Here is a 69,553-nt window from a genome sequence, read left to right as displayed (position 1 = left end):
GTAACTGCTCATTAACTTTTACAACTTACTTTGATGTGGACTTCTTATGCTAGTCAAAATGTCGTGTTTGATTTTTTGTTTAGTTGGACCACAATCAAGTGCATAAGAAGTATGAATTCATGTGATGTTTAGTATAGACAAAATTGCATCCATAGATATGCATGCATTTATATACCCTTCCTGAAACATCAGTCTTTTAGGGCACTTAATTGTATAATATGGCCAAGTAATAGTTGATAGCTTTCACTCCTTGTGGAACTCGTTTGGGATAGCTGGGTCTGCTCATTTTTTTCCATGCAAAAAGATAACACTTAGTCCTAGGTACAAAATGATTAACTGTTTCTTTTTATTATCAGATTGATATGCGCAGGGCAAATAATTGTGAGATTATGCTTACAAAAATCAAGATGCCTCTTTCTGTTATGATTGTAAGTTCATTTGTCCATTATTAATATGTACCTTAACTTTTGATATTTAATGAAAGTATTCATATATTTTCCATTTTGCTTGCTTGCTGGCATATAAGAAATGTCCTTGTTTTTGAAGCACTTCATTCAATAAATATTTCATTATCAGTATTCACACTTATCTTCTAAGAGCATAATCTTCAGAATCTAAGAGCCATATATATCCATCATACGCATACATTGCACTGTCAGTTTATTAGGTTCAGTTGGAGAAATAGAGTAGATGAATGAAATTTGATATTTTGTTGAGTTGTTGAAGTCTGAGATCGGCTTTGAGATTGTTACTAAATGTCAGGTAACTTGTGTGTTGTATTATATTAGGACAATTAGATCAAGTCATTGACTCTGTAACAGAGGTGAACATAATTGCAAATCCAAGAAATTTTTTTTCCCATGTAAGAAAAAACAACTCATACATTAAAGCAAAGTAGCAAACACATTTTGCTGCATTTTAAGACTTTAGTTGCTTTGATACTTTATCTCATTTTTTCCTATTTCATGACCTACCCCATGGCACCTGGTAGTTCTAATATGCTTGCCTATTTCAGAGTAAACTAACCCACATTGGTGCCTCCTATCTCATGTACTTTTCTATCCAGTGGCTTAGATATTATTTGCTCATTGCTGCTTCTCTCAATATGCTTCATTCTCCTATCTCATGTGCTTCTGCTATCACTTATAATCCATTCTAGGAGATATTCTGGTGTTACTCATGTTCTATTAAGTCTTGGTGTCTCCTTTCCCATATACTAAGATGCACTATAATAGATATTCTTTCCTCATTGCTGCTTTCTTGTTATTCTTTCATGCTGTTCTACTATCCCTTTTAATCCCTTCTTTCAGATGTTGTGGTTCTGCTAATGCTTTTCATATATATATGGTCAGATATGAAAATTGTAAGTTTTGGTCTCTTGTTTTCTTAAATATAATACTAGTTTCCGGTTTTAATAAAGCTAGTTTCTTTCCCCTGGGATTTGTTTTTTTTCCCATTGTTCATTTTATTTGTACTATAAATCTTTCTACCAAACCTTGTGTATACTTATTCCTCTGTTCTTTATCTCCAGACTGCCGTTTTAGCTTTGGATTCCTCAGTTTTGGACATTGATCAAGTGGAAAATCTGATCAAGTTTTGTCCTACAAAAGAAGAGATGGAGATGCTAAAGGTGAGGTGCCAACTTTGCTCAAAATTTCTATGTTTGGAGATACCTGGCTTATGAAAGATTGTTACCATAACTATGATTTGGTCTGATTTGCTTTTCTCATCTTATCTTATCCACGTATCTTATTGGAATCAAGTAGAAAATGATGGTCTCCTGCTGCTCCTTGATTTTAACATCATTTATGACCTGTGCCCTTCTTTATGAATTCTGTTGACCAGTTAAATTCCTTTAATTCTATCTAAAAGCTTTTCTTAAACTATAATCTTTGAACTAGCATCATTAGAAACAAAAAAGAATATTTTTTGTTTTTCTAAAGCTTACCTTGTTTGGCTATTTTGACAGTATTGTGACCATTTTTGTAATGTAGATCACCTATTTTAGTTAGTTCTAGTGCTAGAGCTTTTTTACTAATTCTGCAATTTCAACTGTGACGTAATTTGGCTGTGAGCCCATCGTTACATCAAAAGTCACTTGAAAGAAAATGTGTTATGCAATAACGATTTTCCTATCTCTTGTCAAAGTTTAGTATGTTTTAATTTGTTTCATTGATTATGGTCCTTTGCCTTTCCTAATTGCTATATTATCATTCAGAATTATACAGGTAACAAAGAAATGCTAGGACCATGCGAACAGGTGTGCAGAGTTCCCTATGAAAAATATTGTCTAAATTTTCATTCTCACTGACTGGCATTTATTTTTAATTCTGTTAGTTTTTTATGGAGCTAATGAAGGTTCCCCGTGCAGAGTCCAAATTAAGGGTTTTCTCTTTTACAATTACGTTTTCCACTCAGGTACTTTTCTTACTTCTATTTTGTTGACATTAATTTGTATCCAAGGCCTAATATTCTTACTGTAGTGGGGACGTTTATTGTATTTAAATTTAACAGGTGAATGAGCTGCGGGGAAATTTGAAAACAATCAATGATGCAACTAGGGAGGTACTTTTGGTGCTAGCCATCATTCTGCTTTGCATGCTGCTCTGCCATATCGGTTTGAGATATTCTCAATGATTTTAGGTTAAAGAGTCTCCGAAATTGCGGCAAATAATGCAGACTATTCTTACATTGGGTAATGCCTTGAATCAAGGCACTGCTCGAGGTGAAATTTGAAGGAAAAAAAAAATCCTCTGAATGGTTTTTCATCTCAACCAGATGTTACTTTGTTCTCGTTTATAATTTTGGCAGGCTCTGCTATTGGATTTAGGCTAGACAGTCTTCTGAAATTGTCAGATACTCGAGCAAGAAACAACAAAATGACATTGATGCACTATTTATGCAAGGTAGATTAGACTACAATCATCACTTATTTAGTTGAATTTAAAATTCCCTGGCAAGATAGCCATGTTTAGCATCCGTTTCATGGGATTTAAGTTTTTAGTTAATGAACCTCAAACACCAGAGGGTTTTATGTGCAATATAAATCCACCAAGAGGATGGTTATTGACAGGATTATCAACCCTTGTAGTTCTTGTCATCATTGCCAGTGTGATAGATAATCGATAGAAGTCCATACTGCTGTAATTTACTGTAATTTAAAATTATAAACTAGACCTTGTTTCCTATTACATTACGAAGAAGCTTGAATTCCTTATTGGGGAGCCCCCAGGGCGTAACACAGACAGTCGACGCATGACATCTCTGGTGTAATGGCCAGAGGTCGATTCTCAGAAACTGACGACCTAGGGTTTATCCATCATGCGTCTGACGCCTATATATCTACATGTACCTCTCTCCATATTCGTGAGGCCGACACTAGAGGGACCGTTAATGTAGCACATCTACATTTGAATTCCTTATTGGGGTGTACATACTTTTATGAACCTCAACATAGTTCTGGCATTGGAATATTATAGTTGGTTGGTTTTTGCTCAGTTCTCACATGTGTTTAAATATTTTTTCAACTATGCACCCATTTAGTATACACCAAATTATTAGTCTAATTCACTACTATGAATCCTGGCTAGAAAAGTTTGTTTTTTAATTTGTTCATGCCCTTTGTCCTTCTTCCTCTATTTTCATAAATACCACAATAAGCCCTGAGTCCTGAATATTTGGTCAGCTTTCTCTTTGTTGTAACAAAAATAATTGATCTAGTTATTAAGTAAGATTTTGTTGTCAATAAGTAGGACATTATGCTGGCTCTACTGACCACAATAAGTAGGACACTTGAACTATCTCAGCCTCCACTTTCCAGTTGCTAACTTGAAATGGGATTTGACTTCTTTCATTGATTATCATAACAGTTCTGTATATTATGGTGGAGCCATTGACATTTTATTGCTTCTTTTTGTGGGTATGCTAAAAAGCTTCTTGCAGAGAAAATGCCAGAGTTGCTTGATTTTGATAAAGACTTGATTCATTTGGACGCAGCCTCCAAGGTAGTTTATTAATTCAACTGAATCATATTTATTCACTTGATCAATATGTATAAGTTTCAATAGTGTTAAGAGTCTTCGCAGTAATCTGGTTTTAGCAAAACACAGATCCAGTTGAAGATAGTAGCTGAAGAGATGCAAGCTGTCAGTAAAGGTCTTGAAAAAGTTGAACAGGAACTCAATGCCTCTGGAAATGATGGTGATATATCAATGGGTTTCAGAGTGGTCTGTATGCAATGATACTGATTTGACTTTTATGTTATTTTGAATGCTATAGTAACTAATGTGGTTGAGCTAATGACACGTCATTTAAAGATGATATATTTAGTCGTGTTAATGGCATGGAAATAAAGTCAGACTAGGTACAGTCTGATAGGTTACAATCTCTTAAGACTTGAGGAAAATATGACCAGATGCTATTCTTTGAAAATCCTACGGCTACTCTTGTCTCTACCTACTAAGAATTCATGTTAAAGTTTGTTGTGTTAGATTGCGGAGGCTCAAAATTTTCTGACTTTTGACATCAATGTAATTTGTTAATTCAAAAGGTCAAATTTTCATTCCAATTGGTTAACTACTATATATTATTTGGAGACAATATGTTGTTTTGCTCTTCAGAGTTCAACATGATCAAGGACATTGCATAATGTAATGTTGTGTCCTGTATTTCTTTTCATTGGGTTCTTATAATTTTTTGAGAGCAGCTGGTTTTTTTGCAAGAAAACTGGCGGCAATATGCCTGCTGGAGTTATATTACATAGATGCAAAAAATAGAAAAGAAATCACAAAACCAAAACCAAAATGGACATGGAAATGCTCACTGGGTTTTATAGGACATCTTTGATGCTTAACTCAACGTAGCACATTAATCCCAAATCTCCACATTATGACATAAGAACTCTGCTTAGGCTTCATATAGGTCTGACTGTAGCATTTTAAAAGTGATTTGGTTCTAGAGCAACTTTGGCAATGTATGCACAACCATCCTTTTTCTCCCTTTTTCTAGAGTTGCGTGATCACTCAAAATAATTAACTTTATTTTCTATGATTCTATTCTTGCAATTTTAGGCCTTGAAAAATTTCCTTGATGTTGTTGAAGCCGACGTAAGGTTCCTTACATCATTATATTCCGAGGTGGTAAGTACCTGTTCATATCCCTCGCATCATGTTGAGTGTTAATCATTATTCCTTAATTGCTTGAGTGTTTTTTGTTATAGGGAAGAAATGCAGATTCCTTGTCTCAATATTTTGGAGAAGATCCAGCCCGTTGTCCCTTTGAGCAAGGTTATCTTTGTTTTGTGGATTTACTCACTTTTTTTTCTTATATGCATTAGTACGGTTTTTGATATCTGATTTTTCATTCAAAATGTTGGCATATTGGAAAGGTTCTTAGGTTTTAAAAAAATGTTCTACTAACTCATTGTTGAATCACTGTTCTCTGCCATCTCAGCTCCTTAATCTATTGTGATTCTGAACTTGAGATTATTCCAGATTCAGATATCAATTTTTCTACATGTTGAGTTTCTTCGACTTAGTCATGACAAAATTGGACAACTAGAAACCTATATGTTGAGTTTCTTCCATTTAATCATGACAAAATTGAATAATTAGAAACTGACTCTGGACAATACAAATATCTTATGGAAAACTTTGGAACTTTGGTTTAGATGGAGTTACCAGATTATCATCAATAAGGAAGGATAAAACTCCACGAATATGTGACCTATGTCAACAAAAAGTTCCATGAAAAATTACAAGATCATTTATAGAATATGAGATCTCCTATCTACTTTCTCCTTCCGTTCTTCATAATTATAGAAAGCTAACAAACGTTTTGAAAGTCTTTAATTATCCTTGGTATCTTATTGTCTAAGTTCTAATGAATGTGAAACTTGAATTCTGGTGATGCGCTTTACAAAGAAACTAAAGGCGTAAAGTTAAGTCCAGTTAAGATCTAGTACATAAAATTTAACATCAGAGAAATACCAAGAAATAGAAAAAGAAGAAAATGGAGTAATTAACTTGGATAAATAGACTATCTTATTATTTTAGATCTGTTTGTAACAAGGAAAAACTTGTGTGATATTTTTATTATAGTGGTCAGTTAACATAGAGATGGTTCTGCAGTATGCGAATGTTAACATAGAGATGGTTCTGGAGTATACGAATGTTGCAACTTGTGTGGTCTTTAGGTGAAAAAAATTTGATAAGGTTGTGGTAAGACATGCTGCATATCTTGGAGCTCGCTTACTTGGGAGGATGTAGGTCAATAAATGGAAGGATAACCAGAAGAATTGATTGAGAAAAATTTGTCCAACCTCCTGTTTATTTAGGGGACAAATGGTTGTGTGGGTCAGTGTGCTAATCCTTCCTTTAATTTTTTGGTTTACTTGGGATGTACTATTGAGGATAGATAAATCAATTCGAGTTGAAGTTGTCATAGTTAGAGAGGTAAAGCGAGATCAAAGATCAAATAAATATTCATAAATAAAAGAGACCAAAATGAATTACTAGTTGTCTTGTTTGTAAAATTTTGTCACAATTTTGATTCCACTTAATATACTTACACCATTTATCCTAATTGATCCATTCCATCTTTATACACCATCATCTATTGGTTTTCTTATCTTTAGAAACGTGTTTTAATGCCAATTATTCACAGTTGAGTTACTGCTATCATTTGCCAAATGAAGAATACGTAGTTGTTTTTGTTGTTCCTGAAGTGTCAAGTAGAATAATGTAGATGGGTTGGTGTCTGGAATTAAAGCACCGATCTGAATAGCTTCTCTAGATGCACATCTTTTTCCTGATGTTGAGATGCAGTTACTTGTTCTTTAATTAATGCTGAGGTATATACCTAATGACTTTTTTGCAATTAAACATTTCTGCAGTTACATCAATTTTAGTAGTCTTTGTAAATACGTTCAAGAAATCTCGTGAAGAGAATGAACGAAATGATGAAGCTGAAAAAAAGAAAATGGAAAAGGAGGCATTGAAAGAAAAATCAAAAACTCCTGCCAAACAACATTGAGATTTCACTTGAAAGTTTTCGTACCTTGAGCCAGAAAAATCCACAGTGCAGCAGAACCACCATGAAACAAGTCAGCCAATTAAATGTTGGCATGCGATTATAGTTATGGTCTTTTGAGGTCTCTACTATTTGGAGGATGATTATGATAAAACTGCCAGTTACTCTGAGACACTAATCTGTCATCATTCTTATGAAAAACTGCAAAGTTAGGTTGCATAAGCTGTTCAATGGTAATTCTCTCATCTTTGTTTAGAAACAATTTAACTTATGCACGTATAATACAGTCTCCCTGCTTGAACACCGATTTCACCTCTTAGATGAGTTGCAAATGAAGGCACATGCATCTGACATAGAAACTTGGAATCCCCTCTTTTCTTTTCTTTTCTTTTCTTTTTTTTTCCTCACTTTTTGCCACAGAAGCCTTGAGATATAGATCATGCTATGGTTGGGATGCACTGTTATGATTAGTTATATGCTTTAGCAGCATGTAAAGTAGAAGTGTTGTAGGTACATGTACATATATGATTCCAACATGTTTATTAGCAAGTCAGTGAATACATTTTACCAACCTCAATTTCCTCAATGGATTGCTTTAGGATATTACCTAAATCATCGATGTAGGAACCCTATTCGAATGCCTTCAGTGGCATGCAAAAGATTTCACAATATCTGCAGCAGTACTCCAACTGATGGATGTATTGCGCATTTGAAAGGTTCAATCCATAATATTTTAGTCTCACATCTTTTTGTATGGCAGATGTGCAAAGGAAGCTGAACTGCTGCCAATGCCTCCAATATCAGTCCCCTTATCATTGTTCTTGTAGCATTTCTAAACTATGAAATACAAGATCAAATGTTAACATTTATATTGATTGATGGCAGATCTTGTTCTTCTTATTTGTTGTTGGAAGAGCAATCACAAAATTGAACGACCCTTCAAAGATTCACAAATCAATTCCCTCATTCTTGGACGAACCAACCTCTGATTACCTTGGATGAATTTATAGGAAGAGAAATGGTGACTTGTGCTCTAATTGCACATTAACAGCGGAAGATGAAAGGGTAAGTAACCCCCACCCTTTCATATGCTATAACTCTTCACACATCCAATTTCTCTTATCTGTCCAAGTCAATCTATAAAGGTTATCTAGTTACAAAGGCCATGTAAGAACATTCGATTCACAGGGAAAATAGTTCGTGAAACAACAAGGGCACTGAGCAATTGCTGTTAAAAAAGTTGTTACACTTAACTTAGCTGTTCTATAGAATGAATCTGAGATATCAATATCTTTCCTTTACCCTACATTAAATCATTTATTCAATATGAACATCTCTAATCCCTTAAAATGATCTACAAGCATAGCACATATAGGGATATACTCAAAAATTATCTTTTTCTTATCAACGATATCTCTTATAAACTTATATTTAATTATTATGTGCATACCTTTTCTTTGATATTTGGAACCCTTAAAAAAAGGTATAATAGCTTGACTGTTATTGTACATTATAACATGACTCCTATCTTCCTCATTAATCTTTAAATGCTTTAGGAATTTTCTCAACTAGACAACTTCTTGCGCAGTCATTGCGCAAGTTATATACTTAGTTTCCATTGTTGACAATGTTACATAAACTTGTTTCTTGTTGTTCCATGAGATGGTACCACCATTCAATAATAAGGTATAATCAGATGTAGATATTTTTGTCATCAAGATTCTTTGCTCAATCTGCATTTGCATAGTCCTTCAGCCTCATATTTGATCTTTGGAAATAGGGATAATAATCTGTTGTCTCTTTGAGATATCTGAGTATCCTCTTCACTACTTTCTAATATCTCGATCCTGAGTTTGATTGGAAATGGCTAACTAAGTCAACAATATAGTTTATATTAGGATGAGTACATAACATAGTGTACATTAAACTGCCAATGACACTGCATATGATTTTTTTTTTTCATTTCAATTTTTTTAAGGAGTTTTAGAATACATACTTTTGCTTAGAACAATACTTCTCATTATAGGTGGTAGTTTAATGTTGTAATCTGACATATTGAAGTATTGTAGCATCTTAGTGATATAAGTCTTTTGACAAATCTAAAAACCTTTTTGATCGATCTCTAATGATCTTTACTCTTAAAATGTACTCAGCTTCTCCCATATCTATTATGTCAAATTGTGATAAAAGGCATGATTTGACTTCAATCACAAACTTTATGTTACTTTCAGCTATTAGCATATCATTAACATATAATGATAAAATGATAGATTTTTTCTTTTTTTCTTTCTTATGTAAATACAATGATCCTCATTGATCATTTCAAAATCATAATATAAAATAATTTTATTAAATCTTATGTTTCATTGTTTTGACGCTTGTTTTAGTACATATATAGAATTTTTAAGTCTGCATATTATATTCTCTTAGCCTTCAACAATGTAATCTTTTAGCTGTGCCATATAAATTTTCTTGTCAAGATTATCATTAAGAAAACTTGTTTTTACATCCTACTGATATAATTCCATGTCAAAATATGTTACTATAGCTAGAATGATATGTATTGACATAAATTTCACAACTAGAGAGAATGTCTCTTCAAAATCAATACCCTCTATTTGGGTATATCCTTTTGCAACTAGTTGAGTTTTGTATCAATTAATCGATCCATTTGCTTTCCTCTTAATTTTGAGAATCCATTTATTTCCAATAGCCTTTTGGCTTGTAGAAAAATCAATTAAATTTCAAACTTAATTCTTTCTCATAAGCTCTATTTCCTCATCCATTGTAATTTGCTATTTTCCTTTTATTGAGCATCTCAATGCTTCCTCAATCGTCCGAGATTCCTCATCGTTAATTGGGAGAATCATTAATACCTCATTCTCAATGTCAAACCTTCAACAAGGAATAATCTGATGATTATTTCTTTGTTGGTTGGACTGATGAGAAATTAACTCATTCATCGACAAATCACTGCTATTTGGTTGACTAGATTCAGACATCTCTCGTGATACCTGATTTGTTGATAAAGGAATATTATCCTCCTCCTTTATTGCAAATAATGAAATTGTCTTATTAATTTCACCTCTTGTTGGAACACAGTTTCAAGAAAAGTTGAATCGCTAGACTCTATTTTAGAGATAATTTCATCTTGTTGCTCACTAATGAAAACATGACTCTTAGAAGTATTAGAATATCTTATAAAGATACACCTCTTACTCCTGAAGCATAAGTTTTTATATTTGCGAGTTTTATCATGAACATAAGCAGTTGCCTCCTAAGATCTCAGATTACTAAAATATGTTTTTGTACTTGTCTAACGTTAATATGGAGTAGATGGAATAAATTTAGAAGACACTCGGTTAAGTATATAGGCTACATTTAATAACACATCTCCCCAATAGAAAATAGGCAAATTAACTTGAGTCATCATAGACCTAACCATATCTAGAAGAGTTCAATTTATTCTTTCAAGAACTCTATTTTGCCGTGGAGTTCTAGGGATAGTTAGCTGTCTAATAATCTCTTTCTCATTACATATTGTCTTGAACTGATTAAACAAATATTCACCTCCACAGTCAGCACGCAAGGTTTTAACTTTATGTTCCAATTGATTCTCAACTTCGTTTAAATAATGATTGAAGCAATCTAATGTTTTAGATTTATAAGAAATCAAATACGCATGACCAAAACGTATGAAGTTATCAATAAATGTAATGAAATAAGAACTTTCATGTCTAGCCTTCATATTCATTGGACCACAAATATGCGAATGAATTAATTACAATGGTGATTAAGTCCTAATCGCCTTACCAAATAGTTTCCTAGTTGTTTTTTTAGAAAGACAATACTCATATATAAACAAGTTAACTTTAGAATGAGTATCAAGTAGACCTTCTTTAGTTAATCTATTCATTCATTTTTGTCCTATATGTCTTAATTTAGTATGCCAAATTTAATTATTTATATCAGAATCGCTAGTAAAAGCAATATTTGAAAAACAATCATTATTGCCACAATTAATATCTGGTTCAACATCAAGAACCGTGAAACTATTCGATACATAATCACATCCTATTAACATAGAGTTAATATTTAGTTTCATATAATGACTATAAAAGTTTACACAATAACCCAAATCAAGAAGATTACGAATGGAAACCAAATTCTATCGAATTTCAAGAGCATATAAGATATCATGTAGAAACAAGGTACGCCCACCATGTAAGTTGAGTTTGTAAGTACCAACTCCTTTGATTTCAATTCTTTCATTATTTCCCATATATATCCATTTGTTTCCAGTTCATATATGACGGTACGCTACGTATGTAGTTCAATCATGAGCTACATGGTTTGTTATTCTTGAATCTATTATCTACAAAAGATAAGAATTAGCAAACAATATTGAACTAACAACATAATGTTTATGGAAAGAAGATAAATATGGAGCTAGCTTTTTTAGCTCAGTATATTTTTGAGCAAAGTGATCCTTCTTGCTACGGTTATAGCAAGTCAGTTTAATTTTAGGTTTTTCTCCATACTTAATTCTTCTTGATTGGGTCTTGCCCAACAACACATTAGTTTCTTTTCCCTTTCCCTTTCATTTTTTTAACCATCCTTTCTTATTCTTAGATTCAGATGCTTAAACAAAACCTCCAGTGATAAAAACTTATCCAGAAATCCTTATAGATTCTATTCTCTTCGCCTCTAGTTCAATATGACGTCAGATATCAGTAAAAGTTTTTATAATTTCATCGTGAGTCAGATTTTGTTTCATCATTTCCCAAGAACCAGGAAGGAACAGATAACTACCTTAACTTATTGCTCATTAGTCAACTCATTACTCGTAGCCTTTAAATCCTGAATCATATTTGTCATTTTTGTCATATGTTGGGTCATGGTAACATTCATTGTGGCAAAAAAAAGGCGAATACGCTCGCTCCCAGCGCCCTCGCCAACCCGTCTCAGGGCCAACATGGAGGAGGTAAATCACGGGCGGCTACTAACCTTTAGAATAGTGACTAACACATAAAAGAGTTATTTACCTCGACTTTGTCGAGATTCGAATCTCAGACCTCATTGTGGCAACACCTCATGCGCTAGTCACTAGATCCATCCGAGGGGACGTCATGGTAACATTCATGCACCTTTGTATAATTGTCAAATTTGATTGTCAGTTGACGAAACATGCCTAAATTAATTTCACTGTATTTCTCTCTCAGGGAAACCTAGTTAGCATGAGCTGATGACAATGTTTCATACTCAAATATCAGGTTGTCTACCATTGAACTAATCAATATCCCTTAGCGGTGGACTCCTTTTTTTTTTTCCATACCATATGAGCATCAAGATCATGTCTATGTTGTATTGTAGAACTATCAGTAGGTTCTTTCATAAATTGCTTTATAAGCTCTAAAGTTTATTGTTCCTCAAGAATATATTATATCTTGAAATGTCATATTTTATAGTTGTCCCCATATATTTTTTCTTTCTTATTGAGTTTAACTATGATGTTCTTAATAGCTATGATCTAACAAAAATAAACACATTATTCAGTAATTTATTGTATTTCATATGTATATAATTTATCATTGACTCAATGTTAATTTGAGTTGGTTTATAAAATTGAGTGATAAATGTATTTCCACTGATCCTTTGTATGATCTAATCTAATCAACATTAATCAATTATATTATACACATTTTATCAAATGAACTAATTATTAAGTAAATAAATCATGAAATGAACTCCTTATTTAAATGAACTAATCATTCTTTGAAACTTTTGACATATAACATTCATTTTTTCATAAAATATAGCATTGTTTGTACATAACAATAGTAACAACAGCAAAACTCTAATATGCTAGATAGGCTAACTTCACTCCCATTAGAAAAATTACTAGTGCAGTGGACAATGCTATTCCGTTCATCCCTAACTTGATTAGGGCAATCTCAATTAGATTAGATTTAGGTTTCTCCATTTGATCCATAATCAAATCCTCTTCTAGATTCTCCTTAGAATCTTCAGGATCCTTATGGTGAAATAGCTTCACACATAATTTTGAATATGTGACACACCCTTTATAGCGCCCTCATACATGGTGTGCTATCACCATGGGATGCCCCAACAATAATTGAATCAAAGCCTAGAGCATATAATTATCCAAGGTTGGAAACTCTTCTTGTTTGAGTTTCCAGAACCCTCGATCGAGCTGTCCAATATATCCTTGGAGTCTGTAAATCGGGTCATAAGTTCATTCCGTTGTACATTGCAACGAGTCATTGTATATATCATCATCGACATTTGAAATTAAAAATAATAATGTCAGTACAAAGTTGACAAACCAGTAATAAAATCAATCCAATTCAATTTACACATATGCATAGAACAAACATACAAAATCCATAAGTAAATAAGAAAAATAATTTTTCTTTATTTGAGGAGCTCTAGTTGATTGACGCATTGGATCAGTCGTTTGAGAATCTTGATCTTGAATATTAGTTTAATCCCTTGTTATCATTAGAACTAATCTAATTGGGATGTACTGTTGTTATTATGTAACTTATGCTCATTTTCATTCAAACCTAGCTCATTAGAACAAATTTAACCCATTGGATAATTTGGCCTAATTTTGATCAAATTTAGCTCATTAGAATAAATATGGCCCTTTTGATAAAATTTGAAAAGATCCAGCCCAATAAATCAAACTTACCCAATTTTATAATTTTTGATTGATTTTCATTAGCCCAGACTCATTTCAATTAGATTCAATTCAGTATGATTGAATTAAACCGATCTAATTAAATCATTTAATATTTTGAAACAAATTGGGATCTGATTGGACTAATTTGGTATGATTCAAATGAACAAAATTGTTCTAGTTTAAATGAACTAGATCAGTTCAATTGTTTAAAGAAAAATCAACTTTTTCTTTGAGGAAGGATTGTAGGTGAGATTTTTTCAATTTTGATTTATAAAAATCAAACATTTTCTCATTGATTGTACTACATCATGATCCCCTTTTCTAACGCGAGCCCTTTTCTTGCAACGAATACGGTGGTCAGTCGATCGCTGACCTTCCAACGTGGTCACCAATGCTTGTCGGCCACTTGATATCAGCCACTGCCATCTCCAACTGCATGAAGAGTCAGCGACGACTCCCTTCCGCTATGACGTGGTTGCCAGCCATAGGAGGGACATTGTATCAACAATTTCTCATGATATCATTGGTTTAGGGGGAACTATGAAACATAATCGCTAGCTATTTCCCGATGATTGATATTTCCTAGCACCTAGCAATGGTGGTAGATTGTGACACGGTCACGATTTCACATTGCAAAAGCAAAATTAAACACGATGGAGACTAACTCCGGTCGTGATATATATATTGATCCGGTGGTAAGGACGGGGGATTCTCATGGGCGGAGGGTCAAAGACACGTGGAGGTCAACCCCAAGTTCGCGTCGAACGGAGGATGCCGGGCCGAACGTAAGGATGCCGGGTCGAACGGAAGGATGCCGGACTGAACAGAAGGACGCAGGGTCGAACGGAAGGATGTCGGGCCGAACAGAAGGATGTCGGGATGAACGGAAGGATGCCGGGCCGAACGGAAGGATGCCGGCCGAACGGAAGGATGCCCTGCCGAACGAAAGCATGCCGGGCTGAACGGAAGCATGCCGGACTGAACGGAAGGACGCAGGGCCGAATGGAAGGACGCAGGGCCGAACGGAAGGATGCCGGGCCGAACGGAAGGATGCCGAGCCGACTTGACATCCGGCCAAGAGCTTCCCGGGCCGGATAGAAGACAACCCGACCATGGGCGGGTTTCCGACGCTTATAGTGAAAAGGGTCACTTGGCCGAGCGGATAGCCCGCTCGGCCGAAGCATAAAGCATCGTTGCTGTGGAATACTCTCAGCCGAGCACCCGGGCGGACCTATGCCTACCGAGCGGCTGGCCGTTCGGCGCGGGAACAGAAGAGACAAAAGGACAAAGGAAACATCGGGGGAACATCTCCTGACAGCGGGTATGTTCAACGACCAGGCCATACGTAAGATCTTACAACAGAGGATCCCGCTGTCCCATCATAGATGTGTTCGGACTGTAGCAGTATGGTGTCAGGTAAGCTCTTCTGACAAGCCCATACCGAGGTATGGACAGAGGACACATATGCACCTCGGTATGTGTGCCCGAGCCTCTTCACAGCTCTATATAAAGGGTCCTCACCCTTCGCCGGAGGTACGCATTCTACGATCCTCGGAGCCACTTTCTTGTTGAGCTTTGCCTGACTTGAGCGTCGGAGGGTCATCGCCGGGAACCCCTTCCCGGCCCGACTTCCTTGCAGGTTCGCCGGAGGACCGTACGACCGGTCGGAGATCCACGTCAGCGACTCGGAGAGCGCCACGTGCCCAGCGTTCGTTGATTCAGCTTTTGGACAGGATCAATTTGGCGCCGTCTGTGGGAACGCTCCTGCATCCGATCGGAAGCAATGGACGAGGCTGGACCGCACACGGTGATGCTCTCCACGAAGGAGCTCGACGCTCTAATCAAGGCAAGAGCAACTAAGCTCGTGGAGCAACAGAGAGAGAATGCGCAAGCCGAGCGGCTGAAGCAACAAACAACGTCAGCATCAGGTGGCCGAGCGGAGGCAATGATCCCCGAGCGGACGCCTCCCCCGAGACAATGATCCAACCGGCATTCAAAGGGGAGCACCGCAGAGCGGATGAAGATGGATTGGGACTTGGATCAACCATGAAGTGCAAATTATCTCCAGCCTTTCCGGGGCAGGGTGAAAGGTGCACCAATATAATGTGTGCTGTATATTTTCCGTTTGGCTGTATATTTGAAATGCAGGAAGCAAAATGTTAAACACAATTGGCATTATCTGTCGAGCGGCCTATCTCCATGATGTATAAGATCCGAGGCACCGACTCAATGTCGAAGACCCCGGGCCGATCGGCCGGGCGTAAAAATTATCCAAGCCAAGTCATTGAAGACGAAGACCCCTCGCCGCTCAGTAGGGCGTATGTCATCAGTGTTAAAATTAGCCGTAAAGGCCGTCGAGCTCCGACGTTAAAAATCGAGAGACGAACCGGCGTCTATAAACCCTCCGAGCGGAAGGTCGTCGAGCTCCGACATTAAATATCAAGAGACGAGCCGGCATCTATAAACCCTCCGAGCGGAAGACCGTCGAGCTCCAACGTTAAATATCGAGAGACGAGCCGGCGTCTATAAACCCTCCGAGCGGAAGACCGTCGAGCTCCGACGTTAAAAATCGAGAGACGAGCCGGCGTCTATAAACCCTCCGAGCGGAAGACCGTCGAGCTCCGACGTTAAAAATCGAGAGACGAGCAGGCGTCTATAAATCATCCGAGCGAAAGACCGTCGATCTCCGACATTAAAAATCGAGAGACGAGCCGGGGTCTATAAACCCTCCGAGCGGAAGACCGTCGAGCTCCGACGTTAAAAATCGAGAGACGAGCCGGCGTCTATAAATCATCCGAGTGGAAGACCGTCGAGCTCCGACGTTAAAAATCGAGAGATGAGCCGGCGTCTATAAATAAGCCGAGCGGAAGACCGTCGAGTTCCGACGTTAAAAATCGAGAGACGAGCCGGCGTCTATAAACCTTCCGAGCGGAAGACCGTCGAGCTCCGACGTTAAAAATCGAGAGACGAGCCGGCGTCTATAAACCCTCCGAGCGGAAGACCGTCGAGCTCCGACGTTAAAAATCTAGAGACGAGCCGGCGTCTATAAATCTTCCGAGCGGAAGACCGTCGAGTTCCGATGTTAAAAATCGAGAGACGAGCCGGCGTCTATAAACCCTCCGATCGGAAGACCGTCGAGCTCCGACGTTAAAAATCGAGAGACGAGCCGGCGTCTATAAACCCTCTGAGCGGAAGGCCATCGAGCTCCGACGTTAAAAATTGAGAGACGAGCCGGCGTCTATAAACTCTCCGAGCGGAAGACCGTCGAGCTCCGACGTTAAAATTCGAGAGACGAGCCGACGTCTATAAACCCTCCGAGCGGAAGACCGTCGAGCTCCGACATTAAAAATCGAGAGACGAGCTGGCGCCTATAAATCTTCCGAGCGGAAGACCGTCGAGCTCCGACGTTAAAAATCGAGAGACGAGCCGTCTATAAACCCTCCGAGCGGAAGGCCGCCGAGCTCCGGACGTTAAAATCGAGAGACGAGCCGGCGTCTATAAACTCTCCGGCGGAAGCTCGTCGAGCCTCGACGTCAAAATTCGGGTGACGAGCCGGCGTTTATAAACCCTCCGAGCGGAAGACCGTCGAGCTTCGACGTTAAATATCGAGAGCGGCGTCTATAAACCCTCCGGCGGAAGACCGCCGAGCTCCGGCGTTAAATATCGAGAGGCGAGCCGCCTATAAACCCTCCGAGCGTAAGACCGCCGAGCTCCGACGTTAAAAATCGAGAGACGAGCCGGCGTCTATAAACCCTCCGAGCGGAAGACCGTCGAGCTCCGACGTTAAAAATCGAGAGACGAACCGGCGTCTATAAACCCTCCGAGCGGAAAACCGTCGAGCTCCGACGTTAAAAATCGAGAGACGAGCCGGCGTCTATAAATCTTCCGAGCGGAAGACCGTCGAGCTCCGATGTTAAAAATCGAGAGACGAGCCAGCGTCTATAAATAAGCCGAGCGGAAGACCGTCAAGCTTCGACGTTAAATATCGAGAGACGAGCCGACGTCTATAAATCATTCGAGCGGAAGACCGTCGAGCTCCGACAATAAATATCGAGAGACATTCCGCTCGGCTCAGTACCCAAAGGTACATCTTCATCAAGCAAACAACTTCTTTTGTCAAAGTAGAACATATTCGGGCGAGCGGAAAAGCCACGCAAAATACTTCGTAAAAAATCCCTTGCAAAACGCAAGAGAGGTGGGATGAGAGGCGATTAACGAGGAGAAGCGGAGGATGGTTTCTTGGATGCGCCGCTCGGCACTACGGGCGTCCAGTTAGTCGGACTATGCGCCTCCTTCGACTAGACTTAACGGGGAGGCATGTGATCCGGTGGTAAGGACGGGGGACCCTCATGGGCGGAGGGTCAAAGACAAGTGGAGGTCAACCACAAGTTCGTGCCGAACGAAGGATGTCGGGCCGAACGAAAGGATGCCGGACTGAACGGAAGGACGCAGGGCCGAACGGAAGGATGCCGGGCCGAACGGAAGGATGCCGGGATGAACGGAAGGATGCCGGGCCGAATGGAAGGATGCCGGCCGAACGGAAGGATGCCCTGCCGAACGAAAGCATGCCGGGCTGAACGGAAGCGTGCCGAGCTGAACGGAAGCGTGTCGGGCTGAACGGAAGGATGCAGGGCCGAACGGAAGGATGCCGAGCCGACCTGACATCCGGCAAGAGCTTCCCGGGCCGGACAGAAGACAACCCGACCATGGGCGGGTTTCCAACGCTCATAGTGAAAAGGGTCATCTGGCCGAGCGGATAGCCCGCTCGACCGAAGCATAAAGTATCGTTGCTGTGGAATACTCTCAGCCGAGCACCCGGGCGGACCTATGCCTGTCGAGCGGTTGGCCGCTCGGCGCGGGAACAGAAGAGACAAAAGGACAAAGGAAACATCGGGGGAACATCTCCTGACAGCGGGTATGTTCAACGACCAGGCCATACGCAAGATCTTACAACAGAGGATCCCGCGGTCTCATCACAGATGTGCTCGGACTGTAGCAGTATGGTGTCAGGTAAGCTCTTCTGACAAGTCCATACCGAGGTATGGACAGAGGACACATATGCACCTCGGTATGTGTGCCCGAGCATCTTCACAGCTCTATATAAAGGGTCCTCACCCTTCGCCGGAGGTACGCATTTTACGATCCTTGGAGCCACTTTCTTGTTGTGCTTTGCTTGACTTGAGCGTTGGAGGGTCGTCGCCGGGAATCCCTTCCCGGCCCGACTTCCTTGAAGGTTCGCCGGAGGATCGTACGACCGGTCAGAGATCCACGACAACGACTCGGAGAGCGCCACGTACCCAGTGTCCGTTGATTCAGCTTTCAGACATAATTATATATATATATATATATATATATATATATATATATATATATATATATTTTTTTTTTTTTGACAGGTAAAAGGGCCAAGAAGACGTACACACAGGTAACTTCCATGCTCTTGTAACTCATATTGCTTTGATACCCCACTATAGCATTTCTAAAGTATGAAATACAATATCAAATGTAAACACTTATATCTTGTGCTTGTTATTTGTCGTTGGAAGAACAATCATATAATTGAATGCAGGGCCGTAACTTCCATGAGGCCAGAGAGGCGATCGCCTCAGGGCCCAGCCCAATAAAGGGCCCATTTTTTTATTAAAAAAATGAGAGATATGGACCCTAAATGGCTGTTAAACCAATTCCCACGGTTCCGAGGCACACACTGACGCATGACTCTTATTTGCACATAATTTATTCTTCGCTGTTGCTCTTCTTTGCACGTGATTTCTTTTTCGGTGTTCTTTCTACTAAGGCACGGATCCACGAAACAAGAGGTAATCATAATCTTCTTCTTCGACCATCTTCTTCGTCTTGCAACATATGACACTAATTGTAACCTAATCATACAACAAGGATCGTTTGTGCAACCTAATCGCGTCGATTCTCACAGTGGCTATCTCACTCGACGCGGGTTGGTAGTTGGCCTTTATTCGCGTGACTTAATTGCATAGCACGGGGTTGTCACACGCTACCTCAGTCGCTTGTGCGAACTGCGACCTAATTGCATGGTGGTTACTACTTGTCATCTTGCTACTGCCTGTGGCTACCGCATTGGTATCAGTATTATAGGATACCAATGAGCTACCAATGTTATCTATTGAGAAAGAAAGAGTTCGACAATTGAATTATGCAGATTTGATAATTATTTTTTCGTTGATGTAATATATTTATTTTTAATTTATTTATATATTTAATATATATGTTATTTGTAAATTGAACTTTATCATTATTTATCGTAGTAGAAGAGTCAATTTTTTAGTATGCGCTTCAGGCCCCGTCGTACACAGGTACGGCTCTGATTGAATGGCTCTTCGAAGATTCATAATCCAAATCTTTCGTTCTTGGATGAACCAACTTCTGATAACCTTGGATGAATTTATAGAAAGAGAAACGGTAACTTGTACTCTAATTGCACGTTAACAGCGAAGATAAAAGGGCAAGTACCCTCCACCCTTTCGTATGCTCTCATGTAATTTTATTTTTCCCTAAGGCTATGTTTGATTGAGTGTAATATAATCGGGTTTGTAATATAATTAGATTTATAATGTAATGTAATGTAATATAATCTTGATTATATTATTATGTTTGGTAATATAATATATGTAATCTTTGATTACAAGGGTAATTATATTTTTTTTGTTTGGTATATATAAGGATTGTAATTCGTATTATTATAAAATGATAAAAATATCCTGTGACTTCTATCGACAGCCACCGCACTTTTGTCGGAGCTTGCGGTTGTCGGCGACCGACAATGGCGGTCGACAGTCGGCAGCGGCCACTGACGACGGTGGTCGGCGGTGACGATCGATGACGGCGGCGGTCGGCGGTGACGACCGACGACGTGCGGTCAACGGGCAATGACTGACTAGAGATATATTTGACATTCAAATTTTGATTAAACAGTGAGCTCGTAATGTAATCAGATTACATAATATTTACTTTTAATTTAGATTACAAACTTTATTATCTTTTGTAATCGATATTACATTACAAATTTAAAGTTAAATCAAATAAAATAATCAACCTTGTAATACAATTTTAATTATATTATAAGGTAAATTATACCCTACCAAAAATAGTCTAATTGTAATTGCATGAGAGTATCATTCGTTGGATGCAATGTTTTCGATTCTTGGATTCAGTTTGCTTTAATGATTCTATTCATGCTTTGATTGTTGCATTTATGTTATTGACAAAATATCAAAAGGGTATTCGTTTGTATGAGAATTGTAAAAATAATAATAATAATAATAATAATTATTATTATAAATAAAAATTTATTTTTTTATTTAGAATAGTTATAGTAGTTATAATTTAATAGGGGTTACAATTATATAGCTTTATTATTTATGATTTTGTAGTTGTTAATTATAAATAAATTATATATATTATAACAATTATAATTCGTACTTATTATAATGTTATTAATATGGATGAGAATTGAATTGTTTATATACAATAGTTAGCTATTTTAACAATGCTGAATAATCATATTTTTGAAAATAGAATAGATTGAAATAAGATGACATGTTTTAATAATAAATAAAAATATGATGACCTTTTAATTTTTTTTCCTTTTATTTCATTTTTATACATATTTTTAACATTTGAAAATTGATATTTAAAAAAACATTATTATTATTATTTTTATATTATTGATATTCAATATAGTGCCCGTTTGGATCCGAAACCATTCCAAATCCAAATTGAGCTTCAAGCTCTCGCGTCCGCTCGGCCATGCCCGCCTGGTCCATAAGCAGGATCCTACCAACAACACGCAACAGCCAACAGCAAATCTAACCACCTTCTATCGAGAAGCTCTCCTCGATTTGATCTCCTACTGCGACAAATCTGCTCTCGGTGTTTGGAACAGACATCCAATCTTACGATCCAAACGAGAACATTGCAGCAAGTGGAAGTTGGAAAGCGGATGCTCCAAATCGAACCTTGACAAAAATCTGGAATTTTCTGGGCCTTGACGAAACGGTTAGAATTAGGGCTTTGCCATTGATCAGGATATGAGAGAAAGCGAGCGATAGGTTCTGCCTTGTACGCTTTTCCCTTGTGCGGGTCGCTGATTTCCTTTTCCCTCTGTCAGGTACGTTTCGCTTGAAAATTTTGGTTTCAATCTATGTTTCTTCTCTAGATTTTGCTGCTTGATTCGTGCGTCTGTCTGGTTGATCCATGGAACCAGTTTTGTTTTCACTAGAGGTTGTATGTAGCCCAATCTGTGCGTGGATCTGGTTGATAAATGGATCTGAGTTTTGATTGTGGAGAAGGTTGATGGGACTCTGATGTTGGTGTTCGAGAAATAAATTTTTGAGTGGATCAGATAGTGTGGGCTTTACTGTGTGTCGAATCTACGTAATTGGGAGTAACTAAGTCATATTCCTACGCTTGAAGAAAGAGGCATCCTGAATTCCTTTTGGGTCACGCAGCAGCAAGGAATCATTCTTTGATGGTTTGAAGCGTTCTATTATTAATTTATGTTGTTTATGGACAGATCGCCAACAACCCGAAACTCAAATTTCATCAAGAATTAGGATCACTAGATCATTGCTTCATGTTTTTCTCTTATATTCCAAGCAGTAATTGAATTAGTATTTTCGTAGCAAATTGAGGAGACTTGCCACAAGCGGACTTAGTCTTTGAAACTTCTGTGAATAATAAGCATATGTCCATCTGAATTTTTTCCCCTTGTTAGAAAACAGGCTATTGGAATTTTTCCTGTACATATCATGGTTATTTCCGTACTTGAAAAAAAAGTTCATAGAGTAGTAAGTATGCCCTTGGATATTGTTTTATGTTGATTTTTTTTTTGCACACTAGTTTATACTTTATTGCAATAAAGGAATATGAAGATTTACCAGGCCATTGTAATACATTTTTTTTTGTCTAAGGCTTCTTCTGTAAATTGTTAAGCTTAGCTTTTCCCCATAAATATTGAACTATTTACTTTCTCAAGTTCAAATTGTGTGAAAGGCATAGCAACTTAATCTTAATTTGCAGAATTTGATGACTGTCATATTGCTTTTTGTTTGCAGCTACAATTTGGTTAACACTGAACAAACATGAGTCGCCTACATGATGCACATCGCACCTTCTTTCCATTTGGAAATCCTTTCCGGAGTATCCTTCCCAAGGGATCTCATCAGTCACTGAGGATTCACTCATTGTTATTTTCTTTTGAGCAAAATCTGACAGAAATATTCACAAAGATGAAACCAGAGAATATCTCAGACGTCCTAACTTTATCCTGGATGAGACTTGCTATTCAGTTCTTATCAGATGCTCATAATAGCCTGAGAACTTTTATCAATGAGCTTCAGTTACCTGTTTCTCAATGGGATGTGAAATGGATTGACGGGTACTTGGACGGCAGCGTGAAGTTGCTTGACATCTGCATTGCACTATGTTCTGAGCTATCTCGATTAGATCAGGGTCCGCTCTTGCTTCAGTGTGCGCTGCATCTTGTGGACAAGTCAACCAGTTCACCACAAAAGCTTGCACTAGCCCGATCATATCTTCAGGAGTGGATTGAACTAATCAACTCTAAAAGCTCTAAATTGGACAATTGTCTGTCGATCATTGAAAGCCTTCGAGGGACGCTTGATCTCTTAAAGGTCAAGAGCTCCAAAGGGAAGGCATTAATGAGAGCTTTATATGGAGTTAAAGTCATGACAGTATTTGTCTGTTATGTCTTTTCAATCACTCTGTCAGGTTCCCCAAAAGCATTACCAGATCTCAACGTTTCTAAAGAGTTGGTCTGGTGTGAGGCTTTTAGTGACTTGCAAGCTGCTGTAACAGATGAACTAAAGAGACATAGTGTTACTCTTAAGGTTCCATTACTTAAAGAGATAGAGGCAGTTAGAGTTTCTGCTCTAAGATTACATGATATGACTAGCTGCATCTGTTGCAATGGAGAACCTGTGCTAGACGATAAGAATTGCACTAATCACACAGAGGAAGAACCTGTACCTGGGAAGAGTGCCGACTTTGGAAGACAAAGGGTACAGGATTGTGCAGCCAATTTAGCTGACAGTGTAAAGACATTCAGGCAAGAGCTAAATTCTCTGTCAAAACAGACCGACCATTTTTTCCAAATTATTTTGACAGGACGCGATGCTTTGCTTTGTAATCTCAGAGTGCATGCTCTAACACCAGAAAATAGCTTCAATGAAGTGTAAATTTGAGTGGTTAGTTGGTCCCATGAAAAACTTGGTCGCTTGGATGTGGGATCCAAACGTTTTTGATGTCCATAATAAGCTAGCTTCAGAGACCATGCAACATATGTATTTGATGTATGCTTTAATGTGTTGGTACTTTTAAAAACAAGTTGTATATTACATTGTGTTGATTATAGTGTTTGGTAAGGTCTCGAGCAACAAAAAATGTTCACTTGCATGAACCTCGTGTTGATTATTCTTAACCAATTTTTGTGAAAGGTGATAATTTTCTCCTATTTCATGATATGACACATGATATCCATTCTTTCAGACTATTGGGAGATTCAGTTTGAGCTGATGCATTTGGGTTTTTTCTTTTTTCTTTTCTTTTCTTAAAGCACTAACTAATTGGAGTTTGAGGTCAAATTGTGAGAATCCTTAGGCGCTTGTCATGTAATGCCTCATGGCTTGCTACATCTGTAGCAAGTCATTGAATCAAATGATGTATCTATTCACACTTACTCAAGTTATAGAATACATATTGCTATTCCTAGTCCAACTCCATTTGGGCAGCTATTATATTTGATGTTAATTTCATTCATGAACCAAAGTTAACTTCTCTGCAATGAGGTCAAGGTGATTTGACAAATCTATTCAACCTTATGTCATTGCAAAATTGTTGCAGTCCACAAATTTCTTTAAGCTGAAGCTTAAGACTTCTTTAAAACTTCTCAATCTTTAGTTTTCTCCTTAGCTTACTCTATTTTAGTACCTGCTGATATCTGGTTTATGCAGCATACCAGTTTTTCAGACTTTGTTATATGGTTTGGTAGAATCTAACTGAAATATCTCTGGCTGGGTTTAAGGTTGGATCTTTCCCGTAGGAGAATTACTGCTTTCGTAACTGCAAGTATTGTAAATCTTTCTCCTTGCTATATATGTAACCTTTATCCAAAACAATATTAGCTATGCTTCTACATTGATTGTTTACGGAAGTCCATACATAAGTTGACAATGATGCCATTTTATACACATGAGATAGACTCCTAGTCCATTTCAAGAGAGATCTTCCTTATTTGTCTTAAGTCTTGTAAAGATCCTTATATATGATGCAATTTATTGTTGTATATCATCATTGCTGAGATGTGTTGGTGCTAAAGTCAGGTAATATTGTTCATTGGCATAAGGTTGCATAGGATATGCAACCCACATATATACTTGCATAAAAGCATTGTTTTTGCAGGTAATAAATTTGGATATGAATTTGTACAGTATGCCTCAATGATGAAGGGTGAAGATAAGGTCACATGAACCCTTAGCTTTTTCCACTTTGCTTGTGGGTACGTGAATGAGCTGGCGAAAGTTCATGCTTATCTCCTGTGCAGTAATGATCTCAAGTTCCTGAGCATATTGAATCCTTTTTCTCGGCAATAATTCTCATAGTAATTGCTGTCGATCATTTGTTTGAATATACTGCATATTCTCTCTATTCAATAGCAATGCCCTCATTGCCGAATTCATTGCATTAAGCAAGCTCTCATAAAATAGTACTGAACTTATCCAACTCAATTTGACATGGAATGGTTCATGATCAGAATCATAAACCATGTGAATTTTTTCTTAGAACTGGTCCTGAAATGTTCGGAGTAGCTCAATTCATAATATATAAGGTCAACTTTTGCACCTGTTCTTTGTAATGCAAATAGAGATGCAGTGTCTTTGCATTTTTTAATTTGTTTACCATTTGGAATGCTTAGCACTTAGCAGGTGTCCTACATACTCTGTAAAGCATGGATAATTGGCCTTCTGGGGGGCAAGTCATACCACATCATCACATGAGGAGCATGACAGTCGAATTCTATAATGAAGTGGAATGGAAGCTGAGAAGAAGATGACGAGAGAGAGAGAGAGAGAGAGAGAGAGAGAACATGGTTCTGGGGGACCTGCCTTTCCCTTACCTCAGTTCTTTGCTTCCTCTTCTGTGGACTGCCATTATTAAAGTTGAAACTTGAAGCCTGCAAGCTGAAGGGAGCAGCTTCCATGTGCTCACATGCCTCCCACATGCATTGGCTTTGCAAGGTATGTTCCTTGTAGTTGTAGGGTCACTACATGAGCAGACTAAGTTATCACAATTTGAGTTCCTCCAATCTTTTGAAATTTGTTTTGAAGTCCAATCGAACCGGTTGGAAACCGGGCCATTGTCAACTGGTTGACCTCTTAGTAAAAGCTCTTAGAAATCTCTGATAAAAGCTGAAAAAACTACCCTAATGACAGTAGCACTCCCCTTGCATAGATCATTGAGTGTACAATTAAGTTGACTTTTATTTTGTATTGAAGTAAGATATCTAAAGTTATGCTTGGCATTAAATTAAGACTAGTTTGCTTTATTATCTATCTCACGACTTTAGCAAATTATGTTAATGTTTGTGATTCGAAAGCTAGATGAGCTCAAGGATTACAAGTTACAGGGATTATCTCTGAATAGTATAATCAGGGAGTTGACAATTTACTTGGACTTCTATAAGCTATAGAAGGTATGCATTGATTTTTTGTCCTCTATCACGACATGGTCTTTTCATTCATCCTTCTTATGTGACACAATAAATCATATTAAATGCAAACTAACCTTTAAATTTAATGAATGGTGTTGGTAATGATAACAAGATAATTGTGGACCTTATTATCTTTTTTATTGACAATAAAAGTCTCTAAATTATGCTACTTCACAAAAATAATCCCCTAAAATACTCCAAATTTGTAATATACATCACATTTGCCCCCACTATCTTCCACTCCATACTATGGAAATTGGAGGGGTTCAGTAATTTTAAAATTTGGGGCTTTTGAAATACTAGGTAAACTTACAGGGTGCATATTAATTTTTTTCCAATTTTTTTACGTTGAAGGCTTCGATGAAAATCGCACGGCTTTTTTTTGTCGCAGGAATGCCACTACCTCCGTCATCGACGGCCGGAGCGCAGGGTTTTCGGCGAGGCACATCGCCGCGACCGCCACAGCTGCTGCCGCCTCTCCGGCGTCGTACTCCCCTCCCAGCCTCGCGTCCACCTCTTCCGCTGCCTTCCTCCCTGGCTCCCGAAGCAGCGTTCCCATCGCCGCCGTCAGCCGCACCTCCCTCTCCGCGTCGAACGCCTCCGCCCCCGTGACCAACTCCAGCAGCAGTACCCCGAAGCTGTACACGTCGCTCTTCTTCGACACCATCCCCGTCCGCAGGTAGTGCGGGTCGACGTACCCCGGCGATCCCACAGCCATCGCGCGCCGCGGCTCCGCCACCGCCGCCGAGAACCCCGCGCTCGCCGACCCGAAGTCGCAGAGCTTCGCCCCCGTGGAACCGCCGAGGAGCACGTTCGCAGCCTTCACGTCGCCGTGCACCACAGGGGGGTCGCACCCCTCGTGGAGGTACTCCAGCGCCCGCGCCACTTGGAGCGCCGCCTCCATCCGTCGCTCCCACGGCAGAGCCGCGCCCCTCTCGTGGAGCTGCTCGTGGAGGCTGCCTTCGGGTACGTACTCGAACACCAAAACCCCCTGTTCCTCTGCATAAACAGGTCAAGGTTTGATCGGGATCGGGAGAGACGAACGACGAACGACGAAGGCGATGACGAGTCACGATTACGAACCGCGGTCGTCGCAGTAGCCGAGGAGGCGGACGACGTTGGCGTGGCGGAGGGGGCGGAGGACGTCGAGCTCCCGGCGGAAGGCGCGGCGGAGGCGCTCGCTGGGACGGTTGAGCTTGACGGCGGCGAAGGAGGAATCCGGGAGGCGGCCGAGGTAGACGATGCTGGAGCCTCCCTCGCCGATCACAGCGGAAGGAGCGAACCTCGCCGTCAGGGATTCGACCTCGGGCCACCGGAACCGCCGGAGCGCGGCTGCTCCCTTCTCCGGGTCGCCTCCAATGCAGGCCTGGGCCGGGCCGAGTTCGGAGTCGACCTCGGCCCGGCACCGCCCGAGAAGTGCCATTTTGCACCTGCAGAACATCTTGAAGCAGACGATGGAAGCAGTGGCAACGGACGACACCACGGCGATGCTCGTAACAACGGCAATATGCACCATTGTAACTAAGAAGAGGAGGAAGAAGACGATGCATATAAATAGGTAAGGAAAAACAAATTCCATTTCGCTCCTTATACTTTTTCAATTTCCAAACCCATCCTCCGTAGAGTTTGCCAATACTTCAAATTTTCCAATTCTAGTCACTTCACCCCTAGTATCAGAGGCTTTTGTACCAAGAACTTTGTGCAGTACCACCAGTCAATCAAAGTTGACTTGTTTTGAATTCCTTAAACAAATTCAACGCCGCTCTCGCTCTCTCTCTCTCTCTCTTTTTTATTTATTTTATCTTTGTTTATTTATTTATTTATTTGAGGATGTTGTTGTCTAGACCTCTTGACGTTGAGGCGTCGCTGACTCATCCTGGGGGGCGACAGAGGCGAACGCCGCCTTCTTCCGGTCGAACCTCGCGAGAGCCGCCAGTGCACCGACGGCCTCGACGACGCCCTCCACCCGCTCGGAGACTTCGGCCAGCAAGCAAGCCGCCGTGATGATCGGCATGCCTTCCATCAGCGACACGGTCACTCTCTGATTCTCACCACCGCCGCCGTCGGCCGTCGTTTCCTCCTCTCCTCCCGCACTCATCAGTTGCTCAGGGAGCGATCTGAGAGCAGCTTGCAGCTCCTGCGCTCCTCTCTTCATCTCCGTCACCAAGCACGGAATGCTCCGGGACTCCTCCATCGACCTGATGGATCTCGCCAGCTCCTTCAACACCTTGGACGAGTCCGAGCTCAGCTTCACGCAGACTCCACGCAGGTGGCTCTTCATCTTCTCCGACGCCTGCTCAGTAACAGACCAAATTTATAAAACTGTTGGAGATCGTCGGCGTTAGGCCAGTCGATCGATCTTAATTACCTTAATCTCCGAGGCGACACAGCCGTTGAGGGCCTCCATGCAGTAGGCGCAATACCTCATGGCGGCTGTCACCTTAAGGTACTGGCTCCATGGATGCCTGAACCTAAACCGGCCGTGCGGCGGCTCCCATTTCGCCAAATTGGCCTGAGAATCCTCCGACGCTTTCGAGTTGAGAACGCACTTGTAGCCCGGTGACTTCGCAGAGGGCAGCTGCCTTCCTTGATCCTCCATGAAGCACTCCTCCGCCAGGCCTTCTAGCGAATCCGCAAGCTTCTCCATGTTGCCGGAGACGAGGAGATGGAGCTCTTGGCCAGCCCAAACCGGGCAGATGAAGACGCAGACGAGGAGGCAGATGCCGACGCCGATGACAATGGTGTACGCGCGCTGCTGCGCGAGATGGAGGAGCCGGTCCACCCGGTAGCCGGAGACAGCCACGAAGGTGAAGGTGAGGATGAAGATGGTGATGCCGTAGTCGAACCGGGCCTTTATCGCCGGCAGGAACCGAGAAAATGTGGCGGCGGAAGCTGAGAGATTCAACCAGATCGGAGCCGTCAGAAAAAATCATCAGTTAGTTTCGAGAACTAAAATTGGGAATGAGGATCGACGGATCGATGCATCACCTAGGACGAACACCGAGGCGCTTAAGATCACAGGCTCCGCCGTTTCCCCCGCTCTGCTCGCGATCCAGTGGACGCCAACGGCGAGGAGCCCGGCGGTGACCGTCGCCATTGCTCTGTTAAATCCTTTGCACAAGCACCCACCTGCATATCCACATTCAATCATCCATTTTTTTGTCAATCGAACATCGAACATCAAACAACAAATCGAAGCTCAAAGAAACCGCCGCTCACCGACGGTGAATTCGAAGACCACCACGACAGTCATGACCGCCCACATCGCCCACCCTCCGACTCCATCGTAGAGCGGCCTCGTGTAGTAGAACAACGACACCAAGGAGAGCGCAGCCCCCACTTTGACACCGTGCACCACTTTCCGGGGATCGTCGGCGCCGATCAGCCAAGCTTTCCTCCCGAAGCCGGCAGCGGCCATCAACCAAGCCCGCACCAGATCAACCCAGCCATTAACGGGCCGAGGCTCGACGACAGCCGATGCACCTTCAGGCACCGTCACCCGCCATTCCACACCACCCTGCACTTCTTTCTCAGGAGCCATTGTCGGCGAATCCCCGACGACCACCGGAGACAGACGCCGGACCCTATTCTTGAATATGGAAGGAGGAACGAGCTTGCAGACCGAGCAGTGGCTAATGAGCTCGGGAACGAACTCGATATATTGCGAGGGAATTAAGGAGAGTCGACGGCTTATATAAGCTTGCAGTAGGTCTTAGTGGAACGACCGACCTCGCACACGAATTCATCTTCTAAAAGGAAAAGATCTAACAGAGTTAGCAATCGCCAACTTTAGTCAAAAAAACAGAAGGAAAAAAGTCAACGGAGCACGATAGATTTTCTCCACGGATTACGATATTTTGGACGTGTACCTGTTTCTGTCACTTGTCTGTTTTGTTTATGATCCAACTGTTGTCGCAAGATCATGTCCGGTTCTCTTACGTCGTCCCTGATCAGAAAGTTTATGCAAATAGGGATTTATTTAATGGAGGGTTAAATTAGGTTAGATTAGGTTTAGGTCTTCTTTTGGTGAAAGTGGTTTGAGTATGGTCATGGCTAAGTGTTTCATAGTGTCCACGCAGCATGCCACTTCTTTTTAGAGTACCTATGGTGGCAAAGAAGGTCTGATGAACTAAATTTTATATCTCTTAATTTATTTTAATCCTAGTGTTCGATTTTCGCCGATTAACTTTAGACATAGATGACCTTCACTTTTGATTCGTCTATTAGATAAATCTAAACTAACACTTATTTACTCTTAGAGACCGACTTTTAAAATATTCGTCCCAACCTAAGTGTTTTGTCATTGCACATCAAATTTTATATCCCCTAAAGTTTTCCCATGTCATTACATTCACAAGATGCTTCTTTTAAGCTCCGACAAGAATGATAAGAGTGCGAGGGTTAAAATTTCAAATATGGATAGATGAACCTAATCTAAATTTCTTGAAACACTTAAAGGAACAATAAAGGATCAAGTTAAACTCTCAAATGGATTAAATAGTCTCATAAATTGTTCGAATAGTTAAACTAAATGCCACGAAGGGACATGATGAGATTCTTGATTAAATTTAGTCAATGCCATCATTTGTTCGCACAAAGTCCAATTTTAAACTTCTCCTTTAGAAAAAGGTAGGAAAGGAAAACACGTTTAGATATAGCAAAAGCTTGGATTCCCTTTTACATTGTGGTGGTACAACTTGTACTTGTAATTCAAAGAACAAAACAATGGATTTAACTAATAGGATAAGGAAGAAGCTTATAAACAAAGCTTATAGGAGCATTTTTATTTTATTTTATTTTGTGAAAACTTCTTTTGAGTCATCAAATCCAAGCATAGTTAATTAATTTGTTAAGTAAACATTTATAAAGTTCTTCTATGTGGATCCTCTTCCTTTCAAATGGGACATATAGTTATTGGATATCAGACTTCTAGACTATTCACTATAAGTACTTTCTAATTTATTTTAGTAGTCGATGAAAAATTTTTATGAGGTTGAATCAATCGTCCCAAGTTCATTGTTATCTGATTCAACATTTTATGCTCCCAAAGCTAAGGTATAGTAGAAGAGCTCCAAGTTATCACCTAAGTTTCCACGATTTGATCCTAATTACGATATATATATAGAGTTTTTTCTTCTAAATGGGACGTGTAATCTTGGGATGTTGAGTTGTCCACCATGAGTACTTCTTATTTTATCCTAATGGTTGATAAAAATTTTCTATGAGACCAAATCGTTAGTCCCAAATTTGATTTTTTTTCCTAAGTAGATCCTCTCCATATAAACTTTGTTTTATATATATATATATATATATATATGAAATTAAAAAAAAGACTAGGTTTAACTAAGTCTACAAGGAATGTAATGCTTGACAGCTTGATTGATAAGAGCAAGTGCATACCAAGTCATGATAATAAAAAAATCATGATACCTTAAAGATTATTGTGGAGTGTAAAGTTGCACTACTCTTGACCTAATTTACTCACCTTTTTTTTAAAAAAAAAAAATATTATGATCAGAGAGACACCAAACAACTGCCCTTATCATGATATTAAAATGTTTTTTGCTCTAAATTTTAGACTAGAATACTTAAAATCACACTGTTCATCTAAACTGATTTAATTGTCTTAATTATTTTTGTATGGCATTACATAGATATTATACGTCGAGATGAATATGAATGACGTGTGTTTACTCAGAGTAAGAGTGTATTATCCTCACTTTTTTCTTCTTTGTAAATTGTAATATAATTAGGCCAGCACTAAGTGTGTGTTTACTATATTTAAAACTGTTGCTGTCTCCCATGAGAGACGAGATGCGAGCACATGCAATTGAAAGGCATGCCACTGAAAACAAATGTTGAATCAAGAATTATCGAATTGGGTATCCATCGAACGTATAGGAAACGCTTACGATGAACAATCCAAATATTCAACATCATTTGGAGAAAAAAATTCTTATAAATATACCGTAGCTAAAGATCAAATTATGAATATCTATGTGACAATTTAACATTCTTTTACTACACCATAACCATCAGGGGAGGGAAAAAATATGAAAGTAGGTAAAAGGCGTGCGCACTATGGTGGCTGGGTTGGTGGTGCATGAGAATATATATGTATAATATATATTTATAATGGCCAGCACTTATCTTAGGGTTGGTGAATGTTCCTAAAGTTCAAAGTTCACTTTACTTGAGAACCCAACTGAGCTATCATCGACACAATTAGTAGGCAAGTCATCAGCATCCACTCGAGAATATGACAACCCTAACTCAAAGGAAAGTGATAGAAAGGAGGTTCCAGAGTTAGAGGTCAATTAGTAGTGTTATACGGATGTTTCTTTGTTATGAGTTACGGATGTTCAAATTTAGTTTAGTTTCTGTTTTTATGAGTCTGGCCTTATAAATTTGATTTGGACTTGATTTGTTTAAATGTAATTGAACTTTCAATTTAAATTTGTAGATAAGTTTCTTTTTTTCTTTATAAGTTAGATAAGAATTTTACTGATGAAGATGGTTCATAAATTTTGATTGTGGAAATTATTTTTTTATAAATATTAACAAATTGAATATGTATTTAAATTTGATTAGTTCAAATCGAATACAAATAAATATTTATGAAATTGAACAATAAATTTACTCATCAATTTAAAATTTTATTTACGACCTTGATGCATCAGAATGTTTCTTTGTTCAAGGAGAGAATGAGAGGAACAAGATAGAAGTGTGAACCCAAAGTATTACAGTGAGAAGAGCTAGCTTTAGTTAAGTGCTTCACTAGTCAACAATGGTGGCTAAGTGGAATGTTATGTTGGCATTTGTGGTGTCTTGTAAAAGATGGACTTGGTGGAGGGATCATGCTTCTTCTTGTCACACAAACTTTTAGATGAAACACACACATGAGCAAGGGCAGAGACAGATGTTAGTCTATTTGAGCTTTAGCTTATATATAAATCTCATTGGGATTTGGATTAGTGGAGAATCATATATAAAAAAAAATCTGAATGTGATTTGGATTAGTATCCAATGAAGAATTTTTCATCAATTTGTTTATCTTTTTCCTAACAAAACCCTAATTCTTCTCTCTCTTCTTCCTATGGCCAGTGATTAAACTCAGGTGACCATCCATAATTTTGCCAATCTGGCCTGGAAGTTACATGTTGAAGCTATCCTCATTGGATACGATCTCTTCAAATTGCTTTATAGCTCCCACTAGTGTCCACCACCCACCATTCATGTGAATGACGTTAGCATGCCAAATCCAGATTTCCTTCCATGGATTCGACAGGACAAGCCTCTTTTTGGTGCTTTTGTTGACTCCATCTTTTCTTCTCCAATTCCTCTCATTCAACAAGCAGCTACCTCTCGTGATGCTCGGACTATTCTTACTAATGCTTATGCTCGTCCGTCTCATGGCCACATTAAGCAAGTCAAGGATCAGCTCAAATGAGGTGTTGAAGGTTCATAATCAATTTCAGAATATATGCAATTTATTAAATGCCGTTCTGATTAATTGGGAATTGTCCTACGCCATTCTCAGTCCTCGGCCTCTCCTTTCTTACCGCAGCCAATATAGCAACCGGTCGACCTCGATCTAACATCAACAATTTTTCTTCTCGGCAAAACTGGTAGTCGTCATGACAACAGTCTACCTTGTCCAATTCTATTTGTCAGGGGTGTCGTACTCAGGGCCATGCAGTTTCTCAATGCTCACTTTTTCAGATTGTACCAGTTTCCTTTGCATCACAGACTAAAGCATATCCTCCAATTCCAACTGGCCAACTTTGGCCGCTACAAAGGCAGTGGCAACCAAAGGCCAATGTGGCCACTACTTCAGTCTTCAATTCTCCTGCCTGGCTTCTTGACAGTGGTGGATCTCATCATGTTACTTTTGACCTCAACAACTGTCACTCTATTCTACTTATGATGGTCTTGATGATATTGTGATTGGTGATGGTATTGGGTTACATATCATATCATCCATACTGGTTCTACTATCTTAAAATTTGTCTCTCGTAATTTTAATTTATAAAATACTGTCACTCTATTCTCGTAATTTTGTACCTCCAATAGACTCTCTATTGAATTTTTCCCACTTCTTTTTGTGTGACGGATCTACAGACAGGGACACCACTACCATACGGGCAAACTGGACATGGTGTTTATGAGTGACAGACTTTACCAACTTCCTCCTATTCTCTCATTGCATTTTCCTGTGTCAAAGCTTCACCTTCTGTGTGACATCATTGTTTAGGACATCTGTCTAAGTTTATTTTTAAACATTTAGCTAGCTAACTTCAATTTAGATCTGTCATCAAGTTTATCATATTCATCTTTGTTGGGGTACTTTGGAGTTAGAGAGGAGTGAATACTTTCTCGCACTTGGATGATGATGATTTACAGCGGAATACACGAAACAAGCTCTCCAATGCTAATAATATGAATTTTCTTGGTATCCACCTCAAGAAGAGATGACTAATCCAAGGATCCGACCCCTCACTCACACATCCATTAAGAATACACTCCTCGAAAATACTTCAAAGGTGGAGAAATCTCGTATAAGACTCTCAATACAATAAGAAGAAGAAAGAAGCAAATATAAGGAAAATCTTACAAGATTTACACAAATGAAACCCTAGCTAGCTTCTTCTTCTTGTTTGGGAATGTCTCTTGACCTTGGTGTTGGTGCAACCTTAGGTCAAGGTTGACCTGGGTGACCCGACTCGAGTTGACCTGACTCGAGGTATATTTTGATGTTTGACAAGAATGGAGAAGTTATATTTTGATGTTTGACAAGAATAGGAACTTGGGGGATTGTGGGTGCAACCTTTGGTCAAGGTTGACCTGGTTGACCCGACTTGAATTGACCTGACACGGGAAAAGTCCAAGTATGGAGACTTGACATGGAAAGGTCCAAGCAGGGAGCTTGGCACGGGAAAAGTCCAAGTACGGAGACTTGGCACGGAAAAGTCCAAGCAGGGAGCTTGGCACGGGAAAAGTCCAAGCAGGGAGCTGGGCACGGGGAAAAGTCCAAGTATGGAAGCTTGACATGGGAGGTCGGAGAGGGCATAGTAGCTCGTTCTCTGGACTGGACGTGGAAGTCAGAAAGGGCTCGGTAGCTCGTTCTCTGGACCGGACGTGGAAGTCGGAGAGGGCTCGGTAGCTCGTTCTCCGGACTATGTGAGAGAGGGCTCGGTAGCTCGTTCTCTGGACCGGACGTGGAAGTTGGAGAGGGCTCGGTAGCTCGTTCTCCGGACTAGGTCAGAGAGGGTTCGGTAGCTCGTTCTCTAGATCAGGAAGGCTTTAAGGTTTAAGGCTGCGAAATTGGATCGATCTGCTGACCGATCCAGTGATACTATGGGTATCTGGATCGGTCTGCTGACCGATCCAGTGATGCACTGATTCTCACTGTGGGTCATCTGATCGGTCTGGTGACCGATCAGTAACCAAACAGATTGGGAGAAGGAATAGGAGGGATCGGTCTGTGGACCGATCCACCTATGGCCTAATCGGTCCACAGACCGATCAGGGCTCTGCAACCAACTCTGTGAGAGTTGGGATCGGTCTGGGGACCGATCAGCCTAGGGCCTGATCGGTCCACAGACCGATCAGGGATTTCCTGGACCGATCAGGCCATAGCCTGATCGGTCCAGGCCTAGCCGTTGAGTCACAACGGCTAGATTTCTGTGTCTTCTTTGACTTCTTCGCAGGTTCAGGTTATAAATCGAGGTTGAAGGCCTCTACAAAAAAAAGTGTGAGAAACGAGAGAAGAGGTTGACTTCTTCTTGCTCCTGCGATCTGAGCTTTGCTGAGCTCTCCATTACTGAAGCTTCGTGTGAGCTTCCCTCGGCTGGACTCCAACTGATCAGTTGCTGCTGTTGTTGGCATCCGTGAAGTGGTTGCTTCATCACCAGTCGACGAGAAGGCAAGCAAACTAGTGTTTTTACATTCATATTGTTCTTGGCTTCTTGCTTTATCTTTGTACTCTGATCTTGCTGTTGCAAGAGAGATTGTGGCGAGGTTTCTCCACTCAGAAGGAGTTTTTATTAGCCGGTTTTCCGGGGTCTCATCCACCGACAGATTGATAGGATTCGTCCACCTTACGGACACGCCGAGGAGTAGGAGTATCATCTCCGAACCTCGTTATATCGTCGCGTTTGAGGTTTGATATTCTCCCGTTTCGTTTCTATCTTTTATTTCCGCTGCGCTAACTCAAATTGTAGGAAGAAACGAGAATTTGGGGTCGGCTATTCACCCCCCCCCCTCTCTAGCCGCGTCCGAAGGTCCTAACAAGTGGTATCGGAGCGAGGTCGCTCTTCGTCGGATTAACACCCGGGGAGCACGAGCTAGAGAATGGATCAACTTGGAGAAGACGTCACGATTCCACCCTTCTACGATCGCGACGACTTCGCGTATTGGAAGGTAAGAATGAAGTATTTTCTTATGACTAACCTAGTAAATTGGAATTGTGTACAAGTAGGTTTTATTCCTCCGGTGGATAAAGAAGGAGATCCTCTCAAGAAGAAGAAGTGGACGAAGGAACAAATCCACCAATCCATAATCAACGACGAGGTAACAAAAATCTTTGAATTTTCATTACCTAATGATATCTTGTGTAAGATAAGTGGATACAACAATGCCAAGGAGTTGTGGAACAACTTGGCTAAGTTCCATGAGGAGAGCTCCAATTCAAGTCATGAAGATGAGTCAAGTGAGCCAAGTAGCTCACATTATGGAGGTATGGAATTAGAAGTTGAGGGCTACTCAACATCTAAGGAAGAAGAGGAGGAGAGTTCTTCTTCAAGACTGGAGCAAGAAGAAGAAGCCTCTACCTCCGGAAGGGATGAAGGAGAGAGCTTATATCCATCCTCAACCCTAGGTAACTCAAGCAACTTAATTTCAAGTAAATTACATATAATGTGCTTTGAGTGTAGGGAATATGGGCATTACAAAAGTAAATGTCCAAAGAGGATTAGGAAGACTCCATCGGCACCAAAAGTCAAGGAAGCCGGAGTCCCGATACACAAGGGCAAAGAGCACGTGGTGTGCTTCCAATGCAAGCAAAGGGGACATTATAGGAGTCAATGTCCAAGGGGGAGGCAACCTCACAAGGACAAGAGACCAAGCACATCTATAGGGGGAGCTAAGGCAAACCCTAAGGTATCCTTTAAGGCACATTCTTGCAATTCTAATAAGACACATGCTAGTAGTTTTATTGCAATTGTCAATAGTGATAAGCATGATAACCATAGAAACCGATACATGTGCTTAGGTGCCAAACATGTTAGCCTAGATAAGGACAATGCTAGAAATGACAACCATAGAGTTAACTCATCTAAGGTTAAGGAAAATCTAGATAGGAATCCCAAAACAACTAGACATATGCCTAGGAATACCTCAAAGAAAAATGAAAAATTAAAGCTTGAGGTATTAAAGAAGGAAAATCAAGTCTTGAGGTCAAGACTTGACACTTTAGAAAAGACTCTTAAGAATTTGGAGAAGTCAACTCCAGGGTCTAAGGGTAAAAAAATCAAAGCCCAAGGACATGAGAGGTTTGGATCACAAACCTAAGTCTCAAGTGGTCAAGCCCGCTTATCATAATATTCCATTCGATTATGGAACAAGACCTAGGGCTAAGAAGACCATCACCAAGGTCATAAGGGGAGTCACCCCTAGAATTGATCTTGATGAGTCCTAAATGACCAAGGCCTTAAAGCCTAGGAGGGTCATTAGGAGGGTTGCTAGGGAAGTCATCCCTAGTGAATATTTAGTGAACCCAATGAGCTCAAATAGGTATTGGGTTCCTAGGAGCGTGATCCCTTCACGCTAGATGGTTTAGGGTGTGCCAACCTTAATTGGATAGGTAGTTAACCTACTCATGGCAAAAGGTGGCATTTTAGGAATTTTCAAGGTGTAATCAAGCCTTGAAAATGAAATTAAAAATTATTCCTAAGATAATTAGGATGTGCCAACCACATTTGAGGAGTTTTCTAGGGTCAATCTAATTGGCACATAGTGATCTAAAAATCTTTAGTATATGATTTTAGGTCTATTACACTTAGAAATATAGAATTTATGGTAAAATGATCAAGATTATCAAAAATGACAACTAAGGCTAGAATTAGGTATTTTCTATACCTTTATATGTTATTTGCCATACATTGTTTGTCATATGTCATGTCATGACATCATATTTATTTTATTATCATTTGAAATGTCATGATAATGCTTAGGTTAGTTATATGTCATGCTTTATTTAAGTTTCATACTTGATGACATGACATCATGACATTGGCACATGCTTCCACTTATGATATTATTTTATGTCATGCCATCATCTCTTGCATTTATGATCAATTAATTTGATTTAAGGATAGAAACACAATTTGATATGGAGATCAAATTGTTGTTTAGAAAATGCATGAGAACTTAGCTTAAGATGACCTAAACTCATATCTCACATCAAAATTGACTTGGATGTGTTTGATACACCTTAGATGTATGTGAGATATTAGGATTATGAGTTAGGATCAAGGTGCATAGTTCTTGTACCTAGATGAGCCTAATTCGAATTTGAGGATCATAGGGAAAACTTGTGTACAAGGCATGTACATTTAGCCCTAAGATTGTGGTCCTAAATTGAATGGTTTAAGATCATTTCAAAATTGATTTAAAAAACCTTGATGAAGCTTTTCTAGTGATAGCATACATCATTGAGCAAGTTGATGCAAAGATGGATTAACCTTGAGCTATTTCAAAGTCTTTCGAACTTTGTATCAAGATTAAAAATTGGGAGTTATTTTCATTGAAAACTATTTTTCCATGATAATATATGTTATGAGGAATGTATCCTCAAAATTTTACAATTTTTGGAATTTTCTGTAATTTTTTAGGGGTTTCTGAATTTCGGGAGAAAAATCAGAAATTCTTATCAGAGAATTGTGGACCAATCAGAGAAGATTCTGATCGGTCCAGGGAAGTCTGGATCGGTCACTGGACCGATCCAGGGCAGTGTGGATCGGTCTGGTGACCGATCCAGTGGAGTCTTGATCGGTCTGGTGACCGATCAGAGCGTGCCAAAATGCTGATTTTCGACTGTTGTCTGAAATTTCAGCTATGGAAGTTGGTGCTTTAGATTTCTAAAGGGTTGAAACTCTCCAAGACATTGTTGGTGCAATGGTCAAGGAGGAGTTGACCTTTAGGGGGAGTTTTACCTAATGGTCAAGGGGGAGTTGATTTTTAGGGGGAGCTTTTACTCGTCAAGATTTCTGAGGATGAGTGATATGAGATTATCACTAAGTTGATTGTTAATTTTAGTATCAAGGGGGAAATTAAGAGTTTCAATGAAAGGTATGGGACTTTCATTAGGAAGAAACTCTTGACCTTGATTCACTTCTTTTGATGTATGTCAAAAAGGGGGAGAATGTCCAGAGAATGTTCAAGGAAGAACATTGGAGAACTATTGGAAAACCTAAGTTAGGTTATCGGGTTAACCTAACTTGGTTATGGTTTTTGTCAAATATCAAAAAGGGGGAGATTGTTGGTGCAACCTTAGGTCAAGGTTGACCTGGGTGACCCGACTCGAGTTGACCTGACTCGATGTATATTTTGATGTTTGACAAGAATGGAGAAGTTATATTTTGATGTTTGACAAGAATAGGAACTTGGGGGATTGTGGGTGCAACCTTTGGTCAAGGTTGACCTGGTTGACCCGACTTGAGTTGACCTGACACGGGAAAAGTCCAAGTATGGAGACTTGGCACGGAAAGGTCCAAGCAGGGAGCTTGGCACGGGAAAAGTCCAAGTATGGAGACTTGGCACGGAAAAGTCCAAGCAGGGAGCTTGGCACGAGAAAAGTCCAAGCAGGGAGTGCACGGGGAAAAGTCCAAGTATGGAAGTTTGGCATGGGAGGTCGGAGAGGGCTCAGTAGCTCGTTCTCTGGACTGGACGTGGAAGTCAGAGAGGGCTCGGTAGCTCGTTCTCTGGACCGGACGTGGAAGTCGGAGAGGGTTCGGTAGCTCGTTCTCCGGACTAGGTGAGAGAGGGCTCGGTAGCTCGTTCTCTGGACCGGACATGGAAGTCGGAGAGGGCTCGGTAGCTCGTTCTCCGGACTAGGTCAGAGAGGGCTCGGTAGCTCGTTCTCTAGATCAGGAAGGCTTTAAGGTTTAAGGCTGCGAAATTGGATCGGTCTGCTGACCGATCCAGTGATACTATGGGTATCTGGATCGATCTGCTGACCGATCCAGTGATGCACTGATTCTCACTGTGGGTCATCTGATCGGTCTGGTGACCGATCAGTAACCAAACAGATTGGGAGAAGGAATAGGAGGGATCGGTCTGTGGACCGATCCACTATGGCCTGATCGGTCCACAGACCGATCAGGGCTCTGTAACCAACTCTGTGAGAGTTGGGATCGGTCCACAGATCGATCAGGGATTTCCTGGACCGATCAGGTCATAGCCTGATCGGTCCAGGCCTAGCCGTTGAGTCACAACGGCTAGATTTCTGTGTCTTCTTTGTCTTCTTCGCAGGTTCAGGTTATAAATCGAGGTTGAAGGCCTCTACAAAAAAAAGTGTGAGAAAAGAGAGAAGAGGTTGACTTCTTCTTGCTCCTGCGATCTGAGCTTTGTTGAGCTCTCCATTACTGAAGCTTCGTGTGAGCTTCCCTCGGCTGGACTCCAACTGATCAATTGCTGCTGTTGTTGGCATCCGTGAAGTGGTTGCTTCATCACCAGTCGACGAGTAGGCAAGCAAACTAGTGTTTTTACATTCATATTGTTCTTGGCTTCTTGCTTTATCTTTGTACTCCGATCTTGCTGTTGCAATTGAGATTATGGCGAGGTTTCTCCACTCAGAAGGAGTTTTTATTAGCCGATTTTTCGGGGTCTCATCCACCGATGGATTGATAGGATTCGTCTACCTTACGGACACGCCGAGGAGTAGGAGTATCATCTCCGAACCTCGTTATATCATCGCGTTTGAGGTTTGATATTCTCCCGTTTCGTTTCTATCTTTTATTTCCGCTGCGCTAATTCAAATTGTAGGAAGAAACGAGAATTTGGGGTCGACTATTCACACCCCCCCTCTCTAGCCGCGTCCAAAGGTCCTAACACTTGGAAGTGCAACAATACTTGTCTCCAAGAAGCTTCAAGAACTGGCGAGCTCAGTGAAGAGAGTGGAGAAGAAAACCTGTGAGCGATGCTGAGAACTGCGCTCAAAAAATCCTTTTCTAAGGTCACCGTTGGCACCTTAATAGATTAAGAATTCTCTTAATCGATTACCACATCAGCAACTTGCATAAATGACTATATTTTTTGGGACGAGTTGCGGGGGCGCTAGGGGCGAATGTATTCGCCTTTTGCCAACATAAACGGCTATCTTTTCAACCTTAATCGACTACCCTTGTCGATTAGGCATTGTTGAATCGATTAGACAGATCGATTTAGAAACATTCTATTCAATCGCGAGAAATAGCTTAAGCGATCAACTCGATCGCTTAAACTTCGAACAGAAATATTCTGTTCGAATGAAAAGGCACTATAAGTGATTACCTTAATCGCTTACGGTGTCCTAATCGATTACACCAATCGATTACGTATGCTATCTTGCGATTCTGAGCTTAAGCGATTAGGCTAAGCTATGGTAATCGATTAGCCTAATCGATTTCCGAACCCTAACTACCAAACCTAGGTCTAGGGTTCCCTTACTCAACATTCGGTCAATCTTGACTTATTGGGACTCCTCATTGTCTAGTATCTGGTCAACCTTGACTTGCTGAGATTTCTTCATCAAGTGTCCGGTCAATCCTTTGACCCACTTGGACTTTTCTCCTTACGCCAAGTGTCCAGTCAATTTTTGACTCACTTAGACTTACTAACATCAGATATCTGATTGACCTTGACCTACCTGGACCTCCACATGCATGGTTTCACTTACAAAGACTTTCTTTTTGCCTAGCTTCACTCACTAGAGCTTTCACTTTGCTTCACTTATCAGGACTTTCCTTCTGACTATCTTCACTCACTAGGGATTTTCATCTTCCTGACTTTACTCACCAGGACTTTCAACATTAAGTGTTGGGTCAACACTGACTCACCTAGATTTTCGTCTTCTGCCAACCTTTCCGTTAGACTTGCCCTTACCTAATCTCCAGTTAGCACTTTTCAATCAAGTATCCGGTTAGTCAATTTTATTATGGGATCTAAGGTTATGAACTAAAATGGAAACTAACATTGATAATCAATCTGATTTTGATGGAATTAAAACTTGAATTTAGTAAATGCAAGTTTATGAACTAGATTTAGAAAATCTGAATTTATAAAACTAGTATAAAAATTAATGGAAAGAATTCGGTTTATATGAATGTTCACTTTTAAAAGTTCAGTTTGAAATACAAATTTTCAAGATAAAAAATACGTTTCGACATTGAAATTAACTAAAGATTATTTTTTTATAAAAAAGCCCTATTATAAGACGAAAGAATTAAAAGGAAAAGAGTCGAAATAATAAATTCTTTAATTAAATTAAGACAAATTATAAATACTAACCAAAATTGAATTAATTATAAAAAAATTAAGTCTCTCGCTAGAAGGAGGGCTTGAACCTCCGACCTTGTGGTTAACAGCCACACGCTCTAACCAACTGAGCTATTCCAGCTTTATATTAAGTGAGGGAGACCTTGCCAAATATTAATTATATAGTTAACTAATATATGGTATTAAATTCTAATTTAGATTAATAAAAATAATTCGCTAGAAGGAGGGCTTGAACCTCCGACCTTGTGGTTAACAGCCACACGCTCTAACCAACTGAGCTATTCCAGCTTGTTGAGAAAGTAAAGGTAAAATTTTATATTTTAAATAATAAAATTAAAATTTTAAGGAGAGAATTCTAAATTTTAGAAATATCATTCAAATACGACTGAAAGGGATAAGGCAGAGCAGAATCATGTGCTCCGCGCGTGCCATGTGGTCCATAAGAGGATATAACCTAATAATAATAATAATGGTTTTCAATAACTTAAAACGGCAAACAAATTGAATCGGATAAGGCCATGAGCGGCCGCCCCTCCGCCACCGCCGCCTTGGCGGCCCAGATCTGCGCTCAGATCGGCGCCGTCTTCTCCTCCCCTCCCCCTCCGGGCTTTCCCCCGCCCTTGGACGTCCTCGTGTCCGAGATCTCCGCCGCCGCCTCCGCAGGCCGACGCGTCTTCGTCCACGGCGTTGGCCGCGAGGGGCTGATGATGAAGGCCCTCTGCATGCGCCTCGCCCACCTCGGCCTCCCCGCCCACGTCGTCGGCGACGTAACCGCGCCCCCCGCCGCCGCCGGCGACCTCCTCCTAGCCTCCGCCGGCCCCGGCGGCTTCTCCACCGTCGACGCCATCTGCGGCGTCGCGAAGGCCTCCGGGGCGCGGGTAGTGCTGATCACCGCGCAGCCGGCGGCCGGGAGCGGCGCGAGGCGGAGCGCCGACGCCGTTGCCTACCTCCCTACCCGGACCATGGCGGACGACGAGGCGGAGGAGGAAGGGAAAGACGCCGCGGTGAGGTTACCGATGGGGAGCCTGTACGAGGGGGCGCTGTACGTGCTGTTCGAGATGGCGGTGATCCGTCTCGCGGAGGAGCTTAAGCAGAGCCCGGCACAGATGCGTTCGCGCCACACCAACCTCGAGTAGCGACAACACAAAATAGCACATTTTCACTTTACCCCCCTTAATTAAATATAATTGTCACGTGAAACAATGTACTGCTACGTGATGGCTGTTCAGTAATCTATTATTCAAAAATAAATTTTAATTTTGAGAATTATTAACGGTCGGTGCTCAAATAAAGCAAAATTGTGCTCAAATAAAAAAATAGATTATTCAATTTTATTTATAAGGGATATAACTATCCAACGGCTTATTTTATATCGCATCTTAATTTTTGATAAATTACATTTCACCACTCATTTTATAGGGTGGAAAACGACGAAATTAAAAATTAGAGGGCCTTTTGAAAAGAAACAAAATGAAAGTAAAAGGTGGATCGGAAGTAGAAAAACGCAAGTGCAAACAAAGCAACCACTCGCACACAAATCTTATCCCGCGCCGTCGCCTCCTCCCTCCTCCTCCTCCTCCTCCTTCCGTAAGGTACGTGTTTAGATCGATTAGGTTTTTACTGGGTTTGTTCTTCTCCTTCTTGTCTTGCTATGTCGGTATTCTATTCGCATCGCATTGATTAGGTTTGTGAATAACCTGTTGGATGCATTCTACTTGGTTCTCGTGTTTCTGATATAGGTGGGGATTGATTTCCACTTTGACTTTGTTGTTTTTGCTGTATTCGACATTCGGAGCTGTGTGGCAAATATTATCACTTTTTAGTGTCTTTGATCTATGGATTGTAACTAAAACTATGGGGAATAACGCCCATGAGACGTGTCTGACAGCGTGTAGTGCAAAGATTGGGGATCGAGAATGAGTAATGAGAATAAAAATTAGAAAAGGGTAAGCGTGGTGGAGGACATGGATGGCTGAATGGTGGAGGAGGATTGGGTATATTCATAAATCATAAAGGATTTTAAAGTTTGTATTTTTTGAATAATTTATTTGTAGTTTTGAAAATTTATGATTTTTTTTTATAATTCTAGTAATAAAGTGTATGAGTTGAGGAGCAATGCTCATGCTCAGTGAATTTATCTGTTCCATATCAACTTTACTTATCACGCTGAGTGAATCTCAACCTAATTTTCTATCTCAGTGCTTTTGTTTGGATTTGTTGGTAATGCACAAAAGATAGGAGGTGATGATTAATCTGATAAAATAATTGCTGCATTTTCCTGAATGGATAACTAATGTTTCTATAGCTTTAGATTTCCATGTGAGTGTCAACCTAAATTGAAACATGTTCTTTGCTTCTCCAGTCATCAGAAGCATCTTCCACATCATTCTTCTTCATTTTTTTCCAAATAAATTGACACCAGATACATAGATTTATCACAAAAAGGATAAATATCCTGATTGGGCGTGTACAATTCTTGAACAGATTAAGATTGATTCTAGATTCCCAAAACTAAATTCTTCAATTAATATCTTCCAATTAGAACTGTGTTTCTCCTATGGCATTCTTCTTTTGATTGTTAAAAGAAGCTCCAACCTTTAGTTATCAGGCAAGGGATAGATAGAAGATGGCCACAAGCACATTGGACGCAACAAGAGCAGAACTTGCTCTCTTAGTTTTATACCTAAACAAGGCTGAAGCTAGAGATAAGATATGTAGAGCCATTCAGTATGGTTCAAAGTACTTGAGCGAGGGACAACCAGGCACTGCACAAAACGTCGAAAGAACAACTGCATTGGCACGGAAGGTGTTTCGTCTGGTTAAGGTCAGTTTTTTCTAGTTCTGACTTGACTGCATGTGGTCGAATTGACTCTATTTTCCTTAATGCTTGAACATCTTTCTCTCCTCGAACATGTAGTTTGTCAATGATCTTCATGCTCTCATAAGCCCACCTTCTCCTGGATCTCCACTCCCACTTGTTTTGCTAGGAAAGGTATGTCGATCATCTTCTCTACTTTCGAGTCATGCAACAATGTCGCTTAACTGGTATTGTTAAACACTGTTACACAGTCGAAGAATGCACTGTTGTCCACCTTCTTTTTCCTAGATCAAATTGTGTGGGCAGGCCGAACAGGGATATTCAAGGTTTGTATATTTCTTTAACTTTAGCGGTTGAAGAGCTATATGAGACTCTTTAATTCTTTACTCTCTCGCTCGTTAAGAACAAAGATCGCACTGAGCAAATAGGCAGGATATCTCTCTTTTGTTGGATGGGCTCCTCTGTGTGCACAACTTTGCTTGAGGTTTGTGGTTTCGCTCTCCTTCATTCCTCCAATTCTATCACTCTCAAATAACCTCAGCTAAACCATTTCTAGATAGGAGAATTGGGAAGGTTATCTGCCTCGATTACGAAGCTGCAGAAGGAGATGAAACAAGCTGATAAATATGTAGTATGCGCTATATTTGTGAATTCAACCTCGCCTTTCTGATGCATATGTCTCTCTACTTTCAACTGTTGCATATGGCTTTTGTAGGATGAACAATATCTCCATAAACTCAAGCAGTCCAATGAAAGGCTGCTATCTCTGATCAAATCTTCCATGGATATCGTGGTCGCGATAGGGCTGCTTCAATTGGCACCGAAGAAGATCACTCCGCGAGTCACAGGAGCATTTGGATTCATCACTTCACTTATCTCCTGCTACCAGGTACTACTATCTGAAACAAGTTGTAACTGCATAATGGATTTAACTTCGCTTTGAATTCTTTGCGATGCAGTTACTTCCTGCGCCTACTCACAAGAAGACCGCTTGAACATGGATCCCCCCCTTCCGCTTGAAGCAATTCCGCCGTGCCATATTATCGTAATAATGTTTACAGGAAAATATTGCTTGGTGAAGTTCATTATCACATAATGTTTAAGTAAATGCATTGAAGTGGCACTGCCAAAACAACTTCTACCCAAGTGTCTATAAAAGATAAGCAATGTAGTACCAATGCTTGCAGTTTGCAGCATCTCCTTAGTAGATATTTAAGCTGAAATTAGATTCAAATGCAATCTTAATCAGAACAAACAAACAAAAAAACACAATTAAATGATTAGCTAAAGTTAAACCGTTTTTGTTATGTTCGTCCAAGTATTATCATCTGTGGTTTAAATGGTTATATATTAATCAGGAGTGTAAAATTTGTATGTGTAATTACTCAAATAGTCAGCTTTCAAAATGTCCCTTCAATGTTTTCCTTCTTTTTTTAGATGCCCTTTAAAGTTTGATTAATACTAAAATGACTTATAATTTGTTTTGTTTTGCAAAAATTAAATCCATAATAATTAATAACCTTTTTTTTCTTTTTCATCACTATAAGAAAGAGTAAAATAAAATAAAATTTATCTTTTTTCTATTCTCTTTTACTCACCTTTATTTGCTTCAAATTAAATAAATAAAATATTTATTTGTTCAATAGAAACTTAAAATGTTCTTTCCGTGACAAAACATTGAAGACAAATAAAATCAAATTCCTTGCCTCTTTTGTTTTTCCTCCAACAAAAGGAGAGAATTGACAATTTTATTCTATCTAATCATATCATTTAATCTCTTCTAATTCTCAAACATTAACCAGCATAGACAATAAAAGATTCTCTAAATTTAACTCACCCAACCAAAACAAAAAACTTATCCAAAAAATATTTTAAAAGATAATGAACCTCAAGGAGTACTTGTATATATAAACAAGCTTAATAGTAAATTCAGTTCAATGACATTCATAAACAAAGCTTGTGAAGATTTTGCGAACAAAGTGTTTCACTCTCCTCTAACAAGTGTTTCACTTCTTCAATCCAAGTGCTTCACTTCTTATCACCCGTCACATTCGAGAGTAATCGCCATCAGCATAAATTTATCGAGTTTATCAACCAAACTAGATTGCTTTTGCTGCTCTTTTCATCCAATATTACTCAAAGCAAGCATTCCAATTGCATCTTGCCGGAGCTCCTTTTTGGAGATTGACAACAGCGGAACTCCTTGGATCTTTACATCCTTGACACATACTTGGCTGCTAAGCTGTGTCTTGCCGGAAGTTTTAGGTCCTCCCAATTTGCATCTCTGACCTCGACAAAATATCGGTCAACTACTTTATCGTCCACTTGATCCAGCCGCGATGGTTCCCACTGCAAACCATGAAGAGGAATTTGCCTGACTCGTCGCTATGAGCAGAACCTAAAAGAAGCATTTCGAGGATAAAAAAAAAATGATAAGGAAATGGACCTTTGGGTTCTTATCTTTGTCCACCAAAATAGCCCTACAACCCTGGTGAACATAAAAAAACATTATAAAAAAAGAAAAATTTGGAGCGTGTATTGGTTATTAATCAGACCTCGAAGAAATCCTTGCTGGCTTCTTGTCGCAAAATATGGCAGCACAATCTGTAATCGTTAATCAGGCATTTATCTACTCCTTGCCGTCTTGCTTCTCGGATCTGGATCGGTGAAATGAATAGTAGTTCAAGGCATAATGGTAACAATTAGAATGAATTGATTTAATGTTTTCAATCTTAAGTGTTACGAACAAGAACAGCCCATAAGCAGATTGGCATTTCACCCTTGCACACATTCGATGATGTTGGAGATGCTCAAGTGTTAAAGAGAATGAAGATGATGAAATTTCATACCGATCTGAGAGTAATTTTCAGGCTAATAGGAGATGCCTTTTTCATTGACAGAATAGTAGACATAATCCATTCATCGTGCACGCTCTCGGCCTCCTTTTCCTTGCAACAAGAGCAAATTGGCAAGGTCTAACTCAGTAATGTAAAGACATTTATGACAATTAGAATAAGAATAGAGAATATGCGTGCAGGAAGTGAAAATAATATTAAACAGAAACAAGGGATTGATTGGCTTACGAGGGAAACAATAATTGCTTCGACTGTTTCTTTGGAGAAGCACTTATCGATTACATCCATTCTACACGGCAAAGAAAAAATGTTAGGGTGGCCAAATCATACTTGCATGTAGTAGAATCATGAAGATGACAGATATAGAAGTTTTAACTCCAAACTAGCATGCACTATACTTCGAGAAATGTACAAATACCGAACTAGAAACTTTCGAAACGAGTGTTTCAGATCGCTTTAATCAGTCTTCTAAAATGTCAGTGTAGCATTAGCTCTCAAGACAGTCTTGATTGCGATATGTAACATTCATATCTAAGTTACCTGTTATAAGAACTAGTCGCTTTCAGCGACACTGCTTTTGAGAACTGATCGATACAGGCACAGATAGCAAAAGGATCGGATGTTTCCACCTTAGAAAGTGACTCTTCCAACTTTTTCAAGTTCTGCTAGTCGACAAAGGATACATTAGAAGTATTTTTTTTTTTAAACAGTGTGATGTCAAATCTGCAGGGCTCTAAGAAATAAGAGTGCTGATAACGAGTACTGAAAATGAAATGTAATATTTGCAAGCATACTGTAGAGGAGACAAAGTGAGTGGCTAAGCCACTCGCAAGCATCTCAGTCCCATCTAACCTCGTACCAGTTAGGCCAACATATTCTCCTGCAGACAAATACTTTACTGGTGACTAACGTTGTTCTTTAATGACATAAAACTAGATAAAAAGAAGGGATTATCCCAAAATTAGATAATGACCGAAACACAAAAGTGGGGCACATACATGAGTATGAGATTGTAATGGTGTTTCTTGTATGTAAATAAGGATTTTTTTTATGTTTAAATCACCTTCTTTCCTTCAAATTAATAGTTGAGGTCATTGACACCCAATTATTACTTGATGTTCCTACAAAGTGCAGTTTCCTTTCTCAGAAAGGCCACTTCAGAACTATAAGAATGGAGCAACCTTCGGTCACAGAGAAAGATGATGGAATCATTTTTGCAGCCTTGTCAAACTGGGATTGGATTGGTACTAAAAGAGTCAGCTAATCGTAGTTCCTAGATCCTTATTCCATAAATGAAATACAGTCAAACCTCAGCCCTGGCCTGATAACATGTCAAAAAAAGTTGATAGGCTAAACATTTATCTCAAAATCTCTATTTGGAAAATAGATTGATTTATTTATTTATACTCTTAATGATTAAGTAAAAATTGTTGAATTAATATACACAAGTAACTACCTACATTCTTGTGAAGAGTTGGTACGACTATTAAAACTGCATAGACACCTTATTGTTGAACATTCATGGATCTTCTAGCTATCATGATAGTTGAAACTTGAAAAACATAATGTAATAGATGAATTGTGTGTAACATTTGGATTAAGAAAAAAAAATCATCTATAGAATATAACAAAAATTTATATATTCATTTCTAGAAGGTATAGAAAAATATTTGCCATATTTAATGTGAAATAGTTAAATTACCAAAGTATCCAGGAAGCCTTGACAAAAAATATGAAGCGCCTACATCTGGAAACAAACCTAGTGATGTTTCTGGCATTGCAAAGACCTGGAATCACATGCAACAAGTGATGCTTATGTCAAACCTTTCTCCCATGGGATAAAATTCAATGACAATAACTGAACACCGATTCATAAAGTGCTTGTGTATATTGTTATAATGTATTCTTGTACAAATAAAGTTAGACCTGTTTAGCAGTGTCACGTTATAAATAGTTAAATATTCAACAAGTATTAGATCAAATATAGTTTATGTAAATGAAGATGATAAACTAGAATAATGTTAAGATGTAAGAATACAACAGGACTTAAAGTAGTTTCAACCTCAAAGAACAGTCACAAAATTTTCAATTTGAGTCATAAAATCCTCAAGGAATGTACCGGCATAATACACCAGATTTGTTCAAGATCGAGAGTGAAGGGTTTACAACATTTTTTTTCATAATTTTTTTTATAAAATTCAACTCAGAGAAACTAAGCAACCTGGAAATTCATAATGTAGCTGTTCTAGCTTTCTAATATGCCAATAATGAAAAGGCACAACTCTAACCATTCACCATTGTCCTTATCTCAGAAACATTAACTCTCCCCTGCAGGTTTCATGTTTTAACCACCTTCTAGACAATACAGGCATCACCTTATTCATCCGACGCAACACCATGATAGATTTGTGTGCTGCAATAGACGATCTCATAGGGCCACATAAGATGAAAAGAGAATTTTGTATTATTGATTGAATGACTAAAACAATAAGATGGTTGCCTCTTTATAGATTTTACATAGTCTAATCTCATCAAGGCTCAAGGAAAACTGATTAGGTAACAAGAAATAAGATAAGTAGCAATAAGAGAATCCGGAATCTAGACCAAATTGAAATACACAAAATCATAATCACAAATTTTTAGTTTTATTCTGTTGGCATGGTTTATTATAAATGGACTACTTTTATCTGCCAGTATCTCTTGAATGTACTTAAATTAACTAGAACAGACAGCATAATTTATCTAGAACTAAGGAAATCTCATAGTGATGCTAACTTCAGTTTTTATTCTCAAAAGCATCAAAGAGACATAAAAAATTAGGGGGAAAAAAACTCAGTTGGCTAGATTAAATAACTTTCAAGTGTATATTTATCAGGTCTGCCAAGGTAGATTGTTGCATATAGCAAACTCAACTGAGTTCTTTATTCCATAATTGCATAAAAAAAACTACCACAAAACAATCAACCAGTGGGACCAAGATAGGCATTTATATTTTCGATGCATGCAACAAAAAAGTTTGCAACAAATAAATCTAAGAACAAATTTGTAGGACAATCTACAATATGAACAAAATGGTCCTATTATGAATTAAATGGTGGGCAAAACTTTGGCCTTCCGTTTCCATAAAATTTACATAAAAATTCATAATTTGATGTAAGAAGAAAGAATTTCAAATTTATTAATAGAAAAAGAAATCTGCGAGGCAATCAGCCCTGTAAATAATCTTAACAGATGTATAAATCAGCACAAGCAAAGCAATTTGGTACAGAAACTTGAAAAGATTATAACTGGATTTTCAATATTTTCTGATTCCTACGACTATTTTGATTGCATATATGCTTAAATCCTGAATATGCATTATAACACCACTTCCATTAATTCCAATACCTGCATTTTGTATAATTGAAAGTCAAATGAAAAATCTAGTAAAATAGTGAACTAAGCATGAGCATATGACAAATGGTGAATTGTACATTTTTTAATCAAATGCATCCAACCAAACATAAAGTGGTAAGAGATAATACTGTTTTCTCAGTGGCGATTCTAAATCTACCATGTACAGAAACACCAGCACCGCCTCCCATGACAATTCCATCAAGAATGGAAACCTTCAGCCAGGTTATACAAAAAAAAACTAATTAATATGTTAATAACAAATATATTAGAAAGGTATTAACAAATATTCAGATGACAGAGAAAATACAAATCACCTGAGGTTTACTGTAAGTTGCAATTATGTAATTCAAAGTATATTCATTGCGAAAATATTCTGCGCCCATGGTCCAATTGCCTGATGCGTGATAGAAAGCATATTTCATTGAGTTGTAGGAAATAAGAATTATAATCATATTTCAACTTCAAACCAAAAGGCATCTTGGAGTGATGTCCAAGAAAGATAAAACTTTCAAACCCTTTCTTTTGATAAGAGAAAGCATTTAATTAGGAATGAAAACTAGAGGGCATCTTCCTTTTTTCTTTTGATAAAAAGAAAAGAAGGAATCTAGAAGCCAGTTATTAACTTGACGATGTTGTTGACCACAGTTCTTCACAGGCAGCATAGTATAACTTGAATCTACCTTCAGTTACAGATTGGACAACTGCTACAACATCTCCTCCAGCACAAAATGCTCTCCCATTTCCCTGAAAGATTTAAGACATCAAAATTTCATCAGGAATACAATCGAGCATTTGAATTATTGTGCAGTAATCAAAGAATGAGCAAACAGTGTCATATCCAGTATAGGCACCTCCATATGCAACAGGTAAAGCCCTACAAAATCATGAAATGCATCAACTTCCGGGGACACACCTTTAGCTGTCTAATGCATTATTTATCTACCTAAAGTAAGTGGTTGACACTGAATTCTCTCATCATGACACAAAATTAGACCTAAATATTTATCAGATGGGAGCTGGTAGAACAATTTAATCATGATAAGAAGAAAGATAGAGGGATAAGATGGATGGACCCCAAATGGTTGGGATGAACAGGGAAGAAGGTGGTTGATCTATCGCATCATCAAATGGAATGAATTTCATCGGTGCATATAAAATTCCATAAAAGAAACATTAGCAAACCAAAGACTCAAAACCTGCTGGTATCATTAACAAGATCCCTGCAAAATCTTTGAAATTCCTGCATAGAATAGATCCATGAATTTTTGAAGCTTGAAGTCAACACCAAAAGCACTTGGGAGAAAAAACAATTTAACTCAATCTTAAGCAAAGAACCCAAAATATTAGGAAATTAAATTTCTTAAATCATGAATCCAGTGGTTGAATTTTAAATATCATTGTTAGATTCGAATGAGAAAATTTGACCACCACAGAAAACGTATTCCTACTATCAACTGAGAATCCAAAAAACACCCTTATTTATAAGCTCCACTATAGTATTCTAGTTGAAATTTCATCCCATAAAATCAAAACTTTTGTCATTCTAGACAGCAACCTAGTCTGTGTACCTTGCAATAGTTAAATGCTTTAAACATAGCTTTAGCTCCTTACATCCTTGACACAGCACCAAGCTGCGGAGGAACAAAGTTGAAGCACCAGGCTTCCACAATGATAAATGTATTCAGAAGAAAATATTATTAAATCAAGGACTTCACACAAAGAGGAGTTGGGGTCTTTGTGAAGGCTCCAACCTAACTAAAGTTGAAAATAAATAAAGCAACCGGGTAACTAATATTACAACAACAAAATGTGAAGCCCGCCAAATCAACATAACTCATCCACCCTTTGATAACTCCTAATGGCAGATCCTTTCCTTTTTTTCCATCAATTTTTTTTCATTTTTTTTAATTACAGTAACTCTGCAATAGTGCCTTGTTTTTTAAATTTTGCTGGATTTAATCAGGTCTCAATCTAAGAAGGCTTTGTCTTCTCCAAGAGATTATGCAAATCACAGACTGGAATTTAATCCCTGATTTGGGATCCAGTTGGAGATTGTCTTCGGTTCTTGGCTTGCATGTGAGAGCATTGCCGTTAATAGAGGATTCAATGGTAGGCGGCTTCATGCTAGGGAAGGGGATTTTCAACTGGATTCAGAGGCGAGAGCAACTTGTCATGTGGATGGCGACAAAGGTACGGGAGGTTCACAAGAGCAAAGTTGACAAGCAGAAATAGATGAGCAGAGTGAGTGTAGGTCCTAGTGTTTGCCAGGAAAGCAAGGTGTAGTGGACGCAGCATTCAATGTTGGTCAGGTGGCACCCATCACCAGTCAACAGTAGGATGTGCAACAGATAAAGCTTCAGACAAAGGTGGCACTTGCAGTTAGATCGTCATCAGAGGGCAACTTGATCAACCTCATAGAAGTGAGGAGACAGCGTCTTGCATGGCTCTTTGTGGAGCGGAGACGACAATAGCAATGCAGAGAAGTTGCGGTGAAGTTGCACAACGATAGAGAAGGTGACTAAGTTGCAGTTGACCAGGATGATGCAGCAGAATGGTAATGGTGCCGCCATTGCAGCGGGAAGATGCCACAAGTTGTTGTTGTTGTTACAATAGCGAGAAACATGAGCAATAATCATGCAGTTTTTGATTGGGGTACAAAGGGGATTTTTGTCATCTCTTGTTACTCTTACTACAACAGTATTCTTTTTTAGGTGGCGAAGTGCAAAAGCATTGTGTGATGGGTCGATCGTCATGCGAAAACTAATTCGGATGAAACAAAGTAGAGGATGGTGGATATAGAGGACTGTGTGAAAGGTGAAGGTTTAGTCTTGGAATGTGGAGCTGGTGCATGGACGAATAGATCACAAAGTAATAGTTTTGGTATGAACATGACATGCTTATGTCGAGGGCAATGGTGGATGATGGATAATGGAAAAGATGGTGGATGGATGTGTGAACATGAAACTAGGAGATGGGATAATTAGTACCAAAATCAAACCACCATGCTTCAACTTCACAATGATAAACGTATCATGGATAAAATATTATTATTCAAGCGTGTCTTGCAAAGGGGGAATTGGAGTCTTTTTAGAGGCTCCAACTCAACTAAAGTTGAAAATAAAATAAAATAAAATAAATACCCACCTACTAATAACCTAGGAAACAAATTTTCTAGACTTGGACATATAAAATTCTACCAAATAACCCTAATACCGAAAATCTCTCTACAAAATTAGAAACATTAGAAAAAATAACAAAGTTAATCACCATATGTTGCGTCAATCCTAATGTAAGGCGCATCTTTCATTTCCTAATTGTTGAGAGTTTAGTACCTTCACTATCAACAACTTGACGTCGGGATCGTTTTCATAAGCAACAAAAACATTCAAGAGCTTCATAATCTGCAGAATTAAAACACATGAATGTTAGCCAGCTACCTAACTTTAGATACTATTCAGATGAGTAATTCCATATTTTTTATATAGCATATACATATCATGGTGAAAGTTCTCATTTTACTCTATCTCTCCACTTCCAAATAAATAAAAAACAGGACTCGCGTTTGAAGGAACTCACTGCACACAATGTATTAAACCCAAACAATTCAGTCCAAACAGATAACAATCACATATGGGTGCATAATAAAGTGACCAAAACTGAAATTGAAGAAACAAAAAAAAGAAATCGCTATATATTCTTAGCTGATATTGACAAAGAAATACAAGCATCATCAAGAAAACCCAGCAGATTCACAGAAAATATTATTAGTTGATCTCATGGCAACTTATCCAATTTGTGTTTTATTTTGCGGACAGAAATCTTTATCTTTTCAGAGAAAAAAATGACAAAGACTCAAAGGAAGAATATAGTGGACATACCATTTGGGAAGACAAAGCATTAAGTTGTCGAGGCCTATTAAGTATTAATATCCTTGTAAACCTGCTGCCTTCTACCAAAACCTACAAAACTCATAAAGATTTAGTGAAGGCATTGCATTAAGAGAAGAATACATTGAGACATGGTGTCTAATATAAAAGAAAGAATGTTAAGAAAGAATGTTGTATTGCAGAATGTTGAACAAAAAGCCATTACACTTGCACCATTTGCAGGAAAAGAGAAACTCAATATAATAAATGAATCATTTAATATCATGAAAGTTTCTTAATGTTGCATTCTCTGGGCCCACTGCCCAATCAACATTTGTGGCAGAAAAAGATATCCTAAGATAAAAGTTTTAATTTGACATTACATCGTCAGTGCAACCTCATATGTTTCTGAGGATTCCACCTTATTTATGTCTGGCGGGGGCGCTGGGGCGAGCGCTTCCCTTTTGCCCCACACATACAAAAAAAAAAAACAATTTTGAAGTTCTTCGAAGTCATTATTATGTTTTCAAGCATTATCAATCAACTAAATCTGTCTCCGGACGACGAGTGGGAAAGATCACCTGATCGGTTGCGGCCTCGTTGCCGCCGTCCTGAGAAAACGAGGTCATACCTTGATCGAAAGCCAAAAGCTTATTTAAACAGTGAAGAAATCGATTGGGCCTACAAAAGACAAGTGATCAATGAGAAACAGAGAGGGGAAGGAGGGTCAAAAGGAAAAGGAGCCCCTCACCTGCACGACGAAGAAGCAAAGCAGAGAGACGATGCGATCGGATCGGGAACAGGCGGTCGATACATTGCAACTTACACTTCAGTCCTTCTACATTATACTACAGTAACATATTCCCTTAAGCCCTTGAGAATTTATATAATTGCAATTCACTTTTCATCTGCTCTATTTATTTTCTTCTTTTTTTTAAAACATCAAAATGTAAATCATAATTTAAAATTTTTATATAAATATTAAAATTACAAGGCATATTCAGAAATGTTTTTGTTTACAATTTTTGATCCTGTCCGAGTCGTTGAATGAATGGACGCTGGGTACGTGGCGTTCTTCGATTGCTGGCGTAGATCTCCGACCACTTGTATCGACTTCCGGCGAACCTGCAAAGAAGTCGAGCCGGGAAGGGGTTCCCGGCGACGACCTTCCGACGCTCAAGTCAAACAAACGAAAAACAAGAAGGTGGCTTCCAGGATCAGAGATTTCATACCTCCGGTGAAGTCTAAGGGCTCTTATATAAAATTATGGGAGCTTGGTGCACACAAACCGAGGTGTACAGGTATCCTATACCATACCGCAGCATGGGCTTGTCAGAAGAGCACGTCTGACGTCATCCTGCTACAGTCTGAGAGTCTCCTTGATGGGACAGCAGAATCCTTTGTCGTACGATACTGAGTATGGTCTGGTCCTCGAACATGCCTGTTGTCAGCAACAAGGGTTACTAAGATGACGTACCCGCTGTCCCATACTTTTTGACTTCCTCTTCTCGGATCGACCATCAAGCGCTCGGCCAAAATATTCGCCTTTGGTCTGGCGTAGGTATCCGTCCGGGAAGGTTCAGGGTCGTCGCCTGCTCGGCTCTCATAGCCTGACAACCTAGCCGAACGGGCAACTGCTCGGCCTTTACTCTTGCTTTGCACTGCGGCTGAGCGGTCTAGCCGCTCGACCATATGATCTTCTTTCCTTCATTGGAAATCTGGGCTCACGGCAAGATGATTGTTCTCTCGGATGAAGGTCATTGCCTAGTGATCGGCATGTCTCGCCCGCTCGTCGAGCCCATGGGGTTGACCCCCCTTTGACTATTGACCTCCACGTGTAGTTGACCTTGTCCTCATGAGGACCCTCCGACCTTATCATCGGATCAATTTTAATTAATTAATTAATTTATTAATTAATTATCTTTTTGTGCATTGAATTCCTTTTGCAATCAGCATTATTTTGCGGCCAAGTTGCCAACTTGAGCCACGTCAGTCTCACTGACTAATGCCATCTTGGAATCCAGCTACTTATTTTTATTTATTTATTTATTTAAGAGGATAATATATTTTATTAGGCGACAGGTTCATTTTTTTCCTAAGCTAGAAACAAACTTCACTCACCACTTTAAAAAAACAAAATCAGATTTATATACTTATTTATTTATATCAATACCTTTTGGTCCCTATCATTTCTTCTTTTTCAACAACTAGTCCCTCTCACTCTCTTTCTTCCACAAAGTTTCATTTTGCTCCCCTAATTTAGCAGCATTTCAATTTGCCCACTGAAGTTCTTGCAATTACACATTTGATCAAATGACCACTGGATCCACATGAAATACAAATAATTACAATGAGATGTAAACAGAGCTTGGCATTGCAATTTACATATGAAAGGCCAAGACTAGTTGATATTCAACTCGAACCCTGTTAGTTCTTCGGTATGACGCGAGCAACTGATGCATTGAGTTTGAAGTTGAAGCTCAATTATGGCAAGAGATTGGTTACAAGGAACTCCAACTTCCTAATTTGGGACTTGAGATACACTTCCACCATCAATGGCACATCTTTACTGAAGAATAAAACCAAGAACAAGCTCTGTCGCCATCGATATCTACCACCAAAAGCTGAGAAAATATTGAATGATGTAGTAACACAAGAAGCCAAAAGAGGTTCATCAACAATCCCAAATGCCATTTTCTTTGTTTTGTTTTATGAACACTGAACAAAGGGAGATTACTCTCTGTTTTTTTTTTTTTTTGGATTTTTCCCTTTTTTTTATTCATAAAACAAAGTGCAGAGGACAAATTCCACAATTCGATCGTTTGAAGAGAAATAAGAAATATTTTTTATATATAAAGTTGCAGAAGAAAATGGAGGAGAGAAGGGAGAATTACTGAAACATTCAGGTTTGTACGCAGAAGATGAGCAACAGAGGAGGAAGAGAGGGAGGCCTGAGAGGGGTCTTCTGTGATTGTAGAAAAGTAGAAGCATGTTTCCATAATTTTTCTGTCGAAAATAGGGGTATTCCTAGAAATACCAGTTTTCTAATTCCTAATTTTGAAAAAGACCTTTTTCTTCTTCATCTTCTTCAGCTCCGCCGCTCCGCCACAGCCGCCGCGGCCTCCGCTACGGAGGCAAGCTTCTGGAGGTTGAGGCGTACGACGGTGTTGGCGAAGAGCCGTGTGTCTTCCTTGGTGTTCCCTTCAGGCACGTCGACGACGTAGGACTCCAGCACGACGGCCCAGATCTGGTCTGCGCCGGCGCCGGCGCCGCAGCCGAGCTCGTCGACGGTGGTGACCGATCTATAGTTCCGAAGGCGGTGCTCTCCGCCGACTATGGTGAACCCCGTCACCCGCAGATCCTCGTCGAGGACGTCGAGCCGCTCGGTGCTGGTGCTCGCGGGCAGCCCGGAGACGACGATCACCTCGCGGAGGCACCCCGGCCGGATCTCCCTCCCGTCCCTGACGGCGCAGCTGCGGATGAAGTGCTTGTAGACCTGCGGCCGGTCGAACCGCCGCACCACAGCCCAGACCGCGGCTGCCGTGGCGCGGATGCGCTGCGCCAGCAACGACGAGCACTGCCCCGGGCCGACGCCGTACCGGTGGTGAGAATCGATCCTGGGCCGTAGATACGCGTACTCCTCCGCCGTGAGGCCCGCCGGCACCTCCTCCGCCATCCCTTCCGGCGACCGGGACGTGCTCTCCTCTTCCCTGCAGCTGCTAGCCATGACGTTTTCTCGAGGCTCTCAAGCTTCCTTTCTCCAACTCTCAAGTCCGCATACATATACACACACACATCAAACAACTAAGCAATAATCATGATTTATTAATATTTATTTATTAATATTATTATTCCGGTTGAGATCAAGCGATAGGTTAACAATTAAGTTGCACCATTATAATCGTCGTGTCGCATAGCTCGGGAGCAATCTAAATGGTCAGACTCAAGCTCAATGGTGAGTCGGTTGACTTGAGTAGAACCCGGCTGTAGGTTGGGTTGACTTAGCCCGATAAAAGCCGAACCGACTTAGTGTGTTGACCGAGTCTTAGGCCTACCTCCTGTCCATGTCGCCGTTGCCACATCAATTATTATATGAAATTATTAATTATCACTAAGAAACTAGAGAGGTGAGTAACGAGTCAAGCATATATCGATCTAGTGATAGACGCACCATCAGGCCCTATCAGTAGTAAGTAGACCCGGCCCGTGTTCATAATCAGGTCCCGTTAGTTTCGGATTAGAAATTGTAATTGACCGTCGGTTTAATCCGCTAGTTCAATTTATTTTTTTTTTCGAACATTGGAACAGTCAACCGATAGCTCTTCTAACCGTTTGAGATAAATGAGGGATATTTTTTATATTCTCTTCAACGGTTGAGATTATTAGATCTTATTTATTATTTTACACCTATCTTCTTTATTGTCATTCTCAATGACGTAATTTTTATATGTTTTCAACTTTTATTTTTAAGTTCCAAATTGGCAAAAGGTAATTATACTTATCCTCGGTGTCCTTGTCAACTAAGAAATGATCTAATTTTGTTATTTATCAATAGACAAATACATTTAATAATACTAATTTTAATACAGTTAATATTGATAAAATATTTTAGAAAACAATTAATTGATAATACTAGTTTTAATAAAATATTTATTAGAACTCACCTGTTCGAACCAGAAGTCAACAGACGCTGGGCACGTTGCGCTCTCCGACTCGCTGATGTAGATCTCCAACTAGTGGCGCGATGCTCCGGCTAACCTGCACAGAAGTCGGGCCGGGAAGGGGGTTCCCGGCGGCGACCCTCCGACGCTCAAGTCAAGTAAATTACGATGAACAAGGTGGCTCCCAAAGTCTCAGAATACCTCAAAAAAAATCTTCTTCCAGCGAAGTCTGAGGCTCTTTATATAGAGCTGTGAAGGGTTTGGGCACGTGTACCGAGGTGCATACGTGTCCTCTGTCCTTTCCTAGGTATGCGGCTGTCAGAAAGCTTACCTGACCCATATCGCTACAGTCAAAGCATGCCCTTGATGGGACAGCAGAATCCCCTGTCACAAGATTTGGAGCATGGCACACACGTGAAACCTACCGGTTGTCAGAGAAAGGAGTCCCCTGTCCTTTTCCCTTGCTCCAAACTTGTCGTCCGGGCGGACAGCTCCCTCAACATCCGGCCGGACATCCGCAGTGGTTTACTTGTGCTTTGTGGAGACTAATAAACAGGGGTGCTTTATGACTTTGGTCGGTCAAAAGGTCAGCTCGGTCCATGACCTTTTGAACTGAGCGTCGGAACCCCGATTTGACAGGGTGCCTTCCAACCATAAGTGCGAGCCGGCCGGCAGTCCGGTCGGACCGGCCGTCTACGGCCGTCCGTCCGGTCGGACCACACTCTCCCCCGGATGGGCGGCTACTCCGGTGACTCCCCCTTGGCGTTGACTTTGCAGGGGGGCCGCTCTTACTACCGGATCACTTGCCTCCCCTTCAAGTCTAGTCGAAGGAGGCGAATAGTCCGACTGACTGGACTGTGAGTCTAGCCGAACGGCTCCTCCATGCTAATACTCTCCGCCCGGTCAGCCGCAGAGATATCCTTGAATGAATCAATGATGGCCTTCACCGGATCACCTCGCGTTCTGCGCCAATCTTCGACATCAAGGTTGATCATACCTTCATTCAATGCTCCGAATGATTGACTGCCACGTGGAGCAATGCCATCAGAGTACGGAGGCGGTGGCATGATATTTTGATGTGATCGAAGCAATTCGAAATAAACGGCTAGATGCATGCTTTGATTCCCATGACCTGGATCCGACGGTGGAGGCCGCCCGGCCCTCACCCTATAAATTCTTCGTTTCCTTCTCATCTTCACTCGCCTTCGTTACCTCTACTGTTGCCCTCTGCGCTTTGGAGCTCCGGCGATCTTGTTTCTGCCCTCTGACGCTCTTCGGCGCCTTTCCTCGATCCCTCTCCCCTCAGTAAGGTTTTAGATCTTTCTTTCTTCCTTTCCGGTATCTAATTCGCATTTCTTCCCCTAGCTCCAGTCTTTGAAACTCCTGTTCTTCGTCTTTGAAACTTCTTTTTTGATTTCTTCTGTCCGGATCATGACCAGTTCTTCTCATCCCGAAGAACAATCCCTAAGCCCATGGTATACTACCATGCGGTCCCGTTTCGAACAACGGGATTTTGATATTTTGGCTGACAATTTCGAAATCCCCGAGGATTTCGAAGTTCGCCTAGCTGGTCCCGCCGCTCGGCCACACAGACCGCCGCGCGGCGGTTTCTGTGTCTTTCGCGACCAATTTACCGCCGGTCTGCGGTTCCCCGTGCATCCTTTTATAGTAGACGTCTGTAATTATTTTGGCGTGCCGCTCGGAAGTTTAGTACCAAATATCTTCCGTCTCCTCTGCGGTGTTGTCGTTTTGTTTAAGATTCACAACATTCCCCTCCGACCGGAGGTCTTCTTTTATTTCTATTACCCTAAGCAAGCCGAGCCGGGCACCTTTATGTTCCAAGCTCGGCCCGGTCTGGTCTTCTTCAATAAACTACCCACTTCCAATAAACATTGGAAGGACTATTATTTCTACCTCCGCATGCCCAGTCAGCCAAACTTTCCGACCCAGTGGCAGGTCAGTCTACCTCCTACTCCCGAGTTGAAGAAATTCAAGACCCGACCGGATTATCTTCACGCCGCAAATGTACTAGCCGGTCTGCGGCTTGACATCAACAAACTTCTTCACGAGGGAGTGATGTACATTTTTGGGCTGAGTCCTATACGGACCCCACTTCCGACCGGCTTCGGTAAGAATTTTGCTTGGGCATTTGCTTTAATTGCTAACTGATTTCTTCTTCTTTTCATGCAGCTGACATCGTCATGGACTCGGTGATGGCCGGCGTTCTGAAGAGAAAGGCAGCGGCGCTGGAGGCCGCGGCGGCCAAGGAAATGGAGGCGCGGGGTATTCAGCCGGTCGGTTCTCACGAAGGAGAGAGCGGCACCCAGGCTGAATCGGCCGCTCAGGCCTCTCAACAGCAGGTGGCCAGCGGAGCTACCCCCTCCAGGGAACCAACGGCCCCCGAGGAAGGGTCCGTTCGGGAGGAGGAACAGCCACTGCAAAAGAGGCGCCGGGTGGAGACTCCGCTGCGCTCGGCTACCTCCGCGGTCCACCCCTCCGACCGGGCCGCCGTGACTGCTAAAGGCAAGGCGCCTGTGCCCGAGACCATTTCGTCCGACCGGACGCCTTCTGACTGGGACGAGCTGACTGCTCCGGTTGAGGCCACTCCGGTCGACACTCTCCCCCCTGCTCGCCGTTCAGTCCAACGCTCGACCATCCATTCGCGGTTTTCTGCGCCAGCTTCTGATCCCGGTCGGGCGATCCCTGGTCACGGCCGCACAATACGGGTTACTCTTCATCTTCCAACTGAAGAGTTGCTACCAGAAGCCGACCGGCCAACCGTGCCCGAGCACACCATTACTTTGAAAGGGCCTCTCGCCGAGATGTGGGCGCGCGTAGCATTGATCCCCCTCCGGAACTTAGCCAACAGCCACATGCAAGCGGCTACGGGGGTAAGTTTGTTGTTGTTTTTTTGTTTTTTGAAGTTTTGCCTGAATATTTCCGCTCGGCTTTTAACAACTGCGCCTTCTTGCTTCAGAGATGGGTGGAAGAGATAGCAGTTTCCAGCCGCCTGGCTATAGGGGACGAGGAGATAAGGCAACTGCAGGCGGCAGGCGGTCCGAGCGGCTCCCAAGACCCTTCCTACTCCGAGCTGCAAAAAGAGCTGAAGAAAGCTCAAACTCTGCTGGCTGCTGAGCAGAAGAAAACAGCTGACCAGGCCCACGCCCTAGCCGAGTCCGAGCGACAAGTCAAGTCGCTTGACACAAAGATAACTCTAGCCACCACTCGGAAGAACACAGCCATCTCCGATCTGGAGAAGAAAAACGTGGAGGCCCGGGGCCTGGAGTTGAAGATAAAGGAGCTGACGGATCAGCTCGACCGGGAGAAGGCAGGCCGCTCGGCCGATGCGGAGAAGATTGAACATCTGAATGAGGCCCTCACAAGCTCCCAGGCGACCTTCAAAGAATACCAGGATGCCGAGCCGAGCCGAGTTGCCGCTCTCCGACAAAGCCATATCCGATCGCCCGAGTTCTCGGAGAAAATTTGCGAGCGGATGTACTCAGCTTTCGACTTGGCCATTACGGCCACTATGACCTATCTGAAGTCGAAGGGCCTTCTTCCGGAGTCCACCAATATTCCAGCCGGCGATCAGGTGGAGCTCCTGAGCAACATTCCGAGGGACCTCTACGACTACATCGAGTAATTCTTGTAATTTCGCCGCTCGGTTGAACATGAATCTTTTTGTACTTAGGCCACTCAGCCTAAGGTTTTAATTTCAATGAAATGCTTTCCTTTCGTGTACTCTATCTTTTTGCACTATCCCCTTGCTAATACTTGTGCTGCCCGCTCGTCTATCATCACACCTTTGGCATTCGAGGTGCATTCATGTAAGTGTTTTCCCCAGCCCTTCCGTTCGACCGATTATCACTCTGTGTTGCTAGAAAGAATCGCTCGTTATAAGCCGATCAGAACCTTTATACCTCGAGTCTGAGAGGAACTTAGCGTCGGTCTAACAATATCGGCGGAGAATACGGATAATTGCAGTGTCGACGATATTCCGCTCGGATTATTTATAGACGCCGACGCGTCTCTCGATGTTTAACGTCGGAGCTCGACGGCACGGATATTTATAGCCGGACGGCGCGGCTCTCGATCTTTAACGACGGAGCTCGTCGGTTCGTCCGCTCGGATCATTTATAGACGCCGGCTCGTCTCTCGATCTTTAACGACGGAGCTCGTCGGCGCGGATATTTATAGCCGGTCGGCGCGGCTCTACGGTTTAACGTCTGGGCTAGACGGTCTTCCGCTCGGAGGGTTTATAGACGCCGGCTCGTCTCTCGATCTTTAACGACGGAGCTCGTCGGCGCGGATATTTATAGCCGGTCGGCGCGGCTCTACGGTTTAACGTCTGGGCTAGACGGTCTTCCGCTCGGAGGGTTTATAGACGCCGGCTCGTCTCTCGATCTTTAACGACGGAGCTCGTCGGCGCGGATATTTATAGCCGGTCGGCGCGGCTCTACGGTTTAACGTCTGGGCTAGACGGTCTTCCGCTCGGAGGGTTTATAGACGCCGGCTCGTCTCTCGATCTTTAACGACGGAGCTCGTCGGCGCGGATATTTATAGCCGGTCGGCGCGGCTCTACGGTTTAACGTCTGGGCTAAACGGCCTTCAAGGCTAACTCCTTATCAGGTCGAGCGACCTTGGCCTTCATAACTTATCTCGCGCTTGAACAGTTTTTATGCCCCGCCGAATAGCACGGGTCATTTGCTTGCGAATCTAATCGGCTAGGAGGCCTTCGCTATTCGGGCGCTTGGCTCGGATAATCCATACGCCCCTGCCGAACGGTAAGCCGCTCAGCGGAGAATACTCAATGTGTTTTCATCTTTTTGCTTCCTGCATCGCAAGTACATAGGCGACCAAAAAGTATATAAATTTATATTTAGCGCACCTTTCACCCAGCTTGGAGAACGTACTCCTGGCCGAATGGCTCAGGGTCTGCTTCGTCGAGCATTTTGGCTCGGATAATTTATCTCCGTCTGGACGGTACTGGGCCTTCAATCCTCGAGCGCTTGGCTCGACCCATTTACCTCCGGCCGAACGACGCGGGGCCTTCGTTTCTTGTTGACAATGCCTTATATTTGTTCTCTTGATTCTTCATTTCTGCATTTCCAGTATTCAGTCGAAAAAAGTACACAGGATGATTTACAGTGGTACACCTTTCATCCCGCCCGGTAAGGCTGGAGGTGGTTCGCGCTCCACGGCCTATCTAGCTGTCGGCCGTCCTCATCCTCCAAATAATACGCGCCCGAGCGGAGCTTTTCGATGATTTTGAAGGGGCCTGCCCACGGAGCTTCAAGCTTGCCGACGTCGCCGACCGGTTTGACTTTCTTCCAGACAAGGTCGCCGACCTGGAATGATCGGGGAATGACGCGGCGGTTGTAGTTTTGCTTCATTCGTTGACGGTATGCCATCAGCCGAACGGATGCCTTGGCTCGCTCCTCGTCAATCAAATCCAGCTCCATGTTCCTCCGATCGACGTTGCCTTCATCGTACAATTGGACCCGGACGGACTCGACGCCGACTTCAACCGGAATGACTGCTTCGCCACCGTACACCAGATGAAAAGGTGTGACGCCCGTTGCTTCCTTAGGAGTCGTCCGGATGACCCATAAAACGCCCGGCACTTCATCCGGCCAACTTCCTCCCACGTGGTCGAGCCGAGCGCGCAGAATACGGAGAATTTCCCGGTTGGCTACTTCGGCTTGACCGTTGCTTTGGGGGTAAGCCACGGACGTGAAGTGTTGCTCGATGCCGTAGCTTTTGCACCAATCTTCTAGCACCTTCCCTGTGAATTGCCGCCCATTGTCGGAAACCAATCGGCGAGGGATACCGAACCTACAGATGATGTGTTGCCAGATGAATTTTTTGACCATCTGCTCGGTGATCCTGGCTAGTGGCTCGGCCTCCACCCACTTGGAAAAATAATCGACCGCCACCAGCAAAAATTTCCTCTGCCCGGTCGCCATCGGAAATGGACCCACAATATCCATTCCCCATTGATCGAACGGACATGAAACGGCTGATGTCTTCATCTCCTCTGCCGGTCGGTGCGAGAAGTTGTGATACTTCTGGCATGAAAGGCACGTAGATACTGTCCGAGCGTCCATTTGTAAGGTCGGCCAAAAGTATCCAGCTAGCAAAATCTTCTTGGCTAGTGATCGTCCGCCCGGATGTCCTCCGCACGATCCTTGATGTACCTCTTGGAGGATGTAAGCCGAGTCTTCCGAGCTCACACACTTCAACAGCGGGCGAGAGAAAGCCTTCTTGTAGAGCTGATCGCCGATGAGTGTGAACCGACCGGCCCTCCTCCTGAGCAGCTGGGCTTCATCCCGATCGGCAGGAGTGGTGCCCGAGCGCAAAAACTCCATGATGGGTGTCCTCCAGTCGTCCGGAAACATGAGGCCTTCCATCCGGTCAACATGTGCCACCAAAGATACTTGTTCAATTGGCTTCGGGATAATGACCGGCGTTATAGAACTTGCTAGTTTGGCCAACTCATCGGCTGCCTGGTTCTCCGTTCGGGGAATCTTCTGAATAAGAACCTCGCGGAAATTAGCTTTGAGTTTTTCAAAGGCCTCAGCGTAGAGTTTAAGCCGAGCGCTGTTGATTTCAAAGGTGCCAGATAGTTGCTGAGCGGCCAACTGTGAATCTGAATAAAGTGTCACCCGACCGGCTCCCACATGCCGTGCTGCCTGTAATCCGGCTATGAGGGCCTCATACTCTGCTTCATTGTTGGTAGCTTTGTAATCCAGCCGGACGGATAAGTGCATCTTTTCTTCTTGAGGCGAGAGCAGCAATATTCCAATCCCACTTCCAAGCCGAGTGGAAGACCCATCCACATATATTCTCCACAGAGCTTCCGGCTCTGGCTTTTGCACTTCGGTCACAAAATCAGCCAAGGATTGCGCTTTGATCACCGAGCGGGGCTGGTATTGGATGCCAAATTCACTTAGTTCTGTCGTCCATTTGATGAGCCGTCCGGACGCTTCTGGATTCAATAACACTCTTCCTAGTGGGTTGTTCGTCCGGACAATGATGGTGTGAGCCAAGAAATATGGTCGAAGGCGCCGAGCGGCTAGAACCAAAGCAAAGGCCAACTTCTCGAGCCCGGTGTAATGAGATTCAGCATCTTTTAAAATGTGGCTCAGAAAATACACCGGCTGCTCTTCGCCGCTCGCCCTCACAAGTGCTGAGCCTACAACATGCTCAGTTGACGACAGATAAATATAAAGTGACTCACCCCCGATCGGCTTGGCAAGTACAGGCAGAGAATTGAGATATGTTTTCAATTCTCCGAACGCTCGGTCACACTCTTCATCCCACTGGAACTTAGTAGCCTTGCGCAGGATCTTGAAGAATGGTAGGCTCTGGTCGACGGTTTTGGAGATGAATCTGGACAAAGCAGTTATCCGACCGGTCAACCGCTGCACTTTCCTTGTATTTCTGGGAGGCGGCATGTCTTGTAAAGCTTTCACTTTGCTGGGATTTGCTTCAATTCCCCGCTCGGTCACTATGTACCCCAAGAAACGCCCTCCTTTTGCTCCGAACAGGCACTTCTGGGGATTTAGCTTGACTCCATATTTGCGTAGCGTTCGGAGGGTTTCTTCCATATCCTTGAAGAGATCGGCCGCTCGGACTGATTTGATAAGAATGTCGTCCACATAGACTTCCAGATTCCGCCCGATCTGCTCCCTGAACACTTTGTTCATCAAGCGTTGATAGGTGGCCCCGGCATTCTTCAATTCGATCGGCATCACATTGTAGCAATATGTGCCGTCGGCAGTCACGAAGCTAACTTTTTCTTGATCTTCACGGGCGAGCGGCACTTATTGATAGCCTTGGTAGGCGTCGAGCATACATATTAACTCGCAGCCGGCCGTAGAGTCCACCAGCTGATCTATCCGGGGCAGGCGATAAAAATCTTTGGGGCATGCTTTGTTTAAGTCCCGAAAATCGATGCAGACTCTCCACTTGCCGCCCGGCTTGGAGACTAATACTACGTTAGCCAGCCAGCTCGGGAACTGCACCTCGCGTATGTGGCCGGCCTCCAGAAGTTTCTCTACTTCCGCACGGATGATGGCATTCTGCTCGGCACTGAAATCCCTTTTTCTCTGCTTCACTGGCCGAGCGTCCGGTCGGACATGCAACTCATGCTGCGCTATGCTCGGTGAAATTCCGGGCAACTCATGTGTCGACCAGACGAAGACATCATGATTTCGTTGGAGGCATTGGATCAGCTCCTCCTTCTGCTCCTCCTCTAGATCAGAGGCGATAAAAGTCGTGGCCTCCGATCGGGTCGGATGGATCTGAACCTCCTCCTTTTCATCATAAATTAAAGCAGGAGGTTTCTCGGTTATGGCGTGTACCTCGATCCGGGGCGCCTTCCGAGCGGAACAGGCTTCTGCTCGGATCATCTCTATATAGCACCGCCGAGCTGCTAGCTGATCTCCACGTACCTCCACGGGGAACTTGATCTTCTGATGGAAGGTTGAGACGACTGCTCGGAATTCGCTGAGCGCCGGTCGTCCCAAAATGACGTTGTAGGACGAAGGAGAGTCGACCACCACGAAGTTTATTGTCCTGGTCCTCCTGAGCGGCTCTTCTCCCAGTGAGGTAGCCAACCGGATCTGTCCGACCGGCTGCACTTCGTTACCCGTGAACCCGTAGAGCGGCGTTGTCATGGGTAGCAGCTCGGCTCGATCAATTTGCAGCTGATCGAACGCCTTCTTGAATATAATGTTGACCGAGCTCCCTGTGTCAACAAATATGCGGTGAATAGTGTAATTTGCTATTACCGCTTTAATGAGCAGAGCGTCGTCGTGGGGCACTTCTACTCCTTCTAAGTCTCCGGGCCCGAAAGTGATTTCCGGTCCACTTGCCCGCTCTTGGCTACAACCGACTGCGTGGATCTGTAGCTGCC

At 41.4% G+C, this 69,553-nt stretch overlaps 8 protein-coding genes and 2 non-coding genes across 19 annotated transcripts in view; 4 read left to right on the top strand and 6 right to left on the bottom strand.

Moving 5' to 3' along the window:
* Positions 1-7,353, top strand: part of LOC121971017 (formin-like protein 3) — a 12,558-nt gene extending 5,205 nt beyond the window's left edge. Inside the window, exons 9-20 of the mRNA XM_042522081.1 lie at positions 357-428; positions 1,532-1,630; positions 2,219-2,260; positions 2,338-2,418; positions 2,515-2,565; positions 2,644-2,725; positions 2,812-2,906; positions 3,933-4,004; positions 4,110-4,226; positions 5,070-5,138; positions 5,219-5,285; positions 6,893-7,353. Coding sequence (XP_042378015.1) covers positions 357-428; positions 1,532-1,630; positions 2,219-2,260; positions 2,338-2,418; positions 2,515-2,565; positions 2,644-2,725; positions 2,812-2,906; positions 3,933-4,004; positions 4,110-4,226; positions 5,070-5,138; positions 5,219-5,285; positions 6,893-7,032 — 987 coding nt within the window. The 3' untranslated portion in view covers positions 7,033-7,353. The remainder of the gene's footprint in view (positions 1-356; positions 429-1,531; positions 1,631-2,218; positions 2,261-2,337; positions 2,419-2,514; positions 2,566-2,643; positions 2,726-2,811; positions 2,907-3,932; positions 4,005-4,109; positions 4,227-5,069; positions 5,139-5,218; positions 5,286-6,892) is intronic.
* A 14,371-nt stretch (positions 7,354-21,724) lies between these two features.
* LOC121971015 (UPF0496 protein 4-like) lies at positions 21,725-24,115 on the top strand. The gene is made up of 2 exons (XM_042522080.1): positions 21,725-21,881; positions 22,828-24,115. Exon 2 carries the CDS (start codon positions 22,855-22,857, stop codon positions 23,968-23,970), a length of 1,116 nt encoding a protein of 371 aa, XP_042378014.1. The 5' UTR covers positions 21,725-21,881; positions 22,828-22,854; the 3' UTR covers positions 23,971-24,115.
* Positions 24,116-26,671: 2,556 nt separating this feature from the next.
* Positions 26,672-28,080, bottom strand: LOC121972765 (salt tolerance receptor-like cytoplasmic kinase 1). The gene is made up of 2 exons (XM_042524400.1): positions 27,585-28,080; positions 26,672-27,500 (listed from the first exon to the last, which is right to left on the bottom strand). The coding sequence occupies exons 1-2, from the start codon at positions 28,078-28,080 to the stop codon at positions 26,845-26,847; spliced, it is 1,152 nt and encodes a 383-aa protein (XP_042380334.1). The 3' UTR covers positions 26,672-26,844.
* Positions 28,075-30,042, bottom strand: LOC121971014 (aluminum-activated malate transporter 10-like). The gene is made up of 4 exons (XM_042522079.1): positions 29,721-30,042; positions 29,490-29,630; positions 28,870-29,393; positions 28,075-28,794 (listed from the first exon to the last, which is right to left on the bottom strand). Exons 1-4 carry the CDS (start codon positions 30,040-30,042, stop codon positions 28,342-28,344), a joined length of 1,440 nt encoding a protein of 479 aa, XP_042378013.1. The 3' UTR covers positions 28,075-28,341.
* Positions 30,043-43,084: 13,042 nt separating this feature from the next.
* On the bottom strand, positions 43,085-43,158 carry TRNAN-GUU. The gene has a single exon. It is a non-coding gene; the product is annotated as a tRNA-Asn (tRNA).
* Positions 43,159-43,251: 93 nt separating this feature from the next.
* Positions 43,252-43,325, bottom strand: TRNAN-GUU. The gene has a single exon. It is a non-coding gene; the product is annotated as a tRNA-Asn (tRNA).
* Positions 43,326-43,497: 172 nt separating this feature from the next.
* Positions 43,498-44,303, top strand: LOC121973638 (3-hexulose-6-phosphate isomerase-like). Its single transcript, XM_042525025.1, has one exon. The coding sequence runs from the start codon at positions 43,556-43,558 to the stop codon at positions 44,171-44,173; it is 618 nt and encodes a 205-aa protein (XP_042380959.1). The 5' UTR covers positions 43,498-43,555; the 3' UTR covers positions 44,174-44,303.
* Positions 44,304-44,495: 192 nt separating this feature from the next.
* On the top strand, positions 44,496-47,081 carry LOC121971013 (peroxisomal membrane protein 11D-like). Of its 4 annotated transcripts, none has more exons than XM_042522076.1 (8): positions 44,496-44,629; positions 45,639-45,861; positions 45,955-46,029; positions 46,107-46,181; positions 46,259-46,339; positions 46,412-46,486; positions 46,571-46,744; positions 46,815-47,081. In XM_042522076.1, exons 2-8 carry the CDS (start codon positions 45,664-45,666, stop codon positions 46,848-46,850), a joined length of 714 nt encoding a protein of 237 aa, XP_042378010.1. In that variant the 5' UTR covers positions 44,496-44,629; positions 45,639-45,663; the 3' UTR covers positions 46,851-47,081. The 4 variants fall into 4 exon arrangements, with proteins under 4 accessions (XP_042378010.1, XP_042378011.1, XP_042378012.1 ...); XM_042522077.1 differs by having other exon boundaries at positions 44,542-44,629; positions 45,646-45,861; XM_042522078.1 differs by lacking the exon at positions 44,496-44,629 and adding an exon at positions 44,637-44,776 and having other exon boundaries at positions 46,412-46,483.
* Positions 47,082-47,737: 656 nt separating this feature from the next.
* Positions 47,738-56,827, bottom strand: LOC121971012 (3-hydroxyisobutyryl-CoA hydrolase 1-like). 7 transcript variants are annotated; one of them, XM_042522067.1, is made up of 15 exons: positions 56,724-56,827; positions 56,554-56,653; positions 55,985-56,065; positions 55,439-55,507; positions 52,730-52,850; positions 52,421-52,500; positions 52,235-52,318; positions 50,413-50,497; positions 49,505-49,590; positions 49,251-49,372; positions 48,939-48,999; positions 48,705-48,803; positions 48,411-48,512; positions 48,302-48,343; positions 47,738-48,204 (listed from the first exon to the last, which is right to left on the bottom strand). In XM_042522067.1, exons 1-15 carry the CDS (start codon positions 56,786-56,788, stop codon positions 48,067-48,069), a joined length of 1,335 nt encoding a protein of 444 aa, XP_042378001.1. In that variant the 5' UTR covers positions 56,789-56,827; the 3' UTR covers positions 47,738-48,066. The 7 variants fall into 7 exon arrangements, with proteins under 7 accessions (XP_042378001.1, XP_042378002.1, XP_042378003.1 ...); XM_042522068.1 differs by having other exon boundaries at positions 48,705-48,797; XM_042522069.1 differs by having other exon boundaries at positions 52,787-52,850.
* A 1,976-nt stretch (positions 56,828-58,803) lies between these two features.
* On the bottom strand, positions 58,804-59,749 carry LOC121973636 (abscisic acid receptor PYL10-like). The gene has a single exon (XM_042525024.1). It carries the CDS (start codon positions 59,697-59,699, stop codon positions 59,061-59,063), a length of 639 nt encoding a protein of 212 aa, XP_042380958.1. The 5' UTR covers positions 59,700-59,749; the 3' UTR covers positions 58,804-59,060.
* Between the last annotated feature and the right edge of the window lie 9,804 nt (positions 59,750-69,553).

Source organism: Zingiber officinale, chromosome 4A, assembly GCF_018446385.1.
Source record: "Zingiber officinale cultivar Zhangliang chromosome 4A, Zo_v1.1, whole genome shotgun sequence".
Classification (NCBI taxonomy): Eukaryota; Viridiplantae; Streptophyta; class Magnoliopsida; order Zingiberales; family Zingiberaceae; genus Zingiber; species Zingiber officinale.
The sequence above is the reverse complement of the archived record's forward strand: the minus strand, read 5'-3'. Positions and strand labels throughout refer to the sequence as shown.

Bases quoted from the DNA above. Each gene is read 5' to 3' on its own strand.
- LOC121971015 (XM_042522080.1), top strand. From the start codon at position 22,855: ATGAGTCGCCTACATGATGCACATCGCACCTTCTTTCCATTTGGAAAT.
- LOC121972765 (XM_042524400.1), bottom strand. From the start codon at position 28,080: ATGGAATTTGTTTTTCCTTACCTATTTATATGCATCGTCTTCTTCCTC. The intron at 27,501-27,584 runs GTTCGTAATCGT...CTGTTTATGCAG, and splicing joins CGGCTACTGCGACGACCGCG to AGGAACAGGGGGTTTTGGTG.
- LOC121971014 (XM_042522079.1), bottom strand. From the start codon at position 30,042: ATGGCTCCTGAGAAAGAAGTGCAGGGTGGTGTGGAATGGCGGGTGACG. The intron at 29,631-29,720 runs GTGAGCGGCGGT...GTGGATATGCAG, and splicing joins GGTCTTCGAATTCACCGTCG to GTGGGTGCTTGTGCAAAGGA. The intron at 29,394-29,489 runs GTGATGCATCGA...TGAATCTCTCAG, and splicing joins CGCCTCGGTGTTCGTCCTAG to CTTCCGCCGCCACATTTTCT.
- LOC121973638 (XM_042525025.1), top strand. From the start codon at position 43,556: ATGAGCGGCCGCCCCTCCGCCACCGCCGCCTTGGCGGCCCAGATCTGC.
- LOC121971013 (XM_042522076.1), top strand. From the start codon at position 45,664: ATGGCCACAAGCACATTGGACGCAACAAGAGCAGAACTTGCTCTCTTA. The intron at 46,340-46,411 runs GTTTGTGGTTTC...AACCATTTCTAG, and splicing joins TGTGCACAACTTTGCTTGAG to ATAGGAGAATTGGGAAGGTT. The intron at 46,745-46,814 runs GTACTACTATCT...TTTGCGATGCAG, and splicing joins CACTTATCTCCTGCTACCAG to TTACTTCCTGCGCCTACTCA.
- LOC121971012 (XM_042522067.1), bottom strand. From the start codon at position 56,788: ATGTATCGACCGCCTGTTCCCGATCCGATCGCATCGTCTCTCTGCTTT. The intron at 52,501-52,729 runs GTTAATAACTGG...ATCACGCATCAG, and splicing joins GTGGTCAACAACATCGTCAA to GCAATTGGACCATGGGCGCA. The intron at 48,344-48,410 runs GTCTGATTAATA...TATGTTCACCAG, and splicing joins CCAGCAAGGATTTCTTCGAG to GGTTGTAGGGCTATTTTGGT.
- LOC121973636 (XM_042525024.1), bottom strand. From the start codon at position 59,699: ATGGCTAGCAGCTGCAGGGAAGAGGAGAGCACGTCCCGGTCGCCGGAA.